At 41.8% G+C, this 72,089-nt stretch overlaps 1 long non-coding RNA gene across 1 annotated transcript; it reads left to right on the forward strand.

The window, feature by feature from the left end:
* Positions 1-15,171: 15,171 nt before the first annotated feature.
* LOC138473776 (uncharacterized) lies at positions 15,172-57,969 on the forward strand. Its single transcript, XR_011268909.1, has 4 exons — positions 15,172-15,326; positions 15,425-15,523; positions 46,459-46,599; positions 57,804-57,969. It is a non-coding gene; the product is annotated as an uncharacterized lncRNA (long non-coding RNA).
* The last annotated feature ends 14,120 nt before the right edge of the window (positions 57,970-72,089 follow it).

Below are 72,089 nucleotides of genomic sequence, written 5' to 3' on the forward strand. Positions count from 1 at the left end.
ATAACGAGAAAGGGAAAAACAATATTAGAACGTGTGCTTCCAAATAATCGAATTCCATCAGTCTTACCTGAATTCCATCACGCTACACCACGCTTCCATCCGGAGCACCACAGCAACATCTGCAAAGGAAAAGAGACATATTCAGGTTTGCTTTCAATATTAAACAACCGCACAGTGCTGTACTTACCTTAACAGATTCCGGGGGCCTGTTTTTCATCGCGCTCTCATCCACTCTCAGCACCACAGTGGCCTGTGAGGAGAAGAAGAAGAAAACGCATGTTAGCTTTGAAAGACAATAAAGGAGCTCCGCTTCGTGCTTTCTCTTAGCTAGAAAACATGCCTCTCCATCTGGCACGCCAGCATCAAGACCTTCGCACCTGAAAAGAAGGAGATAAAGACATTAACAAATTCCCACCATAAACAGAAAAAAGACTTACAATTAACAAACCTACCTGCCTACCAGCAGATTCGGGGTCACAGCAGGCCTGGGCCCAAGGAAGGCATACTGCACCAGTGAAGCAACTCGAGCAGCTCGCCAATAAACGTCAAACGCCCCTGCACAAGAAACACAGGACGGATAGCTCAGCCTACAAATAACTAAGGTAAGAAAAGAACCAAGTGGGAAGGGAATCGATCAGAGGGAGGTGGGAGATTCACCCATTAGAGACAGTTATCACAAATACTCCCTTCTGTAATTGCAGATTCATTATTCAGCACTGGGCAACTATGCATCCATGGTTCCAGATCTCAGAGCCTTCCAGATGCCCACGGGATATCAGGTGAGCGTAACAGCATTCTCCCACGTGAGGCAGATCATACCCACAGTACTGGCAGGATTGTGGGTTAGAGGGGGTTGGAGGGCCTTCAGATCTTTTCTGGCCCCAACGTGACATCCCTGGTGCGGGCCGACCAACAGCAAAAGCCTCATCACTCCTACCCGGGCACACTGCTGCATCCATTTTAGCTCCCCTGTTCTCAGCCAGTTCATATGCCCACCCAGTGTCCAGGATCTGTGTGAGCGTCAGGCCTGGCTCTTGGAGGACCTGTCTCCGCAGTTTCCCTGAGCTGCAACCTTGGATTAACTGATTCTGCACCATCTCTTCTTCATTTACCCACCTGCAGGTGCTCGCCAGGTGCCTTAGTCTTGCACAAAACTGGTGTAGGGACTCTTCCCCCTGCTGCTTCTCCGCACAAATAACAAATCTGTCAAAATCCACATTCGCCATGGGGAGGAAATGGTTTTGGAGGGGCTGTTTGAGAGCATCATATGTGGTCGCCTGAAGGTATAAAGAGTCAAATATTCGGTGCACTTCCGTTCCTGCTGAGTACACCAGTGTGGCCACTTTTGCATCGTCATCTGTTTCCCCTGTGGCTCTGAAAAACATTCCACGTTTTTTCACCCACAACAGCCATTTAGGTCCAAGTTTGGAAGGGGACCCTGATGTGTCGAACTCTGGCATGGGTGCCAGAGTACCTTGTTGCCTGTGTGGTACTGCCGCAGGTGCACCATCTCCATCATCTTGCTCACCCATACAGTGACCTGTATGAAAAACTTTGCTGTGTTACCAGCCTCACAACTGCCAGTTTCCCCCACTCCCTTGTTGAGATGCAGTATGCTGTCACTTATATGGTTGGGTCCTTCCAGCAAAACGTGTCCCCACTGACCTTTTCCTCTTCTGGCCGAGATGATAAGAATCCAGCAGCACCGTGTGGCAGCTTTGCCTGACAGCTTGTTTGTCAGCCAGCACGCTTGGGGTGTCTCTAACACCTTCAGAAATCCGTTGCCACGGCCATCAGTCGCCTAATAGCCATAGGGTGTCCAAACATTTACATAAATTCAATCACGGATGGCGCACAAGCACCCTTCCGGGCCGCAACCGTCGTGATCGGTGAAGTTAAGATGGCCGCCGACTCCCCGCGTCGCGTCCGTAGCCGCATAGCGTGACGGAACACTTCATCCGACATACAAACGTCTATGAAAGATGTTGCAATCACACACGCGGTACTGCCTCGTCGCCAGTGTTAACCTGTTGCCAGGCCCCAGGCCGCCCCACACGCATACAAACACATTGCCAGGTAAGTATACGCAGGACACGTCTTGTGGGTATGGGGTCCTAGCGGCAACTGCCGTCTCGGGACCTCGTTTACTCTCACACGCATGCGCGAGCCGGAACGAGGCTTGCTCATGCTCACAACCTTTGCGTAATACGCAACAACTACCAACAGCAATGAATATCTCATGTTTAACTCTTTTTGATGAAATACAATTAGAATTAACACAGCACCTAAACATTTCACTGGTTTCTAGTACTCCATGTACACACTGCTAGAAGAAAGAGGTGATATAATTCCCCTGCATCAGTTGTCTAGCTGCAAAGCAACCCTAACTATGCCAACTTTCCATTTCTAGATGAATTCAGGGTGCTAAGATATTTATTTCTTTTATCACAGAGCGATAGAGTAAACATAACAAACAAAACAAGAGCATCAACCATTGTTTTCTCAAATGTGTAAACCATGTACATATTAATAAGAAATGTGCTCTCTATTTCCCACCGTGCCTTGCCCCCGTGGACTGTTCCACCTGTCCTTATCCTGTGGGAAGAGCGCGCTGGTCCAAGCACAGTTTGACAATCAGCAGTCATTGTTAGTTGTTTGGCTCCAGAGTTAGGTATTACGCCAGGCCTCTAATTAGCGCAATTAGTGGGTAATTGCATAATATTCTTGCTATCGGCATTTGCAATATCAGTAAAAATGAATGCACGTTATGCCTCGATACGAGACCCATCACCCCATCGAGTTATTTCTGCTTGATTTAGTTCTATTTTCACAGCATCAATATGCCGAATGGGAAAGCAACTGCACCTGTCACTGCCCCCATGGCATGGCACCAAATGAAAACACTGCTGCCCAAGCACAAGGTGTTGACCTATTTGAGAGCATGGTGCTCTGTCACCCTTCTGAAGGTTTCACTCGTGTGGCCTTCAGTTGGCAAGTGGAAACAATACGGCCCTTTGAATGAAGAGCAGGGTTCTAATGCCACAATTTCTGAACAGAACAAGATGATAGGTTGGGAATGGGTCATTGCCAGGTGTACCAAATAGCATGCTGTTCATATTGCATGTTCTGTGTAGAACATGGCATATGCCCAGTGCATTCACTTTGCACTGGAAAACAGGCGGGGATATACACAGCAAAACATAATAATAATAAACTAGCAACAATAAACACTGCACACATGTTCCAGTCCTTATATCTGGTACTTATTTCCCACACCAAAAACCAGAGTAAATTAAACCTTGTGGATAAATCAAATCAAAACAAATAAATACTAAATAAATGCCATTTGTGTAGAATTAATAATATTCTGACAACCTTAAAATAAAAAGCAGTTGCTTATATCAAACCCTGGTCCCCAAATCGAGTACAGTGTAGCAGGCAGGCATCAAGCCCAGAGCTGCGTTTGCCACAGAGAGGACTGTGATGATCTACGTGGATGAGGAGGCGCTAAATCAAACTATCCGCCCAATCACAGAGCGTCTGTGGCCAGGGATGGTGCATGCAGGTGTGGGTGCTTCTGCCCTCGTTGACTGCTGAGGACCCACCTGATAACAGCATCCAGAGAGGCTGTGTGTAATCAGTTTTAAAGATGTATTCTTCCCAAACAAACGACCAGCTCTGTGAACAATGTGACAGATGTGCCTGATAAAGAGCAAATGTACAATGTGACACACTGTTGGTGTATGTAAGGCCCCTTTCCAAATCACATGAACCATGGGGTCATTAAAAAACTATTTGTCATTTTCTGGTGTACAACCAAGGTCTACAGGCCATTCCTATTGTTTACGGGAGACAATAATTCCTATCTTAGCCTTCTGCCTCAAAGTCCCATTCACATGATAGTGGCAAGTTGGTTCCGACACAGTGAAGATTGTTCTTTCTGCCAAACTCCCATCTAAAATATTGTAAACTTATTTACGTCACAGGGCTTTTTAACACCCAACTCCTTATGAAGATCTGATTTCAACAGTGTCAAAATTGTACCTTTTTTCAAACCCCCAAACTTCAATTTCATACATTACTTGGGCAATCATGGCCTCAAACACTATTAAAGATTATCTGATACGTTGACTCCCCTTCTTTTTTTTTTAAACACTTTATTTAAAGTTTAAGAAAAGCAGTAACAAAAAAGCAAACTACTCTCCTTCTTTTTCTGATTCATACAATCACACCAGCAGTTTGTTTCTCACCCAGATGAGTGCATTTATGTGGTGCAGACCACAGACGTTGTCAGAGTAAAATGGATTCTTAGGTAACAAAAGAAAATAATGACCTCTATTGGTCTATCATTGAGCACACATTTTAACTTGATGGGTTTCTTCAGGGCAATTGTCATAACTTTTCTTTTCGGTTGTTTGCAGTAAAGTCCTTTACATCACAAAACCCAACAAAGTTATCCAGTATCTTCGCCAGAGCATTAGCTGAACTTGCATTGACACACAGCATTGTCTGTAAAGAGAAAAAGCAAAGTTTCTGGCTATTAATTTTTTGGACGTCCTTAGCTGCTCTACCTAGTATGTGATCCAACCAGTTTGTATATAAAATTAATAAAAGAGGCATGAGTATGAACGCCTGGTTGACACTTCAGGTCATAGGACATTATTTAGTTCGATGGCCTTTCCTCCATTATCACACCCAAGGATTAGTCTCATTGTGCAAGGACGTTCAAGAGGTTAGTAGACAATGGGGAGTACCCAGTACAACAGTAGATTAACATAACATTTTTCTGATAAACAAGACTTGTGGGGATCGATGAATGTCAGACAACATTCAAGTATATTGTTTTGGGGTAACACGAGATGTAAAGTCAAACACTGGTCTACTGTGTTTTGAAAAGCCTAATTGGTCTTTTGTCAGGATATTTATTTATGTTACCTAATCATGCAGTCTTTTCTAAAGGGGCCTGAAGCATGTCAGTGATTGCTTGTTGTCACGTGCAGGAGGGATGTGACTTAGCAGTCTGGGATGGGCTGCTCCTTTGGGATGGGACAAAGCCTGTTTTGCATATGATCTGTCCCTTTCTGTAATGGCTTGTCAGGCTGAAACATCATTGTTTGGTAGGTTGCCCAAATCTGTGACTGTGGTTATGATGTATTCAAAGTCTTCCTGCCATCAACATTTAGTTTTGGTCATGTCTTTTCTAAAGGAAACTTCTGAAGAGTTTTGCATGTTTTTTATTAATGGGATTGGGCGGAAACATTTTGGGTCAGTTTGAGACCCTTTTCGATGTAATGGTACCGTTTCTCCCAACTTCCAAAAGGACAGTATCACTAGTAACGTTTCTATATTATGAAAGAGGACAGGTAGTAAGAATCCCAAACCTACAAATCATAACTCCATAATTCAAAAGCAATACTGTTAGGTCCAGTGCTTAAACATTTTTGTGGACTGAAAAGGGCTCGATGACCTTGGCCAAAGTGAATTCCAACAAACGCTCCTACAAATATAAATCATTTGCAGTATCAACCTTCCCCTTAAATACTTCCCCAACTTCCATAAGTACTTCTAAAGGTGGCAAATATGGCACTGCAAAATAATGAAACCCAACAGATGCATTGATCGCTGTACTATAATGCTGTGGTTCCAGAGAAACGTTTGCAATAATCCTCTAAAATGTTCTTCAGTCCTTACGTTTGTGGCTCCAAACAACACTTCCCATAGTGAATTATTCCAGTTCCTCTTCCTGTTTATCAAAATATCTTCATAAGCTTGTGCTGCTTTATTAATGAGGGTTTGGGCACTAACGTTCCTCTTCAACTATGTCAACAGCTTTTTCCCCCTCACCCTGCATGTTGCATCAAACCAACCCCTTCCCGATTTCTCTTATGCACGCTGCTCCCGCTTGCTTGAATCATTTATGTGCCTCTGCAATATTTAATGAAGACTCTGCATTGATCATTCCGAACAGTTTAAATATAGGGCGGTTCTCCAGTCATTATTTTGTCAGGCAATAGGTCTGTACATCCCACATTCCATTTTACATTCTTTGTATTTTGGAGGAGCCTGGCATTAATGGAGCAAAACTTAATCAGAGCAACCAGCGGATTGTGGTCAATTGCAATTGCATGCATTAATAAGCCCAAAGCCTAGTGCCATGATTGTAACTTCAATAGGGCACACTGAATTAAGGCTGCAGATGTTCTTTAAAATGTCGGGGCTGCAGGGTTGTCCAAGCGCATCCTCCCATTTAAAATGTGAAATCTTCATTTACACATCATCAATTCCACGTTAAAAGAAAAGGCTGGTTAGGGTTTCTGTATACATACTACATTTTGCATTTAACTAGAAAGAGGTGAGGGTGGGCTCATTGGGTCATGCAGAAGAGCCAACCGTTTGTCCTTAGCGGGAAAGCACATTTTGGCAAGCTGAAAACACATTTGCCAAGCACAAAATAAAGATATAGGTATATTAAAGGGGTAATTTGGAGTTTCTCTTGCAAGATTGCTTTGAAAAGAAATGTGTATTTTAATAGACTACATCTACATGTAGATTGTGTTGGGGTAGCCGTTTTAGGTACCAACACAGGAAAGAGGTTAACAATACTTAAATTGTACTAGGCCATGGTGCGGCTCAGTTAGATGCAATGTTGCAACTAAACATGTGTTCAATGTAGTAAGCAGAATTGAAATTAATTTTACTTCGTTTTTTAGTTGGACGCATTTTAGAGTCACAGTAGGCAGCAAAATGAATAGCAGTAGCAGGGATACAATGTATTGTGCAATGTACAATTTGCAGTGCTGAGAAGTATGTAGTGGGGAGCATTATGCATGCGAGAGATCAGTTAATTGAAGGGGAAACTAACATGTGGGAATTCAACAATGGTTTAGATTGCACACACATTTAGGGAATTGGAAAATATGGGGTTCATTGTACAAACAAAAAGACAATGCAGAAAACAGGTTTTACCTGCTTGGAAGTCTAAGTAGGCTGCAGACTCCCTGAATTTGAAGGGATGGTTTTTTGATTGGTTTGAAGAGCTGGAGGACGTAGGCCACCGAAGAGGTTAGGAAGCAAACTGCATATCGGCAGTTGTGATAACATCACAAAGGGCTGAAATGGAGAATTGAATAGTATACCATTTGTTTGATTATTATGGCCAGACTGGGTTCTTAGATGCAAAGTGGAGTTTCCCTGGGAGCACCAAGACTTGTTTTTTGATTATCAGAAAGGTCTGGTTATATGGAGGATTAAATTGAGAGCTGATAGTTTATGGGCTTTCGGGAAAATAAGAAGGTGAAACTGGAAATGATGAAGGTTATATTCCATCTGCCGTGGGATACCTTACTTTGTATGCAAGTTTCTAAAACCAATATTTTTCTGTCCAAACGTCCACTAGAAATTCAGTATATCAACTAAAATGTTGTCTATCAGAGCGTACATCAACCTCAAGTGAAGACAATAAGAGTTTGTAGATAGTTTTAATGCAGATGGCCAGCCAAACAAATGTTGTGCCCCTAAAAAAGTGTGCCCTCTAGATCATATGTACACTCACATTTGTATTTATTTGAGTGATGAGTTGGCTTTTTACTAGAAGTCTCTTACACAGTATAAAATAACATGCAACAACACAGTTCCATTGTTGTATGTCGTTACAGAGTAACAGGGAATATGTGAGCGGTAGTAGTCCAGTTTTTGAGGAAGTAATGTGTGAATACATAGAATAACATACATACCTAGGCCATGCTATTGAGTGTGGAGCCAGCAATCACAGAATATCATTTATGCATGTTTACATGTGTACAACAGGTGAGATGGGGCAAGGGTTTCTGGAAGAATTTCAGAGAGTAAAAAGGGTAATTGGCAGATGTTAGGGAGAATTCTCATAAATGTGCTAATTATCTTCACCTTAGAGACCCCCAGCAACTTTGATGGGTTTTGAGGACTTGATTTTTTTTCCTTCCTGGAAAGATTGTGAGCCTTTTTTTCCCACTCTTTCATGTATTTTCATGTGTGTTTACATTTGTGTTTTCTGATTATTGAGTTTTAGATAACTCCATAGGCATGATCTTTTTATGTGTGTTACACAACACCCTCAGTGCAGTGACACAGAGATGTCTTTTAGACTTCCCAAAGGTTTAAATACCTTCTCTGGCATCAACTACTTTTTCCCAGAGAATGTAAAGTGAAATTAACTTTACTAGTCTTTCCAAATTCCTAGACCCAGCACACACCATCTTACAATGGAGTGCTGGAGGGGTTACCTAATATCCCCATGGTCTAAACACTCATGTAGCAGTCAAATGCTATCCTTTCCTATAGAAAAGGCTGGTGACAGTGGTTTTACAACAAACTACCATGACTTTTCCCGACCACAAACACCCGTAGCTAAAAATCACGGGAGCCATGTTTTCCAAGATCGTGCCTTAAGCCCCTTTGTTTAAACAGGTCCTGGTCTTCTTTTTTCACCATTTCTTTTTGGAAAGGTCCTTCTAGTGTTTGTCTCTACGTGTCAAACCAGGTTTGGTCCCTTTGTTTGTGTGCCTTTGGCGGGCTTCAGGACTGAAGTCTGGCCTTGGCGTCTGAGTGTCTGGGGTGGGCAGGAAGTGAGGGAGGTTCCCAAAACTCCATGTGCTTAGTCACCTAGGAGACCCAAATGCACTCTGGCATGATTGGCTGGCTGACTGTCTGGTAAGGACAGCCACCCTGCTGGGTGAGTGACAGCTAGGCTGACATGAAAGGGAGAGAACTGTTTAAAAGGTGAGACTCATGGACTGGAAGGCAGAGTCGACCATTGGAATAAAAAAAACAAAGACGAGCTGGAAGAGGACAGCTGCTGCAACTCCTGGACCGTTGGTTTGCCCGGTGAAGCCCTGCTGCAGCTCCGAATTGCCAAACTCCATTCGACAGAGAAGCTCTTTCAAGGACAGCTTCTTCCTTTGAGTTGGTGGGACCAATCAACTCATAAGACAACTGGATACCATTTTCAAGGCTGGTTAGGATTAACCAGGGAGAGGGACACCAGTTTTTGTTCTTGCATCTACAACTACTGGAACTGAAATGACTCAATTTTGTTTGCTTTCTTCAACGATTCCGTGCAGTGCTGCAGTCTCCCGATGTCCTCCCCCCACGACTGAGGCTCAGGAACAGCGAGATATGCAGGAACTGCCAGGACCCACAACTTCAGCAACATTTGTTTCTTCATACAAAGATACTGTGCCAACCCGATTGAGAGAACGCCACTCTCGGGGGGGAAAGTTCGTGAAACTTTCCCAACTCGCAGGCCTAATAAGCTTGTGACCCCATAAATGATTCTTTTCCGTCTAAACTACTTCTGAGAACTTTTGCAAAGACTTTACCGTTTGATACCAGAACTGCTCTTTCCTATCCATAACACTAGCCCATTGACTTTGACCTGGCCTATTGACTTGAATTGACCTCTTCTGGTGAACTGAAACTATTTGCACTGCCTAGAAAGTATATGTTATCTATTCTACTTACGTTTTGTCCTTTTTGCTCACTGCTAAGTAATTGAACTGCCATTTTGCTCCTATTTCAGGGGAGGTCAAACTGTCTCAAAAACTTAGAGTTTTGTATTGTAGTGTATTGGTATATAATATTAAGTTGCCTCCTTCTAGTGAAATGTTTTATTAATGATTGTGTAATAAATTATTGTGTAATAAATTAATAAGTGTTTTATCAAGAAACCTTGAGTATAAGAGTCTACTTGAACCACTGTGAGTCCTCTGTGTAACTACATGTACTGCTCACATTCACTCTTGAGATAAGCCTGGGTGCTCAGCTCGCTACCAACAAACTGTGTGATGCAGACTTATACCAAAGGTTGGTTTTACTTACACTTGTAGTCCTAATTGTGCGTGGTGGTCCCAGAGGGTACTGCATGCAATTCTGCCTAACAGCGGACACACCTTGCTTGGACAGTAAATGGGCCTTCTGTTTGCTGTTATAACTTTATGCAGACTTGGTATCCTTTATGTCAGATACATTGTCAAGTATCCCAGTGATATGGGGGCAGTAGCTAACATGAGTGGCAGCAAGAAGCAATGTGTGGTACAGAGAAGTTATTGAGGGTAAGAGAGAAGACCACTAGAGATTAGAGAGACATGGATTTAGCAAAGTAGAGGTTTTGGACCATGGATGGATTTAAATGCAAGGCACCAACACGTTAAAGCATGGTACACCAAGATGGAGGATGATGTGGGAAAGTAGTACAGGGTGCATGTGTTAAAGTTGAGTATTTTGTTCAGGAGATCAAAAGAGAAGAGAGGAAGACCCATGATTAGGCTTGCACAATTGTCGAGTTTGCATAGAACCAGGGTGCAGAGTGGTGGATGAAGAACAGCAGATTGTCGTGGTGTTTAGAAAGCTGATCATGGCTGTGTTGGAGATGTATAAAAGAAAATGATGTAGGATGAGTTTGCTGATAAAGAGATTTACAATGTTGGTGGCTGGAATGTGGGGGTCAGGAAGAAAGTAGATTGTGCAACGACAGTGGGGTTGGCTTTGGATACCAAGAGAAATATGACTTCAATCTCAGAGAGGTTAAGCATAAAAAATTACTCAGTGACAAATGGTGAAGAGATAGTTGGTAATGGACTGCAGGATTTCAAGGGGGGAGTATCTGAGTGTCATCAGAAAATAGGTGATAGAAGAAGCTGGATTATGAGTTGTATTTTCCTGAGAGTGGAACTTTTCAGAATGAAATAGATTGGGCCCAGGACTGCTCCTTGTGGGATCAACAGTGAGAGAAATTTAGGGGAGGAGTTATTGAAGTTCAGTCAGACAGGAAGGAGTACTCAGAAAGATAGGTGTTCATCTATTAGATTATGGTGTGTTTGAATCCAAGGAAGAAGACAGTTTGGAAGTGTAAGGGATGATCCATATTGTCAAAGGTGGCAGAGAGATTGAGGAGGTGGTAAAACGGTCTGAGTTACATTAGTTACATCAGTCTCAGTAGAGTGTGTGGTGTGAAAACCCAGATGGTGTTACATCATAATTAATGCTGGCACCAGCTGCCCATCATTACTATGACACAAATTAGGCTTTAACTCAGCTAGCGACTTGCCTTGTGAAGTTCACCCAGAATCGAGCCAGCGATTGAATCAAAATGGTGTTGTTTTGGGCACCATACACTCACAGATCTGAACTGCTTACTGTTTTAACACTAGACTTGAAACCATCACTGACAAAAAAATACAACTTGTTTGTAAATAGGCAGAATGTTCTGTGCCTGCTTCACGAAATACCTTGTCTTAGATTACTTTCTACCAAGGATATTGAGAGAGTTTTTTTTAATGATGATACTCGGACTGATTTAGTACAATTTGATGAGAATTTGGAGCATAAAGTCCCGAAGCCATTTGGGGATGACATATATGTGAAGAGGTTGATTCCTTAAAAATTATCTGTAAAACCCATTCCTCAATCAGCGAACAATGTTGGTTTGCGATTTGAGGGGTCAAAACTGCTTTATTCAAAATGATACTGTCAGACAAACCCTACTTTAAAATACCATAGTAATGTTAAAAGAAACTTGGTTATAACACCGTCCAGCAGATGGTGCTCCCCCGTAATGGTGGGCGTACCATGGGGGTTTACATATTATGGTACAGAAAACCACAGTAAAATCAGTGGAAATTATATCAAATGAGATACATGGCCTGTTGGTGATGAAAGTGTTGTTAAAAGACAAAAATGAGTGTGACCCCCTTATCCTAATCAATAACCAATATTTATTGGAGCCCGTTAAGTGTGGACCTGGATACATTTTTAGCAAATGTATCAGAAACTTTTGAACTTATCATAATTGACTTGGCTGGAGTCAATATTGATTTAGTTGGAGACCTGAATTCAGATTGCCTCATAAATCAAGGGTGTAACAACAAAGAAGGAAAAAATCAAAAGCCAATGTGAAAAAGTAGTGTGAATGGCTCAGGGATCTAGAATGTAAGACTTGCACACAGTAGTATAAAAGGAGATGTCCAGTGTAAGCCAACTAGGATAGGGATAACTCCTCCTCATACCTCGATTACCTTGCTCTATCATCTTCCCTTATCCTTTATAGTACTCGTGGAAACTGAGCGTGGCCATAACATTTTGAACATTGGGATGGTTATTAAATTACCTGGCTATCAGACAAATCTTACTGTGAGAAATAATGGTAATAGAATTATGAAAAAAATCAGAAATAAAATTATTTTGAATTGTAGAGTAAGAGCTGTAACTGATACCGCTACAGTTTAGGAGAAATACATAGGGCCCGATTCATGGAATAAACTGCACAGAAAAAATGACACTTGCGCATGAAATGGCGCACGAGTCCCGTTCATCGATTCATTGAACACAATGTGCAGCCACCTAAAAAGGGGTCAGAACAAATGGGCTGTTCACTGCTGCAACCACCTTCTCGTCTTCCTCCTCTGTGCGCCAGTCATCCTCTGGGGTGCCTTCCACAATGCCCCGTCTGGTGGAGACCACAACCCTGCCCAAGTTGGGAGTCCAAAGCACATCAGCTGAGGTGGTCACCGTGCCTACCCAGGCACTGACAGGAGCTCCGGCAATATAGGGACAGCAGTGCAGGTGCAGTACGACCCTGGGTATCATCATCAGCTCAGAGGGCATATCCACATAGCAGGCACCGGGCACTGTGGTAGCAGGTGGCTACCAGGAGGAGGCTATTTGTTTCACGACAGACCACCGAAAGGAGGCAGATGCGAAGTGCGAGGCAGGTGGCACACGTGGACCTGAGGGACAAGATGTCTTCCATGTTCCAAGGATATGACGAGCAGATCGGGGCAGAGAGGCAGTCCGGCAAGGAGGTGGGCTACCATCCTGGAGGCCACTTGCAGTGACACCCGAGTGATAGAGACAAAAATGCTGGAGAACCTGCAAGCCCTGCAAGCCCTGCAGGCAAAAACAGTTTTTATTGTATATAATTGTTTAGGCATAGGATATTTGTTTTATTTCATATTTTCCCCGGACTACTTTGAGCTTGATTCCCTGTTCATTTTTGTACATATTTATGTCCAATACATCACTCTCTTTGTTACATTCCATGCTTCATGCAGTTAATTTGTGTGTCAGCCTCCTTGATAGTTCTATTTTCAGCCAGTGCATCTCTCCATGGCAAGTCATGTGTCTTGTGGTGTGCATGCTTGTGTGTAGTTGTTGCTGGGATGGTTGCGGATGGTAGGATGCACATGTGCCTGACATGTGGGGGTGGGTGCATCAGACGACTGGATCTGAACCATATGTTTTCATTAGCATTTACCTGTGCAGCATCACTGTGTGTTTGTCATCAGTGCGGTTGGGGTGGAGGGAGGTGTGCTCACTGTGGAGGAGTTTCATGGTCACATTAATAGCACGTGTCTTTGTCATTGCAGTGTAAAACCCATGTCATCCAGACACACCCACCAGCATGTGCAGTCATCACTGCCTTCTCTCATGTGTTGCTCAAATTCTAACACTGTAATGCAGTAGTGTGCCATGTTAGTATTTTGCCACCCATTACACCGAGGTCACTGATGCTCAGGCTGTGACACGCCTAGCCACTGTTTGTGTATGTTGCCACATCTTTTGGTAGGTTTGCTTCTTTCGTGGGCACACATTTGGTTACTGTGCATTGATACCTTGGCAATGTTCCATAGACAACATGCACATGGATTTGCATTCACTTGTCACATGTGTATGGGGTGGCTGATTAAGGCTTGGAAGGGTCTGTGAGCAGATACTACACTCATGGATGGACCTCTGGTGCTTTCAGTTGGTCGTATTTTCAGTGTACGTGTTGGTGTTGCACTTTGTGGTGCTGTCAGACCACGGCAGTACAGGTGAGCTACAGACATGCATTGCACTGGTATTGTGGGAGACTGTCAGGGGGCTGCTTGGGGGAGGGAGGTCCAGTCTGGATGAATAGAGGACAACATGTGTTATTACCCATGGTACACACACTTTTCAAATTCACAAACTAATCTCCAAATACGGTTGCTCGCAAGGCTAAGCTCCCTAGTGAACCATTACCCAGGTTTGCATTCAAACATGCAAACAATCTCTGTGACCAATTGGTCCATTCCAAGTTCGTGAAACCCACCCCTCGAATGGGCCTCTAGAACCTCAGAACTACAACTGGGCACTATCTATGCGGTAGCTGCACAGCATGTAGATTTACTAAGAAAACAAAAGAATTTATCATTAATGGCTGGACATGGATCCTTCGCAACCTCACCAACTGCAAGACCAAAGAGGTAATCTACTTCATAGAATGCCCTTGCGGTTTGAGGTATGTGGGCCAGACAACTAGACCTGTCCATATTAGAATTTGTGAACACAGATCTAGGATCAGGCGCAGAAATCTTACTGCACCCTTGGTAAATCATTACAGAGAACTTCAACATACTACAGATGATATCAAATGGTGGGTCCTAGATGTGGTCAATGATTCCTCCAATATCTAGAGAAGCCTACTCCAAAAAGAAGCAAAGTGGACACAGACTGGACTCCTTCCACAGGGGCCTCAAAGAGGAATTGACACAACCCATCGCAATATCCATCCACCCCATTCTTAAAATCATAAGATCCAACAATTGGGCCTCCACTGATTGTTTTCCTGGCCCTTAGTGCGTGTGCGCCCCAGCGATTCTTCCCTGTCAACTCCTCAATATGGCACCCCCTACCTGATAGTTTTTGTGAAACCCACTGGGAGGACCCCGTCACACTTAGAATTCAGGCACCCACAATTTCAAAAAAGCAGCTGAACTGATGCTATCTCAATTCCTTACCACATTTACCTTTTATATTGACTGTATGCTTTCCTAGTGGATTGAACACTAAATTAATTTTTGCCTTCCTCCTTGAAACAAATATCTATTTCTTCTGAGCATAATTCCGCAATTTCACAAGAGCGTGCTGAGCCATCTCGAGCATTTGCACCACCGCATGTTTTTTCAGTCATGGGTTGGACCGCATCGCGGGACCTCTCCCCACAGTACTCTCTGAGGACAATTAGACATTAACAGACATTTGTCTGCCAGAACCATTAGATATGAGCAGACGGAAATCTGCTGCAGTGAAACCCAGTTGCCTAGGCAACGCCAACAACACATGGACACACTTCACGCAGCTGTATTCGCTAGCAGATCCATTTGAAACCGAAAGTTAGTTACTATGGATGCAACACAGGATGGTCGCGCGCAACATTTTGGACGAGGATTCTCAACGCTTTATAAGCTTCAAATCACCATGACAACGCAGGTCTGTCTGCCGGCATAGACGCGTGTTACCGCTTCACAATATGCCGTCTTTATAATAAGGTATTTTCCAGTCCTTAGGGGCTGCTGCGTACAAGCATGTTTTGACGTTCTTTCAATTTGTATTACAACATCTCTATTGATTTGTTTTGCCATTCCAGTACAACAATAAATGTACCGATCGTCATTGGAGGTCTTGTATGAGAACCGTTCCTCTTTCACATTAGAGACTAACACTCCGTCGGCACCAACATGGCCAGGTAGGACTTAACAGGTTTTCACTCGCAATTTCTTGTAATGTAGCCTTTTTTGGTATACTGCCAACATTTGCACAATAATGACTCTGAAAACTTTTACTAGAGCTTAGTGTCCTTTCAATTAACCCACAGGAAATTCAAAAATCTTGCCTTGCAGGGCACAGACCATTACTGTGTGTTTTCAGATGCATTGCTGATTTCCCTTCAGAATTCCTTAGCAGGAGACTTTAGAGACTTTCATTCTGCCGACACCAACACAGCAAGATATGACTTTAAGGGTTTTCACCTGCAACCTTTGCAATGACTGCGGGCATATCTGTATTATTGCCTACGTGTGTAGAAAACTCACACTGCAAACATTTACTAGAGCTTGGTGTCCGTCTATATATTCACAGGCATTTCAAACAACCCTGCCTTTCAGGACACACACCATTACTGTGCAAATTCAGATGCATTGCTGATTTCTCTTCACGATTCCGTACCAGGAGATTACCAGGTACCTCCCCCCTTTACTCTATTTTGAATACTAATTGTTTCATACCATATACAGTCACTTCCACTGTAGGCATTCCACAATTGTTCTCATGCATGCCATGGGCTTCCAAGTGGCACGCTCATTTGCCTTTTTCTAGCTACCATTAATTGGATATCCAGACAGACCCTGAGAGAAGGGTTGTCCCCTAATGTGAGGAACCTGTCATTTTGGACATATCCCCACAAACCCTGTGAGAAGTAGAGGGTAAGTGACATGTGTTTTTTTTGTTGATATGATGGGTAGTTAAGTTAATATACCGCTCAGTATCTCAAACTCCTTCCAACACAATGTTTTCCTGCCCCATAGGGTTCTTCTTCTTTCTCCTGCCCTGAGAAAGGCTTGTATGGATGCCATCGCTACTAGCACACCGAAACATGCATTAATGCCCAGAAGAAATGAAGGGGCACTGCTAAATCAATTTTAGTCATGATTATCAATGAATCGTGCCTCACTCTCCAGAGTATTAACAATTATACCTTGTAGTACCACACACCTTGGATTGTAATCAATCAATGTATGACTTTCATAATTTTGGTTTTAGTCTAAACTTTGCCTTTTGCAAATAATCATTGTTTGACTTTCACATTTTTGGTTTTAGTCTAGATTTTGGATTCTGTCCTTCTAGTCATTTTTATATTATGTATATTTCTCACAATCTACCTCATGTAAATATGTGTTTTGTTCTTAGTCTGTATGCCTCACAATTTAAAAATTCCCTTTCATTGTATATATATAAAAATGTATTCATATTTGAGATACTCTCCACCATATTGAGTTGTTTGCACCATGGATACCTCTTTGTTTATCACTGTATTTTGACCCCATCCAAAAATGCCCACAAGGGGTTCCCCTATTTGATGTATTGCTGCCTGGGGGGGTGTCACAGGTTGGGCGCCTGGGGGGTGGTGCCCAGTCTGGACAGGGGCTGTCTGTGGGGGTGTCCCTTCTGGAGTGGGCTACCTAGGGGTATGACCGGTGAGGGGGGCTGGGGATTAGTGCACAGTCTGGACAGGGGGTGCCTGTGGGGGGTGTCCAGTCTGAAGTGGGTTGCCTGGGGGTGTCACAGGGGAGTGGGGATGGGGGTGGTGCCCAGTCTGGACAGGTGCTGTCTGTGGGGGGTGTCCAGTCTGGAGTGGGCTGCCTGGTGGGGTGTGACAGGGGAGAAGGGCTGGGGGGTGGTGCCCAGTCTGGACAGGTGCTGCCTGTGGGAGGCGTCCATTCTGGACAGGGGCTGCCTGGTGGGGTGCAGTCTCGAGTGGGCTGCCTGGGTGGTGTCACAGGTGAGGGGGGCTAGGGTGGTGCCCATTCTGGACAGGGGCTGCCTTTGTGGGGGGCAGGTGTCCAGTCTGGAGTGGGCTGCCTGGAGGGTGTCACAGGGCAGGGGGGCTGGGGTGGTGCCCAGTTTGGTGGGGCCTGCCTGTGGGGGGACCACTCTGGAGTGTGCTGCCTGTGTTGGGCATCCAGTCTGGTGTTGGCTGTTTGCAGGATGTCACAGGTGAGGGGGGTCAGGGCGGTGCCTAAGATGGACAGGGACTGCCTGTGGGGGTGTGCAGTGTGGAGTGGGCTTGCCTGCAGGTTGTCACAGGGGAGGGGACTGGGAGGTGTTCCCCAGTCTGGACAGGGGTTGCCTGTGGGGGGTGTCCAGTCTGGAGCAGTCTGGAGCATCTGCCTGTGGGGGGCTGCCCAGTCTGGACAGGGGCTGACTGTGGGGGATCTCCAGTCTGGATTCAGCTGCCTGTGGGGGTGCCCAGTCTGGAGTGGGCTACCTGGGGGTATCACAGGGGAGAGGGGCTGGGGGGTGGTCCGGACAAGGGCTGCCTGTGGGAGGTGTCCAGTCTGGACAGGGGCAGCCTGGGGGGTGCAGTCTGGAGTGGGCTGCCTGGGGGGGTGTCACAGGTGAGGGGGCTGGGTGGTGCCCATTCTGGACAGGGGCTGCCTTGGGTGGGGGTCCAGTCTGGAGTGGGGTCCCTGGAGGGTGTCACAGGGGAGGGGGGCTGGGGTGGTGCCCAATCTGGGCAAGGACTCTCTGTGGGCAGTTTCCAGTCTGGACAGAGGCTATCTGCGGGGGATGTCATGGGTGAAGGGGGCTGAGGGGTGGTGCCTAGTCTGGACAGGGGCTGCCTGTGGGGGTGTCCAGTCTAGAGTGGAATGCCTGTGGGGGGTGTCCTGTCTGGAGTGGGCTGCCTAGAGGGTGTGGGGAATAGGGGATGGTACCCAGTCTGGAGGGGCCTGTCTGTGGGGGGTGTCCAGTCTGCCAGTCTGGAGTGTTTTGCCTGTGTGGGGTGTCCATTCTGGTGTTGGCTGCTTGCAGGATGTTGGAGGTGAGAGGGATTGGGGGCGCTGCCTAGTCTGGACAGGGGCTGCCTGTGGGGGTGTCCAGTCTGGAGTGGGCTTGCCTGCGGGGTGTCACAAGGGAGGGGGGGTTGGAAGGTGTTCCCCAGTCTGGACAGGGGTTGCCTGTGGGGGGTGTCCAGTCTGGAGCATCTCCCTGTGAGGGGCGCCCAGTCTGGACAGGAGCTAACTGTGGGGGGTCTCCAGTCTGTAGTGGGCTGCCTGTGGGGGGTGCCCAGTCTGGACAGGGGTTGCCTGTGGGGGTGTCCAGTCTGGAGTGGGCTGTCTGTGGGGGTGCACAGTCTGGACAGGGGAATGAGGGGTGGTGCCCAGTCTGGACAGGGGCAGTCTGTCGGGGATATCCAGTCTGGAGTGGGCTGCATGTGGGGGAGTGTCCAGTCTGTATGGCCTGCCGTGGAGGGTTACAGGTGAGGGGGGCTGGGGTGTAGTGCCCTGTTGAGAGGCCTGCCTTTGGGGGGGTGTCCAGTCTGGAGTGGGCTGCCTGTGGGGGTGTCCAGTCTGGAGAGGGGCTGCCTGAAGGGGGTGTCCAGTTGGAGTGGGCTGCCTGGGGGGGTGTCACAGGTGAGGGGGCTGGTGCCCAGCATGGAGGGGCCTGCCTCTGGGGGTGTCCAGCCTGGAGTGGGCTGCCTGGGGGGTGTCACAGGTGAGGGGGCTGTGGTGGGTGGTGTGCAGTCTGGAGGGTGCAGCCTATGCTTTCAAGGTGAGGCACGCGATTTCACTGGGGTGCAGCCTGGGCTTGCGAGCTGAGGCGCGCAATTTCGCTGGAGTGCAGTCTGGGCAGGTGCAGCCTGTGCTTGCGAGGGAGGACCTGCGTTTTTGCTGGGGTGTAGCCTGGGCTTGCGAGGTGAGGCATGCAATTTTGCGGGGTGCATTCTGGCTTTGCCAAGGAGGGCCTGCATTTTCACTGGGGTGCAGCCTGGGCTTGCGAAGTGAGACGCGTGATTTTGCTGTGGTGCAGCTTGGGCTTGTGAAGAGAGGTGCGCCTTCACACAGGGGTACTGGATGGTGAGCCAGGGGTGACATGCAGGCTTGCGCTGTGTTTGTCCTTTTGCTTGCTTTTTGGTGTGCTTGAGGGAGTCTTATGGGAGTTTCTTGGGCAGCTTGTTTTTACTTGTGCAACGGCTAGTAATGTATCTTTAAATCCATGAATACACGTGGCACGTAAAAATAAATCTGTGCCGCGAAACAAAAGGGTCCTTCTCAGTGCGCTGACATTGCGCCATTTCTTTGCCCCATCCCATGAATCGGGCACATTATGTTTTCTCCCAATAACGTTCCCTGTTTTTGGGGGAAACCACGATCAATCTTCTGGTGGTCAACTAAGGAAAACATATATAGAGAGATCCCATTTTGATATACAAATTTGGTTAAAAAAGATGGCTATGTAGGGGGTGGTGGTACATAAGGCTGCGAGAGGTGTCAGGGGGACGGAGTTAAACATGTTGGATCAAATTGTAATGAGAGTAGTTGGGGGGGATTAAGGGGTGGGAGGGAACTGTTGGGGGGTATCTTAGTTTAAGCCCGCAGTTGGGGATTTCAGGCGGGGGGGTGAGGGATGGAGTCTGGGTGGGAATGGGAGCCCATAGATTTTGCGTGGGGGGTTGGGTGGTCTGGGGGGTAGCAAGAGGACAGAAAGATTTTTGGGGGGAGGATTTCCTGGGGCGGGTTATCTCCATATCTCGGTTTCAAGTGGCTGAATCTTAATGTGAGAGGTCTTAACTCTCCTCTTAAAAGGGCGAAACCAGATATTTTGGCACTACAGGAAACCCATTTGTTGCATGCAGAATAATGTCGGATGCGCTTGAGGGGATATGCGGAGGTGGTATTTGCGTCAGGCTCTTCGAAGAAGGGTGGGGTGGCAGTGGCTTTTAGGAATGGCTTGGGTTTTAGAATCCAGGATTCTCGGAGGGATAGAAACGAGAGGTTTGTCATGGTGAGGGGGGAATGCTTGGGTGCCACTTATACGATCGCTTCGGTATATGCCCCAAATGTGGGGCAAGATAACTTTCTGAGGGAGACGCTGTCTACGCTAGGGGAATTCGCAAGAGGGCAAATCATTTTAATGGGGGATTTCAACTTGGCCTGGGATAAGAGGTTAGACCGGACGCAACATGCGGGCGGGGGGGGGGGCGGTGGCTTCCCTGTGGCTGAAGGAGCGCTTCAAGGAGGCAGGGTTGAGGGATGTGTGGCGGGTACTCAAAGTGGAGGAAGAGGGTTTCACCTATCTTTCGGATGTGCACCGGTCTCAATCCCGGATTGAATATATTTGGGTGTCGGCCAGTCTATTGGGAGGGGTTGAGGGGGTGGAGACCGGCCCCATGGGCATCGCCAATCACAAGGCGGTGCAAATGAATATGTGGTTGGGCAAGCGTAAGCCGGGGGTTTGGAGTTGGCACTTTCCTGGGGACCTCCTGCGGGATACGGTGATTAGGGAGGAGATAGGCAACAACATTAAAGCTTTTTTTGTTAGAAACAATGAGACCGATACGAGCCTCAGTACAAGGTGGGATGCATTTAAAGCCACGTTGAGGGGGGACCTCATTGCCATCAAGGAGGAGAAGACCCGACAGCTACGGGCTTTAGAAGCCCAGTTGGAGGATGAGGTGGAGGCTGCGAGAGTTAAGCTCAAAGGGGACCTCTCCAGGAAGATGCACAGGGTACAGGGTAGCCGAGGGGCAATTGAGACTCCTTAAGATGAAGAAAGCGGAGGGTGCACTATTGAGGGTTAGACAAAAACTGTATGCTAAGGCCAACAAGGCGGACTCTCTGCTGGCACGCCTGCTGAGGGGCATCAAGGAGCGAAACGCGATAGCTGCCCTGAGGGGAGAAGGAGGGGAGGGGATTACCGATCGGAGGAAATCAGGGAGCGTCTAACCAGGTTTTATGAAGCCCTATACACATCCCAGGGCCCTGTCGCTCAGTCACAGGAGGAGTTCTTGGATGGCCTGCCCTTGCCGCGCTTGTCTGGGGAAATAGGGGAGGACCTGGGAAAGCCAATTGCAGAAGATGAGGTTCGAGTTGTCATTGCTTCCCTCCTCTCCAACAAAGCCCCGGGTCCCGATGGCTTCCCGGTTTCCTTTTACAAGTCTTTTTCTGCCATATTGGTTCCACACCTAACCCAACTCTTTAACTCTTTTGGCCCCGCGGGTGGTATCTCCTCCTCCATGGAGGAGGCTAAAATTACTTTAATACATAGGTGGGCAAAGATCCAGAGGACTGTACCGCGCATAAGCCTATCGCTTTAATTAATTCTGAGGCAAAGATTTACGCCAAAATTCTGGCTAAGCGTCTAGTGGCACATCTGCCTGAGCTGATCCACCAAGATCAGTCTGGATTCGTGCGGGGCCGCCAAACAGCTGATAATATCAGGAGAGTTGCCCACTTGATCGAAAAAGTACAGAAGACCCCCACTCTGTCGGTCCTTTTAGCCTTGGATGCCGAGAAGGCGTTCGACCTGGTGGAGTGGTCCTTTCTGTTCCGGGTGATGGAGCGAATATGTCTAGGGCAAAAGTTCATTGATATGATTTGTGCAATCTATAGAGCCCCTTCTGCACGCCTGCTTATTAATGGTGCAGTGACACGGCCCTTCAGGCTCGGACGCGGCACGAAACATGGGTGCCCCCTATCCCCGCTGTTGATTGTTTTATATCTGGAGCCCCTACTCGTGGCAATTCGAGAAGCGAAGGACATCCAGGGAATCCCCTTTGGAGGAACACAGCATAAGGTGACGGCTTTCGCCGACGATATGCTCCTTACTCTGTCGAACCCATCAGTGTTGGTGGAGGGATGCGCAACTTTGTTGTCTTCCTTCGGGGAAGTCTCTGGCCTAAAGGTGAACACTCACAAATCCAAAATTATGAATTTATCGCTGCAGGGAGACGAGTTGAGGGCTCTGAGGATATCATCACAGTATAAGTGGAGTCCTGGGGGGATTCGGGTTACCCCTCGGCTGTCGGGATGGTACGGAGCAAACTATATCCCTGTTCTTGCCTCCATTAAAGGGGACCTTAGGAAGTGGGGCATCTTTAAGTTATCATGGCTAGGGAGGGGGGCGGCACTAAAGATGGTGACTCTCCTGCGCTTGCTTTACCTTTTTCAAGTGATCCCTCTGCCCGTCCCGCTTCCTTTTTCAAGGAGCTGGATAGGGATGCAAAGGAATTAATCTGGGAGGGTAAGACACCGCGCCTGGCGAAAAGACTTCTGACAGCTTCCAAGGGGGCGAGGGGCTTAGCACTAGCGGGATTTAAGTGCTACTATGAAGCAGCTCAGCTCAGGGTGATCCGCGACTGGTTCTCTGAGGACTACAACAAACATTAGGTCAAGATGGATAGAGCGGTAGAGCACCATCACCTGGGCGAGGCACTTTGGCTTCCCCGCAGGCTGAGGCCGGATCACTTGTATTTAAGTGTCATAACCAAGGGCCTAGTCGACACCTGGGACAGGGCGGTAGAGAAGTTGGGGGTCAGCACATTCCCGTCGCCTTTCACCCCCATTTTTAACAATGGCGACTTTGCCCCTGGGTTGGAGCAGGGGGCCTTTTGGAAATGGGAAAGTGGAGGGTGTAGGATCACTAGAGACCTATTTCGAGGGCAGGAAGTGAATTCATTTGAGGATTGCAAACGGGAGTTCGATGTAGGCGAGGGTGAACGGCTTCGATATTACCAGATTAGGCATTGGGTATTGTCGCGGGAGATTAAGAGTGCAGCAACGCGGGGCTGAACTCAGTTTGAACGGTTCCTGTTGTCAAACAATGGTTCTAGGGGGCTGATATCAAATTTATATAAGCTTTTAGGAAGCGCTGGTCCCGCTATAAAGTGGCCATACATGTCTAGATGGGAACAGCTCCTGGGGAGGGAACTGGAACGGGGAGAATGGGAAAGGCTCTGGATTGCGATCCCCAGGGTGGCTAAGGCGACCCAACTACAAGAGGCCTGGTATAAGTATCTAATGGGTTGGCATTATACCCCAGCGCGCCTTCGGGCAATCTTCCCGACATCGTCTGGGATATGTTGGAGGGGTTGTGGGGAAGAGGGAACAGTTGCGCATATTTAGTGGGATTGTCCTTACATTAGCTCCTTCTGGAAGTTTGTCCCTGCGCGCTGGGTCAGGCATTTGGAAAAGGCACGGGTCAGGAGGTGGTCTTCATCCTGGCAGCCATGTCTCTCCTTGCCCAAAGGTGGAAAAGCTCAATGATCCCCACAGAGCATGATTGATTGGGTAAACTGTGGGAGAGTGTGTCTTTGGAATGGGCCACGTTTGCAGCTACAGACAACCTGAGCCGTTTTGCTGCAGAATGGGGGGACTTTTTGAAGGGCGAGTTTCGGGAGCAATGGCGCCCTCACAGACTGAGGGCCTCATTACGACCCAGGCGGTAAGTTACCGCCTGGGCCGTGACTTTACCACCATGGCGTAAACTACGTTTACGCCATGGTGGTAGGCGGACTAACCGCCCCATTGGCGGGGCGGTAAATCCCCATTTTCCCATTTTCCCTTCCCCATTCCCATTTTGCCCCATAGGTCATAATGGGAGTGGGGAAGGCATTAATTACGCCACCGTAAATTACGGGGGCGTAATTAACTCCATGGTCCCTTAGCGCCATGGATTTTAACACCTGCTAAAAGGGACCTCGTACTCAGGCGGTAAGGGTCGGCGCTGTTTACGCCGCCATAAAACCCTTACCGCCTGAGTTGTAATGAGGCCCTGAGACTTCTGGACCTATCGGTTTAATCACTGTAAGGGGAAGGAGGGGGGGTTGAGGAGTTCTGGGCTCCCTGATGGCTTGGGGGGGTGGAGGGCGGGAGGGGTTGTTTTGTTGATCTTTCTGTATTATTAAAAACAATAAAGAGAAGTTTTAAAAAAAAAGAAGATGGCTATGACATATGCCTTAAGACGAGCAAGCATATAAAAACTGGCTCATAATGTAAAACATACCAGCAAGGTTTTTTAAGAGGGGGAACAATTGCTTAGGTAAATTACTACTTATAATTCTCTTAACTTTTGGGATTTAAGGAATAGTAGATCTATTACACAGGAAAGCCTTCAAGCCAATCCAGTCTTGGAAGAAGAACGAGATACGCATATCATCCACATTTCTTTGAGGTGGATGATGTTGAGTTAATAATCAGGAGAGCATCTTCTTCAGCTGCCCCATAGTCCAGGCAGATTAAGTAATATGATTCTAAAGAGCAAAGTGGCGTTATGGACTAATGTCTTATACATGCTTTTTAGAAACATAGTGGAGACCAGGGTATGGCTGAAAAGTTGGAGTAAAGCTACCATAATTCCAATATATAAAAAAGGTGATAGGTCTGACCCACTAAGTTATCGGCCTATCAACTTGTTAGACCCGGACAGCAAGATATTTGCTAAATTAGTGTTTGGAAGACTAGAGCAATGGGCCACATTAACCCATAGGCCAAGTAAAAGAAAAACAGGATCCAGAAAATGTATGAGAGCACCCTAATAAATGTCTATCTTATCTATTGTCTTCATGAGAGAGCTTGCAGTGTTGAGGGATCTATGATATATATTGCTGCAATAGATTTCTCACAGGCTTTCAACACTATTAATAGGGCCCGCCTGTGGGATAAACTAAAAACTTGGAGAATTTACCTGCTTTCGATTCTCATCCAGATTCATGATAAATCCATGGTACAGGTGAGATTGAATGGGCACGGATCCCTATCAGAAGGCCTGCCTACTTTAAGGTGTCTCTGACATGCATGCGTGTTGGCTCACTGTCTATTGATTCTTTACCTGACAGACTGGGATTCTGCTGCTTTTGCCCACTTAAGATCGGAAAATTAATAACGAGTTGTTCTATCATACGCCGACGATGTGATTTTGCTTTATAGACCTCAAAAAGATCTTCAACGTTTGATTAACAGAACTGTAATTTACTCGAAAGAAATGGATTTGTTCATAAATTCTAGAAATAGAAAGCCATATGCATATGTTTTTTTTGTTGGAGATTATTAGTAACACGATCATCATTTTCCTTTTGAATTCATTGCAGTGCATTGGCGTGGTCTTAAATGTCATCTTACAGGTTTCATCATAACATGCAGCGGTCTTGCGTATGATACACAAGGAACTCACATCAAATTAAGTCAGAAGGAGTTAATGAAATGATGCATGATATTTTTAGATTTCCATCGTTTGGTCATGGTGCAGTGAGATTGTAATCGTACACAGTGAATATACCCCTAAAATATGGGCCTGTCATCGTGCCCTACACTGAAATGAATGGAAAAGGGAGAAGACGAAATACAGTGCACTCCTGGCTATGGGACGAACACCAAGAGCTGGGAAAGTTCAACGTCTAGAAGATAAATTGTGAATACACGTATATTATATAGGCCAACTTCGGAGCAATTGGGATTTCACACATCAGCCTACACAGAGGTTCAGCCACCGCCTGCATCAGCAAGGAGTGAGTTATGGAAACTAGGATTGCACATGCATTGCCCATCATGTAGTAGACAACCATGGTTGAAATAGACACCCATCGGGAAACCCAAAACAACCTGCCACGTCTAAGAAACTCTGTCTCCCTTCAGATGTAAGCCTTGATGATGGTCATCCATCCACAGGACCTTGAAACCATGAACATATTTCCAGTAGAGGACGCATAACCCTCATCAAAGAGATCCGAGAAGACAGCTGCATTCTCCACATAAACAACATCACCTCACCAGTAACTGATATCTACCACATTCAAATATAAAACATGCTACACCTCAACACTCAACCGAAACATGGTTCTGCTAATGGCACCATTGGTGACTACCAATAACACATGTGTCCTTTAACTATTATTATGTGCAGAGAGTAGAATTGTATCCCGGGTGTTTTCAAATCTGTACATGATGACCCTCTCCGCAGCCTGTTTTCTTTGTTAGTGGAGCATCCACTTCAAACCCATACAAAAAAATACCATTTTTTTCACGTGGTTTATCATCACAGATAGTTTATTCATATCTTAAATAAAAACATCTGTGTTCATATATTCAATCTTATGTCAAGCTATGAGATTTCAACCTTGGTTCAATTTAATGGAGTGTCAAGCCATGCCAAATGTTTAGAGAATATACCTTGGGCGTATGCCAGTGCAATGTTTGACCTATTGATAAAACTATGGCCAACATTTCCCTGTTGCAAAAATGCATAGAAGGAATATATGTATATATAATATATATATATATATATATATATATATATATATATATATATATATATATATATATATATATATATATATATACTTCCACTTCCCTAGAGATAAGACAACAGACACATTAACTTTTAATGATGAAAGCCTCTGCAAGGTGGCCCCTAGTAGCAGAGTCGAAGCATGTGCTCAATCCCTAGTGCAAATGCAAACATGATTAGCTCAAGTACTAATGTCATGCAAAATTCCACTTGCACCATTACCATGTTTCTGTAATATGGTGGTAGTCTCCAAGCAAAACTAAAGATAAAGCAACATTTTGTCAAAAGAAAATGTTGCCGTATGATTAAAAACAAAGTGGTATCCTTATTATTGTTAATAGAAATAAAGTTACTGGACTCATCCTAAACTCAGATGTCCGAACAATGAAGAAGCCTTTTCATATCCCAAGTGACACTGTAACACCTCAACAACATTTGAGGGGAAGGACATGTATAGAATGGGCTGTACTCCCAAAAGAGACATTAGGAGTTGTCTGAGAAGGGTAGGGGTTGATCTGTTAAAGAGCAGATTGTTATAAAGAGAGTCCACTGCTCTTAGGGAGATATGACATGGGCAAAGCTAAGGAAGCCTGGGAGCACTGACAAAGACTAAATCCTTTTTACCATCTTGGAAATTCCCAGCATACTTTATTCTGTGATAAAGTGGCTGTACTGGGAACAAAGAAAGTTTGGAAGCCAAACAATTCCCTGCTACAATTAATTTATACATAGAGTGGGAGAGCGCCTTCCCTTAAACTGCGTAGGGAAATTAAGGGACAACATCTAGAAGAACGTGAAGAATGCCTGCAGCAGAGGACTGAGATAGAGGATAGGTCTGGGATGACCCTTGTGGCTGGTCCTCTCCATGATGTTGGCCATAGTAAAGGTACATGACGATCCCCCAATCCCAAACTATCCCTAGTCTCATGCATGTCACTCATCAAACTGTCCCTGATCACACTTAGCAGTCTAAAAAAAGTCAGAATGCAGGCAACCAAATAGAACTACAGACAAAAGACATGTGCTCAGTGGAGCAACAACTGCGGGTATCCACAGAACTCTTAATGTCTATGAGGAAACACACAAGTCCATGAGTGATGCTTAAGTACCTGGTACAGACCCCACTGACATACATTTGCAAGGCCCCCATGCATAATACACACATAGTCTTAATCATTTGATAGAGAAAGGAGGGAGCAATTCTGAAATACAAAAGCAACCACTGCAGTCTGTGATCTGAATCCAAAATGGTGGATGAAGGTAAAATACTGACCTCTGGCTTATCGGCAATGCTACCAAGCAACTAATTCATAGCCCATGCTGACTATGTAGTCCTTGCACCAAGTTCCCATTTGCAAGGCACAGTGAAATATTGTGCACATCTGAAGAGGCCTTGAGAAATCACAGGTGTTGCAATACGTTCTGAAAGACAATAAAAAGGGGGTCATGATTGAGAAAATAGAGTGGGAGAATAGTGTGTTGTGCTACAGCGAGGAGGAAAGGCAGAGAGGAGAACTGTTGTGAGGAAGGGAGACGCAAGAACAGAGATGGATAAGGAATGGGGAGTGAAAGTGAGGTAGACAGAAGTAAGAACGCAGGTGAAGGAGGGAGTAACACATAAGATAATGTAGAGAGAAGTAAGAGCAGAAGTGGAGGAGGGAGAACTAAGACCAGAGGCGAAGTATAAAAAGTCAAGAATAGAGACAAAAAAGGTGGAGAGAGTAGTGTTGAAGGAGGAATGTAGATTATTGCATAATGATGATGAAAACAGAAGGAGGGTGAACAAAGCAGTAAGATAGGAGCAACAGCCCAGAAAGGAGTAATGGGAAGTGACAAACAAGAGGAGGACGAAGGGACCAGGGACAGAGATAAGGTGGGGTGTATCTGTAAATCCAAGGGTGTGATTAATGCTTAAAGTCTGATGCCAATCCTAGAGACCAGGGTCAATGGTGGCAGGTATTGTAGAAGATGAGGAGTGACTGAGGTCTCCTGATAACTTCAACCAAACATAAAAGAGCCCCACACAAGGCCAAGAAAGAAATGCAGGTCACTTTAAACCCTAGAGCCTGTCAGTGACTCTCTGTTTCACTGGGAAATTGGAGTTGTTATGGAGGAGGGGGTATGTCTGAGGACCACCATCCCAAAAGAAATGGGTCAAGCTATGCTTCAGGTCACAAGTGCCCTCTTGACAGCTGAAGTGGCACTCAAAATCACTGCAGCAGCTGGGTGGCATTTAAGGTATACATTGCTGTTCCAAAATATTATGAATTTAAGTCCATGCTGCTGGCAGGGTGAACTAAATAGAAACCTTGCCTGAGTTAGGGTATGGAGCATGGCACTGCTCATAATCATTGCAGCCACATCTAGTTAGATATCACACATGTCAGCTCCTATAAGCCAGCTCAACTGTGGAAGGTGATGTGTGTTCTGGCCACTTCTTCTCTGATCTCTTTTTGAGGGTTGGACACACCCTCCTCCAAAGACAGCCACTTGACAGAAAGCTGTCCTTGGCCAGGCATTAAACGAGCATAGCCATTCAAAAGGAGTAGCCTCACACCTGGGTGCTGCATACCAAAGGGGCGTTTGGTCTTTTTGAGAATAGATGGGGAGGCTGTTAGTGAAGACACTGGGACATCTGTGCAGTTTAAGGAAGGTTTTACCATTGTGCCTCTGCCTATCTTTCCTGTCACCTCCACTTCCTCTCACGCAAAGTACTTTGGGTGTGTGTCAGAAGGGCAAAGTCCACTTCTTTCATGAACAGGAATTGGACCGCTAAAGCTATCTAGCTTTAGTGCAATCACCTGTGTATTTATTTATTTTATTTATTGGGAATTTGTATGGTGCCTATATACAAGTGTTTCCAGGTGCCACAAGACAAGATGGGGAAGGGTAGAAAAAGGAAAGAAAGTAGAACAACAAACGGTTGTATTGGACTTGTGACAATCCAAATGTGCAAGTGCAAGAACAAGGTGGTAAGTGTAGGGGAGGTAGAAAGTCAAGTGCAGGAGTAGGGTGCCCAAAGGTAGGGGGCGTGGCTAAGTGTTGGGGGGCCAAGGAGGCAAGTGTCAGGGAAGAAGGAAGGGGAAACGGGGGGATTGCGGAGGACAGGGTGGACTAGGTTAGAGCTAGTCTGAGGAAGAGAGCCCGAGGCCAAGAGCTGGCAAGGGATTCTGGGGGGACTGGTAGTGGGTGGTCTGGTCTCTGTATGACTCTGAAGGGACCGGGCCCCATTCACAGCGGCAGGAGGAACGTTATCACGGGGGGATGGAAGAAAGAGGAGAAATTGAAGGTCTTGAGAAGTTTACAGAACTTAAGAAGATTCAGCTCAAGTCTGAGGGGGGGCATGGAGGCCATTCCAGAGGAGGAACTAGCAAGGAAAGGGATCTACCTCCCACTCTCTGCTTGTACTTTCACCTTTACACGAAGGAGTCTACCACCACTTCTTAAAATCATCTTTTGTACTTCAACACTTGAAGATGATGTTGCTAAGCCCTGCTGGGGAAGCAGTCCTTTTTAGAGTCCTCCAGATGTGAGGTGAAGGCAGGAGTTCCAAGATAGAGGCAAACGTTGTCCCCTATCCGTATCCAGGGAACATTGGGGGTGACCTGCTGCTTGAACAAGACCTACCTCTCTGCCAGTCACATTGGTACCCAGAACCTGGCCATGTTGGACGACCCCTGCAGATGTGTGCTAACCTCTCCCAGTTTTGGGAGTATGAGAACAAGGATCCATCTTGTCCCTGAGAAACTGGATTTGCCTTGCAGCACATGTAAGCAAGTACAGCCAGGATCCCTGTGTTTTTGCAGTTGAACCCCTTCAAGCCATTATTTGAGTGTGTTCAACACTGTTCAAACTGGCATGGCACTCCTGAGCTGCCTTTGGCATGTCATGTGTGTTTCAAATTGTAATTTGCCCATTTTTAAAGTTTTCTGCTGCACCGTGCCAGCTGATGTGCATCATTGCCTCGCTCGAAACAAGAAATATCAAGAAGTGCCACTGGCTCAAACTGCCATTCAACTGCCAGCGACTTCATCGCCACACCAGTCAATTGAACCTAATGTCTTCCGGACACAGTGAAAATCGGGCCTCTGCATCTAACTGACTTTCCTGCTACCAGCTAACTCCTGTAGGACCTTGACTGCCAAATCGAACCTGGTGACCGCCTGATCCACACCTCTGGAGTAAAGTTTCCAACAGCAGCTACTTTCTGTTTGCCCTATGCTGAACACATGTTCGCCCCTGGATCACTACGACCGCTGCATCCTCAAACTCAGTCGAACCATCAATCCACACCAAGAAGCCAGGTTTGACACAGTCAAACCATAAAAATACCTGCAAAAAGGTATTATTGAGTCATATCTTCCCCGCTGGTCAATCTTTGGGCCCTAGACACTAGATCATTTCAATCCTTTTTGCAACTTCACAAACATATCCTTTTTGAACATTGTGGTTTTTAATTAACTTTCCTCACTGTCTCATTACCCAGAGTGCTTCATCTATTTTCTTTACATATTCTCTGTTCTTTCTACAGGGGTAGTGCTTTTCAGGGTGTTCTAGTAAGTTAATGTTGTACATGCTGTGTTTAAAGTATATAAATATAACTATAGAATCTTTATTGGACTTTATTTTGGATTTTTTTTCCCCGCTTTTTAGGTTACTACTGAAAAACATTCACACCCCGCTTATGAGCATAACCTACTCTGAGCACTTGTTAACACAAAAAGTGAAGGAGGTATATCTCTTAACAATGCCTGTTTTACTGGTATGAATGTGCTGGCTCTTGATTTGTAGAGGTGTGAGGGCTCAGTAGGCACTCTAGACTCTACTCACCTTTGTATTCCTGCAGGCCAGAAGTCACTTCATCACACCCTCAGTTAAACCATATCCCTTAATGTTGGTTGCTTCTAATAAAACATGTAAAACGTCTACTTTGGATTTGAGTTTTTCTTCAGCCAAGAGAACACCCTGTGTTTTCACTGAATTTAACAGGTTTTATTGGAGAAACTTAACTGTAACATCCCTTTAAGCAAATTGTTTTCGCTGAAGCCCTGAAATGTGGCCGCAATTGCAAAAATCCCACCTTAGCTATGCATCCCCTGTTGTGCAGCATACGACCACACTGATGACATCACTAATTACACCATACATGAAATCACTGGTGGCATCACTCATATTGTTTGTGTTTTCTTTTTCATGTACTTAATGCATGACATAATAGTTAAGAAGATAATACAATACATATTCTATTAGATTTAAAAAGTTAAACATGGACATTTATGCTGGTACAGCAGTATTTAAATGACTATCTGTCCTACATTCAATTGTAGTAGTTATAAAGTTAACATTTTTAAAACTAAAAATGATAACATTATAATACGTTTGGTTTGTATATACTATTAATACACTATTATTTATCTTAAATTAGATGACCACAATCTGCCAAATATATTTCAGTCATTTCAAATATAATATAATAGGTATATCTAGTGATAAAAAAACAACTGAAAATGGAGAGAATTACAAAGTTCTTTATTATTGATATTTATGTGCATTCAATTTATATATGAAAAACAATGTCAAATCTTATCCCAAATCTATTACCACTAGTGAAGGTTTGACTGGTACTGCAAAGCAACAAAACAATCTTACACATATTGATATTGACAAAGGTGAGCAGGCCAACAAAAATACAGTGTTTTCTGTTTCACAAATCTTGACAATTTGAATCGTTCTGCCATTTTATAACGATTCTATAGCATTATCCCTTCTTGTAGTGTGACCTCAGTAGACGTTGCGGTCATGGAACTAATGGACATTTTCATCTTTAGTCGCCACCATTAGACACTTCAATTATAATACTATTCAGTTGTTAAAGGGACGTTATGGTTAAGTTGCGCTACTAAAAACCTATGAAATTCAGTAAAAAACCTTTGTTAAAGGGACGTTATGGTTCCAAGTAAAACCGAAAAAACCCTGAAATTCGCCAGTTATGGTATGCTAAGAAACCATAACTCGCGCCACTACCGTGCACTGCTAAGACTAACACCCAGGACATCACAAATGTCATTGATGACATCACTGATGACATCACATGTGCAATTACCTTTCATGAAAAGTCTGTACAAGGGATTCTTATTGTAATGTTAATTAAAAGAGTGTCAAGGATCATTGGAATAAATATCATGAGGTACGTAGTGCATTAAGCAATGCATTAATCCAAATAGCATTGTATGATGACGTTTTTTCCAATATACTAAAGTACACATGTAGTAACATATGCATAGTGTGCAGCAGACAAGATGGAGATGCAATATTTATAATCTTGCCATGTTAAATACTAAAATTATAAATGCTTTCTTATTAGAGTTTTGCATACTGTGAAACATTTAATAAGTACCTAATAAAACCCACTTACTACATTATTGCATTACTGCACACAAAACACAAACAGACAACGACACATATAAATATGAGCATATACGGGGAAAGTAAAGTAACCTAACTGATTATCCTCTTGCACAGAAATGATTGCTCTGCTTCAAAGCTACTACTTCCCTATGTATAACTATCACATATTGTTACCAGGCCCTAAGGAAAGTAGTGTAAGTGCAATGTGTACAAATATGAGCATATCCAGGGAAAGTACAGTAATAAAAAAACAACAGCACTATAAGGCAGTGTTAATAACCTTACTTATCATCTTCATACATAGAAAGCGTTGCTGTCTACCAAGTCTGTGTTTTCCCCTTTGTATATGTTTCGTATGCTGTGAGTGGACCCTAGGTGAATTACTGCAAGAACATACTTGAAATATAAATCTACAAATATAGTACTTTTTGAATTTTTAGTTCCTGACTGTTACTGACCTAGATATATCAGTACAGGAAAAAAGAGAGAGCCAGACATGTGATGTCATCAGTGATGTCATCAATGACATTTGTGATGTCATCTTTGAAGTCCTGGGTATTAGTCTTAGCAGTGCACGGTGGTGGCGCGAGTTATGGTTGCTTAGCTTACCATAACTGGCGAATTTCAGGTTTTTTTTGGTTTATCTTGGAACCATAACGTCCCTTTCACAACGTTATTTTACTGAATTTCATAGGTTTTTAGTAGTGCAACTTAATCATAACGTCCCTGACTTTGTATACATGTAACATAGAACATACCGAACCCCTACCTAGTTATTTTGATGTCCGCGGACTGTGCGTATGTCCGTTGATGGAAGCAGACAACAACACTACCCAAAAACTCAGGGGGTATCTTAAATTGTTCTATTAAGTCATATGAACACTGCACAAGTTCAAAAAGCAGCATAAAAACACATTATATGTAATAATAAATAAGAAGTAGAACCTATATATTTAACACATCAACCATTGATTTAAATACCATATGTACTAAAATGGAATATACCAAAACAGAAAAGATGTGCCTCCAACATAATTACCTCCCAGAAACTGCATAGCTAGGAGCAGCAGCAGACCTACACATCAGTAAGAACACAATTTACCAGAAGCTAGGAAGTAAACTTCATTTTTCTTATATATTTCTAAAGTTTCTGTATTAGGTACACTAAAAGTAATATATATATATATTTTACAGAGAAATGGCCAGTACTTTGGAATGGCTTGAGGAACATTTTCCACATGAGTAAATGACTGAAGATAATGATACTAATGGTAGACACTTCTCTATATAACCAAATTGATAATCATAACTTTATGTGTACTTAACATTTTTATTTTTTTCCCCAGACCATACAAACATTGAGAATAATACACCTAAAGGCACATTAGAACATACTCTGCACCGCATGGAAAAAAAAATGGACATGCTAATGGAAAATTTCAATCTTTTGAAACATTTTGTGGAGGACCACATAAAAGAAAAAAATAAATATCATTGTCCCACATGTACCTGTTCCCCCTCTCCATGTCCCAGTCAACTATCCACAAACCTTCCCCACCAAGAAAAACGTTACGATGAGTCTTCCATCCCTTCATCTCCTCCCATCCATTCTCTCCAAACCCCTAATTCCCCTGTGTTTGTGTCAGTTTCTGCTTCCCCCTCTCTTTCATGAATTTTATATCTGTATATAATAAAAAAATAAAAATAAAAATATTACATGTGTTTTAATTCAGTCCTTTGTGTCTTATTTTTAAAAAAAAGGCAGTTAAGAGGTCCGCGGACAGCACTGGTGTCCGGGATGTCCGTAATTAACCAAAGTGGGGGTGTCCTAAGGACACTATGCCTATCCGTAATGTCTGCAGTCAAGTTGAAACTGTTCTAAGAACATCTGCGGTGTCCGGGTTGTCCATAATAAACCAAAATGGAGGTGTCCTAAGGACACTATACCCGTCCGTACTGTCCGCAGTCAAGTTGAAACTGTTCTAAGAACACGCTCGGTGTCTGGAATGTCCATAATTAACCAAAATGGGGGTGTCCTAAGGACACTATGCCTGTCTGTAAAATGTCCACAGTCAAGTTGAAACTGTTCTAAGAACATGCGCAGTGTCCGGGTTGTCTATAAGTAACCAAAATTGAAGTGTTCTGAGGACACTATATCTGTCCATAATGTCCGCAGTCAACTTGAAACTGTTCTAAGAACATGTGCGGGGTCCGGGTTGTACGTAATTAACCAAAATGGAGGTGTCCTAAGGACACTATTCCTGTCCCTACTGCCTATAGAACATCTACGCACATGCGCACCACACCCATAAGTCCCATGAACATCGCGCCTGTCTGGAACTGTTCATCTCACTTGTGTCGCACTTTTAATTAGTTTCAGGACCCTTACACTGTCCATACAACAGCCATGTTCATGCGCACAGCCGTTCCCGTAGTGCTGGTGTCCTGTGGACACCTGTTCCCTTCGCGGACGTGTTTGTGATGTCATTGTGTGACCGCACCCACGCGGAGCATGTATCCTGAATTGCAGACACTGTCCGGGACCCTGAACATTTTAAAAGTACCTTTTAAGGCAATCCACAGTATTTCATAGTAAAAAATCACCATAGCACATGACCCAGACAATGACCCTGACTTTCGACATACTGTTTTGAATTTTTGAGCCTTTTTGGGGTGTTTGATCTGTCCACGGACAGCACGGGTGTCCGCGAAGTGTGCACCCGCACCCCTATAAAAGGCCACACCCCAGAGCTCATCCTCATTGTGCTTCTGGCTATCTGACAGAACACTGTCTACTTTGCATTGCAATCTTCCAGATTTTGCTGCCTTTGCTGAAACCTGATGGCATCCATGGCTGCTGTTCTTCCACCTGGTGCTACATCTGAATCAGCACCACCCCATTCAACCACCACCACCTGCCCAAGGACCTGAAGAGGGGAACAGGCATGAGGATGTAAAGGAGGATGAAGAGGATGAGTTAGTGGAAGTCCCTACTACCAGCAATCGCTGTGAGTCTTGGGTGTGGTGGTTATTTACCATTCATGGTGAAGTACCAAAGGCACGTGCGAACAGGGTCACCTGCAATCAGTGCAAAATGGTGCTGGGTCGTGGGAGGCCTGGTTCGTACAGCTTTGGTACGACATCTATGAAGCGACACCTAAGGTCGTTCCACGGTGGGGCCATTCGCAAGATTGTACCTTGTGATCAATGTAGTTGGTTGAGTTCCTCTACTACATCCTCTGTTTCTGCTCCTCTCACCACAAGAGACACTCCTGTGGGACAGCGCATCCCTCCAGCTGCCTCACAGGCCATTCACGATGCTGATGACCCTTACCTTTCGAGGGTCACAGTTTTGTGTATGTACTGCGACGCAGTACTCTGCAGGGGGGAAAGACTATGAAGTGCTTTTGAGATTGCGGTCTCGGAGCATGAGAAGACCTGCTACCACCCTAAGTAAGGCCCACCCTACATCTTCCTCTCTCCACCTGCCCTTTCTTATCCCCGTGGTTGGTGTCCCCCCTTACCCTCCTTTCCCCTCCTCTCCTAGTGTGTTGTGTATAAAATAACCAAAAAAATATAAAACAACAAAAATCCAAAAAAAAGGCTCTTTTCAGAGACACCTTTCACAGTCTAAAAATAGAAGTGACAAATAAATGGAGCGAGCCCTGTGTATTTTTAGAAGTCCACGGACAGTTCGCGGACATCTGAGATGTTGGTGTGCTGCCCTATCAAAACCATTGCACTTTTCTCTGGGAGGAAATGGTGGCTCTGAAAAGAGCCTTTTGGTGGTGTTTTTTTGTGTTTCAAAAACTTGAAATAGTCAACACCTACTGCAAAATCGATGGCTGTAATTCCACAAAAGGTTGCAATGCATTTTTTATATTTCTCCGAAAAATCTGATTACCTGCATAAGTAAGATGAACTCCATCTCTGCGAAACATAATATTTTCATTGTAAAAAGAGGACATGCCAACATTTCTTAGGAAGGCACAAACAGCCTTATTAACATTCCGCCTTGCTTTCTCCATTTGTGGACCAAATGAAGAAGAACGCAGCCACATTTGTCTCTGCGCAATACAAGAAAAAATTGCATGGGAATTTGGAAACATGTCCATGACCTTACCAAGTCCTTCTTTCATCGCAAATTGCAAAGAAATTCCTGACACATGTCCTAAACTGTTCCCTCCACAATTAATTATAATTATTTCTGGATGAAGCTCTGTCTCCAAAGTAGCACAGAGAGGTACCAAGTGCAACCACTTCATTCCACGCACTCCATGCCAGTGCACTTCCACATAAGGGAATCCAAGATCTGCAGCTACTCCACAGCGTTCTGCATGCACCTCCAACCAATGTATCCATGAGTCTCCCAAAATCCAGATAATCTGTTTTCTGAAACACACAGCCATAGCTAACTGTTCTTCTCTCAGGAAAAAGACTTTCTGAAAAACTCTCTCCTTACACAACACACCCACTAAACTTTCCTGACCAATCACTTGCCCGGCTCTTTCTCATTTGCATGCCTCTCCACCCCAAAATCCCTATATGTAATACGTGATGTCCGCAGGCGTTATCGAATAATCTGAGCATGGTGAATGTAAATTTAAATAGTGTGCCCCATTTCAGCTTTGAGGTTGGCTCTGAAAAGAGGCGTTTTTTTTTTGCAGATGCTTGACAAACACCTGTTATTTAGTATTTTTTGGGTTTTTTCCCCTTAGTTTACTCCTAAAATATTCACATAACCTTCTCCAAAGCAACCCTAACATTCCAAAACAGAATGGCATTTCCCAAAAAAGATAAGGAAATACCATCTTCTTCAAAATTAACCGCATTACTGGAATCAATGTTCTCATTATTACAGAAGAACATACCAGCTCTAAGCATGAAAGCACACATGCCTCGGTTGATTGCACACCTAGCAATGTTTTGTTGAGGACAAAAAACAGAACTATTGTCCCATATTGCCGTAGGTACTAATCCAGAAAACATTACTTTGCAATTTGGAAGGATGTTCATTAGTGCTTGAACCAAGTGTTCCAAATCTGCCAACAAAGTAGGGGCACTGACATAGCCCAAATGGAAAACTCTATAATGCAAAACTACCACATGGGGACTGTTCATCCTGCCCATATCTTCACAAACGTGTACAATTCCCTATACATTGCAATCAGGCACAGTGCTCCACACCACCTGCACTCCTGTAACATCAAAATTATTTGCCACATGCCTGCATTGAGCATACTGATGTAAACCCTGCACAAACATACCTCCAAGCACCAACATCCTGACTTTCTCCACCTTTGCCCTTTTCACTACACTCACTCTCTTTGAACACAAATCCACAACCTCAACATCTGATTGGCTGATCACTACAGTCCCCTTTCCATGCTGGACATGCTGGATTTGCTGGAAAACCCCGAATGTGGCACGCCCTGTCCACAGACAGCCGCGGTGTCCAGGGACAGCATAACTCTTGGACAGCCCTTCTACCCTTTCCACTTCACTCTCTCTGCAATTCCCTCATTGGATACAGCTAAGCAGTCACACAACCATCCACCAATCACATCCAAGACCTCTACATCTAACTCCATCATCAGAGTTCCGCACTTCAAATGTACTGTTGATCGCTCTGAGTACAAGTCTTATATCATTTGAAAGCACCTACTACAAAAAGTACTCTACAAGTCTCCAAGATTTCTACTTGCAGCTGCATGCATATCCACATGCAGAAATACAAACTACAGATATGTATATTATCTGCACAATACATGTACAACTCTTATAAAGTAACTGCCACTTAACCTGTATAATCTATAAAATCAACGTATTGTAATTTTTTCCATCTGCTATAATCAACTGTCACTTCCAAACCTGTCTGCTATCTAATTTCTTTTTACACACACACCTATCTAAAAAAATATAATATTAGAAGATGGAAGAAATAACAATATAATTGTAGAAAAACACTTAGTAGTATATCATAAAATTAAACACAGCCAGTAAAATGTCATGCATCTTCATACACTCACACACATAGACACTTTCATTGAAATGCTCCCAGCTGTAATAACACCATTACCTGTAAATCACATCCTTCTACTTTATTACCCACACCTTCACAAATACATTTATTCAATGCTTTTCTATACAGTTTCTGCCATTTACCTTATAAAAATTGCTAAATAAATATATCATTATGTCTTCTTTCTTCTAACATTCTATAACACAGCTTTAAAAAACCAAATGAATTTCATGCACTTAATATTCTACGCATTTGCAAAGCATGTTGAACTAACATAATATAAATAAAATATAAAGGCTGCACATAGTCAAATGAAACTGCATGCATACACTATGTTCGGAAATCAAACAAGAATACTACTACAAAGACATAAAAATGAACCTCTCAATTAACATCACTGCTATAAACACACACAATTATTAACTTCTTTATTTTAAAATTGCAGTGAAGACCACTCTCCTGGAAAACAGCAACATCTGAACTACAAACACCAACTACAAAGAAACCTGCTCATTCCACAAAAAAGAGTAAGTACAATACTACCTTAGTTTCTCTGCCTAGTCTTTAAATCTCTTCACGATCTTGCTCCCCCTTACCTCTCCTCCCTCCTCTCTTTCTACACTCCTCCCACTTCCTTCACTCTGCTGACCACTTTCTTCTCACTGTTCCTCCTTCCCCTTGTGCCACATCCCGTTTCCGCTCCTTCCATCTCCTAGCCCCCCTGCACTGGAACTCCTTACCTCTCTCACTCCGCTCTATTTCTACCTTTTCCTCATTCTGTACTTTCCTCACATCTCTCCTTCTCCATTCCCCACCATGAAACCCCTCCCCCCTTCTTGCCCCCTCCCCCTTTGCCTTATCTCCCTAATCATCTCCGTCCCCTCCCTCCTTCCCCCCATTCACACCCTATCCGTTTCCCTACTCCTCCTCTTCCCCACCCCTCCCTCTCTCTCCCTCTACTGCACTACTCTCCTTCTCCCCTTCAGTTTAATTGCTCTACATACTGTTTAATGTGCAGCACTTTGGTGTAAAGCACTATATAAACTAAATAAATACAAATACAAATACAAATATTCTTACTGTTACTCAAACACACTGTGCGGGTGATTCATGTAATTTGTGCACCATTCTACAAATCACTATTTATTAAACAGGGATTAGCATGCAGAATGGCACACTAATCCCCGTTTTTTTCGGAGCACAAATAACATAACTCAGCCCCTAGAATATTAGTATTACAAAACAAAGAATTGTTTTAATTTTTATACCATTTGATTTACTATTAGTGCTTATCCTCACCACTAGCTCTCTTTCTATTGTCATCTGAGCCGCAGTATAGTAATACACAAATAGAAGAATAGCCTTCCCAACTAATTTGAGCTGCCCAAAGCACAATCACACACCACCACATACATCTTTACCATCATACTCACACACTCACGGATACAGCGCACATACATTGCACAACAGCCCAACCATACCTTCTTTTTTTGTTTCAACAGACCCCACAGAATGCCTACCAGAAAGCAAGTCCGTAGAAAGCAACACAGAAATAGAGCAAATGAAAATAAAAATGTCCAAAATAAGCATCCATCTCCAGCAGAGTTTGTACAAAAAGCTCAAACAAAACAGCTAATACAGTCATTTAGCAAAACAAAACAATCTTCGAGTGCAGAAACGTTGCCTCCTCTATCAAAATGTAAAAGAAAACAGAAAATGATTAACACGAATGCAGCTACCACTACTGCTAAAACTGCTCCTATAAATCTTGATATATTAGGAAGTAACCATACCAAAAAAACGTATATTAGCAAAAATGTTCCACCACAAAGTCCTTCAGAATCTTATAAAAACAGGAGACAAATAATGCACGTCGCTAAAAAACTACGGTGGAAAATGTATCTTGATAGACAGTGTAATTCTCCTCAAAAACAGAATGAAACCACTAACAAAACTAAGGACTAAATTACAAATAAGAGTTCTCAATAAACGGAATGTCAACAAAAATAACTTCTTAAATATCTGTGGAGGTGAATGGAGTCACACCACAAGCACAGAACCATATTTTAATGAATAAGCATACAAACAAAATCAAACAAACACAATTGTCATACATAGCAGTGGACGAGGTTATGAAAAACTTAATAATACCATAATGCAACAAGAAATACTGCTTACAAAAATATCCCCAGAAAACTCAGTATCAATTCTCCATTCTACTGAACCAGAACGTCTAGTATACAAATGGCCATGCACGTCAATGTGTAACATTGCCAAAAAATCTTTCAAATCTTTACGCCAGTTCCTCAATCAATATGTGAAAGGCAGAATCAAAATCAAAATGAAACTGCTGCAAACTATGGATATCTGTCCAGTGTGTAAATACACAGGACTGCAAGTACATTCAGTGGCCTGCATTTCAGGACCTATTTGCAAAAGCAGCTTCCATCATATCAAAATGATATCAACACATCATTCAACTATAAGAAATCTAGTTTATAAACTGTACTATGCTAAAAGTCCTGCTTTAGCACTAGGCAATTTAAATAACAATCACCTACATGGTACAGCCAAAGACCTACTCAAAGAAATCGACCATATCCAGAGAAAATATTTTGGAAGTGAAAGCCACTTACAAAATTCTATAGCTTTACAACAGACTAGCAACAATTCTGCACATGGCAACCTTCTACTACACACATACAAAAAAGAAATAATAAAATTCAAAAGTACATCCGCTGAAGTACCAAACCATGTGTGTGTGTGTTGCCGCAGAACTTTTTATAAAAGTAACACAAAAACTATAGACGTAACATACAAAATAGAAGACAATGAAGATTCCAAACAGTTTGAATTAGCTCTCTACCTTATAGCAGAAAACAAATACGAAATAACTGACCCCTTAATACTTTGCAGTTACTGCACTACAAAACTTGACAACAAACTAACTCCTTCATGTGCTATCACAAATAATTTGGAATTATTCCCACTACCAAAACCCCTGCAACAACTCAATTTATATGAGCGCATCATAATTCAAACAGTGCACCCATTTCAAGCAATAATACGCCTTCAACCAAAAACAGCAAAATTACCTCCCTCTGAATTGGTGAAAGGCATTTGGGGCAAAGTAATGTATTTACCATTAGATCTGAAAGAAAATGTGCACACTCTGGGAGTGCAACGTCCAATAGAGCAATCTTTAATTGTCTTAGTAAAAGGTGTACCTACAAAAGATAAAAAAATTAGCAACAACTAGTAGACTTACATAAAGTTAGACAAGTCTTGCAATATCTAAAAGACAATAATGAATACTACAAAGAAATAAATATTGAAGAAAACTTAAGGGAAACAACTGAAATAATTCAAGAGTCACCAGAAGCTGGTCAATTTGAACTTCTAGATCCTGCTACAGTATCCAATATTTTAGACCATTATACAATTCATCCATTACACTCTAATGACACCATAGAAGATGTAATAGAAATGTACCAAATGCGACAAACGAAGGATCAACAATCAGCGTATGGGCAAAAAGTGTAGAAGCACGTGCTTTTCCTCTACTCTTTCCGACTGGCAAAGGAGGAAGGTACGGTGTTAGACCTATTCAAATAACAGCATCAGAATACCGCTCGTTACGGGTATATTCTGAAGATCCCAGATTCAGACAAAATGTGGAATACATTATCCACCTACTCTTTGAAAGTGAAATAGAAACTCTATGTTACACAGTTGCACACACATTAAAATCAGGAACCCACTTTCAAAATATGTCAGCTACGCAATTACTACAAAAAGTGCAAGAAAAAGATGAGGTTTTACAATCTAGCACTACAAATCTATTAGAAAACAAACGTGGTACTAAAGAGTACTGGTTCTGTTGTCACAGAGATGTACATTGTATGATAAGAAACCTTGTCCCACCTTGTCTCACCCACTTGGTTTGTTACAAGTTCTGCAGAATAAGCGTGGGAAGATTTACATGATTTCCTACGCATATCAAACAAAAACAAAACAAACATAGATATACTAACACCTGGAGAACTTTGCTCTCTAGATCCTGTTAATGTTTCAAGATATTTCCATCATCGCTTCATTGCTATGCTACACTTTATTTGTAATAAAACTGTTCCTCCCCTCGGAGAAGGGCAACACTTCTTTTGGAGAAAAGAATACCAAGAACCAAATGTCCACATGCTTTTATGGATTAAAGATTCTCCTAAATTTGGTCAAGACAGTGATGCCACTGTGTTACAGTTATGGAAAAATATGTCACTTGTGAAATTCGATCAGAAGCAACAAATAGTGACCTTCATGCAAACATTGTACAATTTAAAAGACACAAATGTGGCAAATATTGTCGTCGCAAATACAAAAACAAAGGGAAATACTACACCAAATGCTGCTTTGGTTTCCCTAGACCGGTTACGGAAACAGGTGAAGTGAACTTCATGTCTTCAGTTAGACATAGGGCCTGACTTTGTATACATGTAACATAGAACATACTGAACCCCTACCTAGTTATTTTGATGTCCGCGGACTGTGTGTATGTCCGTGGACGGAAGCGGACAACAACACTACCCAAAAACTCAGGGGGTATCTTAAATTGTTCTATTAAGTCATATAAACACTGCACAAGTTCAAAAAGCAGCATAAAAACACATTATATGTAATAATAAATACGAAGTAGAACCTACATATTTAACACATCAACCATTCATTTAAATACCATATGTACTAAAATGGAATATACCAAAACAGAAAAGATATGCCTCCAACATAATTACCTCACAGAAACTGCATAGCTAGGAGCAACAGCAGACCTACACAACAGTAAGAACACAATTTACCAGAAGCTAGGAAGTAAACTTCATTTTTCTTATATATTTCTAAAGTTTCTGTATTAGGTACGCTAAAAGTAATATATATATATATATATATATTACATGGCCACAGTAGTTGCCATGTAGTTATGGTTAAGTTGCTGTTTCCATAGGAAGAGCACTTTTTGGGTGGCTTATAACTTCGCTCTCCCTGGACGGATCCTCACCAAACTTTGCAAAAAAAGTGGTTGGGTCACTCTGAATTCTTTTGCAAAGTTTGGTGAGGATTCGTCTAGGGGGGGAAAAGTTATAGGGGGGTCCCAAAACTTTTTTTTTTCCCATAGACTGAATGGGAAAAAACTTTGCGCACGGCTACAGCCCGAACCGCTGGACGGATTTACACCAAATTTGTGGCAGGAGCGGCGGCCTGGTCCCAAAAGCGTGTTTTGTAAATTTGGTGTAAATCTGTCCAGTAGTTTTTTTAAAAATGACCAAAATGTAAGGCAAAAAAAATTAGTGATTTCTGCGTTTGCTTCGCGGACGGACTTCCCTGTTCGCTCCGCGGACAGCACCCAGATTGGCCCATTGGCTTGCGTCATGTCCGCGGACATGCGGAGAACACGGCTGTTCTGACATTTTGTAAATAAACTAAATGGTGGGGTGTTTAGAGGACGGAGTATGTGTCATTTTTGTTCGCAAGGAAGGTAAAAATGAGCTATGAACACTCGCTGTGTACTTAATTGTTCGTAAATACACAAACTGGGGGTGTCCTCAGGACGCTGTCCGTATTGTAATCTGTCTAGTTGAATGTGTTCTAACAACACTCGCAGTGTCCCGAAATGGTTGCAATTACACAAAATGGGGGTGTTCTGAGAACGTTGTTTGTATTGTTCGTTATCAGGGTGAAAGTTTTTTAAGAGCACTCCTTTTGTTCGCTAATAGTACAATTTCCTAGGGGCGTCAACCGACTTTTTGTCCACTAAAGAAACGATAAATCCGACTGGTGTGCGTCGACATTATGTGATAATCCTATGACTGGAGCTATTGACCTGGCTGACTTGCTTTTGCGACACTAAATCATATCTCCCGCCACTAAGCCTGATATTATCAAAGCATTCATATTCCCCGCCTTTCTCCGTGACGTTACAGGGTGCGTAATGAAACGCGCCCAGTCGTCTCCAGTACTACGCGACTTTACACAGAACCCGGAAGACAACACACATTATGTCACAACACAGGGCGCCACAATTCAGAATATGCAACTGTGATTTAAAAGCAAAGAGCACGATTGTAAATGTTGTAAAGTACATTTATTTGACATCAAATGTTTAGAGAATATTCAGCAATATGCATTTGTCTTTGTTGTCGATCCGCAAAAGTTCATATTGAGACACGCGATGTTCCTTTGCGGTACAGAGAGTGTTAGATAAGGTTACAACTCAGTGCGCCACAATTCGGAATATGAAACTGTGGTTTAAAAGTAAAGAGCAGGATTGTACATTTGGTAAAGTACATTTATTTCACATGAAATGTTTAGTGAATATTCAGCGATTTGCTATTGTCTCTGCTGTCGATCAGCAAAAGTTTATTTGGAGCCACGCATTGTTCCTTTGCGGTAGAAAGGCTGTTGGTTTATGATAAAAGCAGTAAATGGTCTCTCTGATAATCGGAAGGTTGCTCCAACAACGAGCCATTAGACCACCGTATTGGTTGGTATGTTGTTTGTAGCCGCTAGTACTGCGTAAGGGCATATTGGTCCTTGGCGATTGTCCCATAAAATGGTGAGGGTCATGAAGTTGCATATTTGGACTTGCACCTGGCAGTTGAAGACCCCATCCGCTGGAGTCTGTAAATTGTGACATAGACAAAACAGGGCCACGTACCTGTTTTAAAAAACATAAATTAGTCTCACCAGCCGATCATTTTATTTATTAGGGCGTGAAAATATTTGCTATCGGAGATAGTGCAACAGAGTATGTTAATAATAAAATAATAATATTTTCCCATTCATATAGCGCTAAGAACTGTGAGGTATGTAAGCGGTGCTTATTATTAACCACAGTGTGTGGTGCTCATTTATCGACCACGGAAGGATGAAAGGCTGAGTTTCGCCTTGCCGGGATTCGAACTTGCGTTAGCAAGCTGTGCACGGATGTCATAACGAGCGCTGTACTCGCTGTGCCACTTGACAGGCTACAGTGAAGTGGCACAGCGAGTAGAGCGTTTGATCGCCTATAGACCGGTTAAATTATTTATATTAACCCACTCTGTGTCGTCTGCCTTTTTCAGAGCCCCCTAAACGACAGGGGATCAATTCGGCGGTGATAGTGCACGGTAGAAAACATTATGCCACTTTCAACGAACAAGTTCAACTTCAGCGGTCTTTAATGCTACGCTATTGTAATTATATTTGGTATAAAGTAATCTAAAGGGTTACTTACAGTACAATTGCAATTTCCATTGTCTACGAGTGGTGCAGTCCCAAAATACGACTCTGCGTGTGCCAACGATCTTTCACAGAGTGATATAATATATAAAAGTGGTTTCGTTTCAGAAATTTCATCTTTATCTTCTCTTACGTTTTAGCAACACTCCTTCAAGAGAAGTCTTTCATCACAATCTCTGTCTGTCAAGGTCAAAACACAATACAACCTTATAGTCTGCTTCGTGATCCTCTCCGGGGCCCGAGAAAAAAATGGAAGCAGCTGACCTTCACTGTGAACGACCGTAAGTTCTTACTTTGCAACATTCTGTGTAAAGCCATCTGTAGAAGTTGGTTTTTGCACGCCATGTTTGTATATTGTTTGCGTGATATTAAAAAAAGTTTGTTTAAAGGACGTTATGGTTCTAAGTACAGCCGAAAGACCCCTGAAAATAGCAAGTTATGGTAAGCTATGAAAAATAACTCGCGCCAACACCATGCACTGTTAAGACTAACACCCAGGACATCAAAGATGACATCGCAAATGTCATTGATGAAATCACTGATGACATCACATGTGTATGTACTTTTCATGGAATTTGTGTACTAGGGATTTTTATTATAATGTTCCGAAAAAAGTGTCAAGGATATTGCAATGAATATCATACCGTTATTAGTGCTTTGAACAATGCATTTATATCAATAAATAGCATTGTATTATGGGATTCTGTGTAGTATACTGAGCTACTAATGGAGAAAGATAGATTGTGTGCAGAGTACAAGATAAAAGTATAATATTTGTAATGTTAATATTTAGAATAATGAAATGATAATTGTCCCGAAATGTTCGAAAATTCACAAAATGGGGGTGTTCTGAGGACGTTATTCATATTGTGTGATTGCTTAGCTGTATGCAATGAGGGAATGGTACAGAGAGTAAAGTGGACGCCGTCCGCGGAGACCGAGGCTGTTCGTGGACAGGGCGTGGTAAATCCGGGTTTTTCCAGGAAATCCAACATGGAAAGAAGACTGTACGGATCAGCCAATCAGATGTCGAGGTTGTGGATTCGTGTTGAAAGAGACTGTGTGTGGTGAAGATGGCAGAAGTGGAGAAAGTCAGGGTGTTGTGCATGGTTTACAGCAGTGCGCTGAATGCAGGCATGTTGCAAAGAACTTTGATGTCAAAGGAGTGGAGGTGGTGTGGAGCACTGTGCCTGATTGCAATGTACAGGGAATTGTACAAGTTTGTGAAGATATGGCCACGATGAACAGTCCGCATGTGGTAGTTTTGCTCTATGGTGCTTCCCATTTGGGCAAAGTCAGTGCCCCTACTTTGTTGGCTGATTTGGAACGCTTGGTTCAAGCCGTAGTGAAGATCCTTCCAAATGCGAAAGTAATTTTTTCTGGATTACTACCTAGGGCAATATGGGACAATAGTTCAGTTGTTTGTCCTCAGCAAAACATTGCTAGGTGTGTCATCAACCGAGGCATGTGTGCATTCATGCTTAGAGCTGGTATGTTCTTCTGTAACAATGAGAATATTGATGCCAGTAATGCTGTTAATTTTAAAGAAGATGGCATTTGTTTAACTTTTACCGGAAATGCATTTTTATTTTGGAATGTAAGGGTTGCTTTGGAGAAGGTTATGTGAAGATTTTAGGAGTAAAGTAAGAAAAAAAAACGAAAAAAAATATAAAATAACAGGTGTCTGTCAAGCATCTGTAAAAAAAAAAAACGTCTCTTTTGAGAGCCAACTTCAAAGGGGAAATGGGGCACACTATTTGAATTTACATTCACCACGCTCAGATTTTCGTTGTGCCAGCGGACATGGCGGTAGTCCGCGGACATGAAAATCACTACGAGGGGGTTCATATGTTCTATGTTACATGTCAGGGATATTATGGTTAAGTTGTGCAACTAAAAACCTATGAAATTCAGTGAAAAAACTTTGTTAAAGGGACGTTATGTTTCCAAGTAAAACCGAAAAACCCTTGAAATTCGCCAGTTATGGTAACATAAGCAACCATAACTCGCGCCACCGTGCACTGCTAACACTAACACCCAGGACATCAAAGATGACATCACAAATGTCATTGATGACATAACTGATGACATCACATGGCTGGTTCTCCCTTTTTATCCTTTACTGACATATCGAAGCCACATAGTTTTCTACAGTAACAGTCAGGAAGTAAAAATTGAAAAGGTACTATATTTGTAGACTTGGGGTCCTGTCACATCATATATGAAACATGTACATAGCGGAAGATACAGGCTTGAAAGAGAGCAATCCTTTCTGTGCATGAAGATAATCACTATGGTTATCAGCACTTTGTCATAGTTTTATTTTTATTACTCTACCTTCCCTCTATATGCTCATATTTGTATACATTAAACTCACTCTCCATAGAGTGAATGGGAACAAATTTTTGCTCGCGTCTACAGCCCAAACCGCTGGACGGATTTCCACCAAATTTGGACCAGGAGCAGCGGCTTGGTCCCGAAAGCGTGCTTTTGCAAATTTGGTGAAAATTCATCCAGTAGTTTTTTTTTAAAATGACCAAAAAGTAGGTCAAAACAAATTAGTGATATCTGTGTTCGGTTTGCGGATACACTTCCCTGTTCGCTCTGCGGAAAGTGTCCTGATTGGCCAATCGTCTTGCGTGATGTTCACGGACATGCAAAGTGTTCGCTGATTGGACGGCGTGGAGCGTGAAGCACGTCAGATTTTTCGGTAGCGCCCGCCATATTGGATTCGCGGACGTCCCCGGACAGCGCGGTGAAACTTTGTTCAAAATGTGTATTTTGTAGAGTGTGTTGGTGTGTAGGAGTGTTTGGGGAGGGTGGGAGTGTGTGAGATAGGATGAAAGTTGTGTTTTTAATGTGTTAGACGTTCTTTTTGTGTTCGATTTGTTTGCGGACATCACAGGTGTTCTGAAATTTTCTAAATAAACTGACTAGGGGGTGTTCTAAGGAGTGAATATGTGTCAGTTTTGTTCGCAGGCAAAGTGAAACTGTTTTAAGAACACTCGCGGTGTCCGGGGAGTGTTCGTAGGTGGTGTCCTGAGGACGCTGTCCGTATTGTTCTTTGTCAAGTTGAATGTGTCCTAAGAACACTCGCAGTGTCCTGAAATGTTTGCAAATAAACAAGATGGGGGTGTTCTGAAGACGTTTTTGAGAACACTCAAAGTGTCTGGGGAGTGTTTGTAGGGGGTGTCCTGAGGACGCTGTCCGTATTGTTCTCTGTCAAGTTGAATGTGTCCTAAGAACACTCACGGTGTCCTGAAATGTCCGCAAATAAACAAGATGGGGGTGTTCTGAAGACGTTTTTGAGAACACTCCCGGTGTCCTGGAATGTTCGTAGGGGGTGTCCTTAGGACGCTGTCCGTATTGTTCGTTGTTAAGTTGAAAGTGTTCTAAGAACTATCGCGTTCTTCTGAAATGTTCGTAGGGGGTGTCCTGAAAACGGTGTCCGTATTGTTCGCTGGCAAGTTCAAAGTGTTCTAAGAACACTCACATTGTTCGCGGACATTAAAAGTTTTCCATAGATCATAGTTGAAATGTTTGACTCTATGGATGTGATATGCTGCGGTGGTTGTGGCCAGGGCATAGAGTCTTGGGTGCATGGCCATTTGGCCATGCACCCAAGACTCTATGCCCTGGCCACAACCACCGCAGCATATCACATTCATATTTGTTTATAACTTTGGGTGAAAAACAAATGTATAAGGAACAAAGGTATTAGATACTATGGATCTGATGTGCTGTTATGGTTGTCCTTATTATTGTATACTTACTGTTTGGTCTAGTAATGGGAGTCCATGTTTTTCTTCTTCATTTCTGTGATAAAAGAAAATAGCATGTTAGTATTAGTATTTTGTAATGACTTATTACATTGTATAAGCAATATACTTTTATTTTTTTTCGACCCTCATATTTAGTAGAGTACAAATCAGAGTACCGTGCAATTTGCTCATTTTCTGTATTTGTTGCTAAAATCATTGGGTCTGTGGGAGAAAAAAAAATCCATGTTGGATTTAAAAAAAACCCTTTTTCTGTTATGCTACAGTTTATTTGTTTGTTTGTTTTCAGTGTTCACTTGTTGTTTCTGGCTAATGCTTTATACTTTGCTTTGTTGTATTTTTTTTGGAACAGTAACAGATTCTTCATCTGTTTTGATATTATAAAATTTTGGAGCAGTTAGATACCAATTGGCGTATTCTAACTGTGTATTTTTTGGTCTAATTTAGTGGTATTCATTTATCTGATTAGTTGTTGTAGAATCTTTGAGCTGTTAGATAGCTTTTGGAGTATTCTAACAGTTTATATTATTTTAACACACATTTATAATTTTGGGACAGTTAGATACCAATTGGCGTATTCTAACTGTGTATTTTTTGGTCTAATTTAGTGGTATTCATTTATCTGATTAGTTGTTGTAGAATCTTTGAGCAGTTAGATAGCTTTTGGAGTATTCTAACAGTTTATATTTTTGTAACACATATTTACTTAAAGGTTTAAATACAGTTTATTTATCAAATTTTGGTTTTAAGAACATCAAATAAGCGTTTGTAAGATTTGCTGGTAATCTCTGCTTTAGAGTAATGGTACTATCATTACATTCAAACCATCCACATTTCTTTTTTATGTATGCAGTGTAGTGCCCTGAATTGGTTGTGGCTCCTGCGTGGTAGATTATACCTATTGTTGTGAAGGTTTTCTTGCCAAGTGATATTTGACCATGTGTGAATCCAGTCAGCTTGCAGTTGTTTTCGGTACCATCTGCATTGTAACGTAGAAGCATTAGTATTACGTATTTACTATGTGTTTGTATTACTAACGTGGAGCGATTATCTGAATTGCAGGTAGAGCATAATCTACCATGGTTTGCATTTTGTACAAGTTGCTGAAATGGAATGGATTCACAATTTGGTATTGATATATATATGAAGCGTTCATTGGGGATTTCTTCTTGTGTCACATTGTTGCAGAGAGTGCATGTATGTTTCCACATGTATGAAATCTGAAAGATTTCATTTATAGGTATGTTTTAGTTTTGCAGTACTTGTAGTAAGTACATCAGAAATTCTTGTGGATCTTCCTGTGAGTTTACAGTGAATTTCACCATTCCAGCACAGTAGTCCAATTGTCGTCTTATTCCAAAAACACTATATGTGTTGTCAGGATTGTTTGCTGCATTTCTGTGAAGTACTAACATTTGCAAACACAATGGGTCTGTACTGTGTGAGTACATTTTGTCAACAATTGGTGGTAATTGAAATAGAATATTCATTGCTACATTTGCATAGCAACTTACACCAACTATATTTGAGAATTTAAATGGTCCAGGTAGTTCTGTATCTAACTGCTTTTTTTGGAGTTTGTCTTCCTTCTTTAAAGAAGTACCTGGTTTACTTTCTCTAATTGATTCTTTTTTGTTTGTGGTACTTGATGAAGTATTAGTTTCTTTTACTCTCCTTGGAGGATTTGCAGTGACGTCCTGTTGCATTTCAGTTTGATTTAGTTTTCTTTTACAACGTTTTAGTTTTTGTGGAACAGAATATGTGTTTAGATGGGGAGTGTATAGTGAGCGAAGTCTATTATATTCTAAAATGCAAGGAATATCAGCGTTTACTTTACTTGCATCAAAGTTGATTAGAAATAGACCGTCAAGTGTACGTAAGCGTGATAGTGCTACGTAGCTCATGCCTTCTTTAAAGACTGTGTTACCAATATCTATCATTGCTTTGTCTAGGGTAAGACCTTGTGATTTATGAATTGTCACTGCGTATGCAAGAGTTAGAGAAAACTGTTCTCTGCGTACATACATATCTTTGAAGAGAAGGAATCTAGCTGTTGTGCGTCCTATCCGTTTTACTTCTGAAAGTTTGTCAAAGAGTATATTGACAAACTGAATTTTGTTGTCACGCGGGTATGTTTGAAAGCCAACAACTGTACCCAGTGCTCCATTAACTAGTCCTTGGTCCACGTCAAGGTTACGTTTAAGCATTACTCTGCAATTTAAGGATAATTTTAACATCTTTTCTAAGCCTGCTGTGTTTGAGATTGATTTTTCTAAATTATTTAGTCTTGTTGTGGCTTGGTCACACATGGGTAGTGCCATACCATGTACATCTAGTTTGTCTGTGGCGCTAATTTCCATTATTGGTTGCATTTCTTTACTTAGCATGATTTCATGATTTCATTGAATTTGAAACAGCTTGCAAGAGTTGGCATTAAGGCCATACAATTGACATTTTTGTGGGCTAATTGTTCCATAACATCTGTAGCACATGCATTATCACCATAAAGTGCATTAATGTGCCAGGTTTTCAATGTTGCTTCTGCTTCTTTAGAAAGTATACCAACTCTCAAACTTTTTAAAATGTTGGCATAAGTTAGATCTGCAGATTGGCGCATGTTTTCTGTTAATTCTCTGTATTGGAAATGTTGCCAAAGGTTGACATTTCCAATGCTGCCAACAGTTTTACGGCAGAGTTTGTGCCCTAATGTTTTAAAAATAGGTTCACCTTTTACTGGTGTTAATTGAAGCAGATCTCCAAAAACAATAATGTGTTTTCCTGCAAAGAGCTCTTCATAGTCTGTTTTGAGTACTTCTTGTAATCTGAGGTGAATCAAAGCTAACATCAGGTTGGAGACCATGCTCACTTCATCTATTAGTAGCATTTTCATTTGTTTCAATACTCTGCGTAATTCCATTGCAGCTTCTGCAGAAAGTTTGTAATAGTCTAATTTGTTTTGGTGTTCTACTGGTAATAGTAGTAATCGGTGTAATGTAACACCACCTATGTTGTAGGCAGCTAAACCTGTGGGGGCAGTGACAACAGCTGACAGTTTGTTGTTTGTCAATTGTTGAAGGAACTTACTAATGATTTTGATTAGGAATGTTTTGCCAGAACCAGCTTCACCCCTGACGTACAGTAGTATAGGTTTATAATTTTGGCAGGAACATTCTTTATTTTCATGTTTTACACCATGTGCAATTTGTTTTGTTACTTCTTGAAAAATGCTACGTTGGTCATTGTTTAGTTTTGATTGTAGTATAGTTAAGTCTTCCTTATCTTCATACTGACACATGGTATTTTCTACTTCTTTCATAGCTAATTCTGCCTCATTTGTTATTAGTGGTTCTCCCAGTGGTTCTTGGCTTCCTGTTACAGAAGGTTGACTACTGTCAGGAGTATCCTTATCTAGTTGGGCTTGGAGTTCTTCTTCATGTTGCTGTTCATTGTGCAACATTGTTTTGTACTGTGTAAAGTTTACATCAGTTATAGTGCTTTCATTTGCTTTGAAAGCATCCTCATATGAGTCATAGTTATCTAGTAATTGTTCTTCTTTTCTCCATGGTTTGAAGAGTTGTAGCAGGGACATGTAATATACTTCTTTATGTTGAGGAGTTTTCAATGACAATTTGATATGATTAATTAAATTTGGTTTAGTGAGTTTAACTAAGCTGCCTTCACAGTCTGTCACTCTATATTTACCTTTTTTTTCATCGGGTTTCATATTATTTTTGTATGTGTAGTTTTGGGCTATTTGGTATAGACACATGTTTTCCAAAGTATTACTTCTGTTTGGGTAGTATATGTCCAATAAATTGTTTTTTAAAATGTCTTGGCTGTTGGGATCATGTTTGGCTATTGTTTCTATATCTTCATATGATTTTAGAACTCTTTTTCTAGATTAAGCTGGACCAAGACTTAGCCATACTATATTTTCAGATTTACCATACAATGAAGTACCAGTTAAACGATCAGCTGCTTCATAAGATCCACATTCTCTAAGGGTGAGCATTTTTATGCCCAAGCTGTATAATTTCTGAGATACTGTTTTATCTGATGACAGGTCATTCCAGAGGTCTTGGAGCTCTGTCTTTTCTGCTTTAGTTAAGTATGCTGTGACATATCGTGCAACTGCAGTAGATTTGTCTGCAATGTACTGCACATCTATGTTTGCATTCCATAAGTGGGCAATGATTGCATTATAATCATTGATATATTTTTCTTCTTCTTTTCTTTTTATGTAATATGTATTTTTAGGTGACTTTCCTTTAACAGTATGTCTAACTGAAGACATGAGGTTGTTTACTTGACCTGTATTTGTAACTGGTCTAGGGAAACCAAATCGGCATTTGGTGTAGTATTTGCCTTTGTTTTTGTATTTGCGACGACAATATTTTCCACATTTGTGTCTTTGAAATTGCAAAATTTGTGCACAAAGATCACTATTTGTGGCTTCTGATGGAATTTCACAAGTGAAATATTTTTCAATAAACTGTAAAACAGTGGCATCACTGTCTTGACCAAATTTAGGAGCATCTTTAATCCATAAAAGCATGTGGATATGTGGTGCTCCTCTGGCTTGGTATTCTTTTCTCCAAAAGAAGTGTTGCACTTCTCCAAGGGGAGGAACAGTTTTATTACAAATAAAATGTAGCATAGCAATGAAGCAATGGTGAAAATATCTTGAAACATTAACAGGATCCAAAGAACAAAGTTCTCCAGGTGTTAGAATATCTATGTTTGTTTTGTTTTTATTTGATATGCGTAGGGAATCATGTAAATCTTCCCATGCATATTCTGCACAACTTAATGTAACAAACCAAGTGGGTGGGCTAAGGTTTCTGATCATACAACGTACATCTCCATGACGTCGAAACCAGTACTCTTTAGTACCACGCATATTTGTTAATAGATTTGTAATATTTGATTGTAAAACAGCATCCTTTTGTGGCACTTTCTCTAATAATTGTGTAGTTGTCATATTTTGAAAGTGTGATCCTGATTTTAATATGTGTGCAACTCCGTAACAAAGTTGCTAGTTCACTTTCAAAGAGTAGATGGAATATGTATTCCACATTTTGTCTAAATCTGGGATCTTCAGAATACATCCGTAATGAGCGGTATTCTGAAGCTGATATTTGAATAGGTCTATCATCATATCTTCCTCCTTTGCCAGTTGGAAAGAGTAGAGGAAAAGCACGTGCTTCTATACTTTTTTCCCATATACTGATTGGCGATCCTTTTGTTTGACGCATTTGGTAAGTTTCCAGTACATCTTGTACAGTGTCATTACAGTGCAAAGGATGAATTGTATACTGGTCTAAAGTATTTGATATTGTAGCATGATCTAGTAGCTCAAATTGACCAGCTTCTTGTGTTTCTTGAATTATTTCAGTTGTATCTTTCAAGTTTTCTTCAATATTAATTTCTTTGTAATATTCATTATTCTCTTTAATATATTGGAAGGCGTGTCTAACTTTATATAAATCTACCAGCTGTTGCCATATTTTTTTGTCTTTTGTAGGTACTCCATTTACTAATATAATTAAAGATTGGTGCATTGGACGTTGCACTCCTAGAGTATGCACATTTTCTTTTAGATTTAATGGTAAATAAACTACTTTTCCACGAATGCCTTTTACCAATTCAGAGGGAGGTAATTTTTGGTTGAAGGCGTATTATTGCTTGAAATGGGTGTACTGTTTGAATTATGATGCTCTCATATAAATTAAGTTGTTGTAGAGGTTTTGGTACTGGGTATAATTCCAAATTATTTGTGATAGAACGTGAAGGAGTTTGGTTGTTGTCAAGTTTTGTAGTGCAATAACTGCAAAGTATTAAGGGCTCAGTTATTTCATATTTGTTTTCTGCTAGAAGGTTGAGAGCTAATTCAAACCATTTAGAATCTTAATTGTCTACTATTTTGTATGATAGGTCCACAGTTTTTGTGTTACTTTTATAATAAATTCTACGGCAACATACACATACATGGTTTGGTACTTCAGCTGATGTACTTTTAAATTTTAGTATTTCTTTTTTGTATGTGTTTAGCAAAAGGTTGCCATGTGTAGAATTGTTGCTTAATTGGTTTAAAGCCATTTCATTCTGTAAATGGCTTTCACTTCCAAAATATTTTTTCTGGATATAGGGAATTTCTTCAAGTAGGTCTTTTGCTCTACCATGTAGAATGATGTTATTTAACTTTGCTAGTGCTAAAGCAGGACTTTTAGCATAGTACAGTTTATAGACTAGATTTCTTATAGTTGAATGATGTGTTGATATCCTTTTGATATCATGGAAAGTGGTTTTACAAGTAGGTCCTGTAATGCAGGCCAATGAATGTCCTTGTAGTCCTGTGTACTTGCGCACTGGACAGGTATCTATATTTTGCAGTAATTTAATTTTGATTTTGTCTTTGCTTTTTACATATTTATTGAGGAATTGGTGTAAAGATTTGAAACATTGTTTGGGAATGTTACACATTGACGTGCATGGCCATTTGTACACTAGACGTTCTGATACAGTTGAATGGAGGGGTAATTCTAACTTTTCAGGGCATATTTTTGTAAGGAGTACTTCTTGTTCCATTATGGTATTATTCACTTTTTCATAACCTCGACCACTGCTATTTATGGCAATTGTATTTGTTTGCTTTTTTTTGTACGCTTCTTCATTAAAATATGGTTCTGTGCTCGTAGTGTGATTCCATTCACCTCCGCAGATACTTAAGAAGTTCTTTCTGTTGACATTTCGCTTATTGAGAAGTCTTTTTTGTAATTTAGTTATTAGTTTTGTTAGTGGTTTCATTTTGTTTAACAGTAAAATAAATAAATTTCTTTTGAGAAGAATTGCACTGTCCATCAATGCTTCTAAGATTAATTTCCTACGATAGGTTTTAAGCTTTGAACCTGATTTCTCTCCTGTTTTTATAAGATTTTGAAGGACTTTGTGACGGTATATTTTGGCTAAAATACTTTTCTTGGTATGCTTACTTTGCACTATATTAAAATTTGAAGAAGTAGTTTTATCTGTACTGATAGGTGATTTTCTGTTAATTGTTTTTTGGTTTGTTTTACATTTTGATAGAGGAAGCGAAGTTGTTGTACTTGAAACTTCTTGTGTTTCACTAAATGATTGTATTAGCTGTTTTGTTTCAACTTTTTTTACAAATTCTGCTAGAGATGGATGCTTATGTTGGACACCTTTATTTTCATTTGCTCTAATTTTGCGTTGCTTTCTACGGAGTTGTCTTTTGGTAGGCATTCTTTAGGGTCTGTTGAAAAAAATAAAGAAGATATGGGTTGGGGTGTTCTGGAATGTATGTGTGCTGTGTGCATGAGTGTTTGAGTAAGATGATAAAGATGTATGTAATGGTGTGTGATTGTGCATTAGGAACTAAAACTAGTAGGGGTAGGTATTCTTGAATTCATGTGTCACTAAACAATTAATTAACAATTAAAACAGTTGTTTGTTCTATAATATGAAAAATGTAGTGGTTCAGTTGGCTAATTTGTGTGTCCAAAAATAGAAATTTGTGGGCCATTCTGGTTGTAAATCGCTGTTTACGACATGGAAATTTTTGGACAAAATGGTACAAAATCTCTATTTTAAGAAACCAAAATAGCTGGTATTAATGTTATAGTATGTTTGTTAATAATATAAATAATATGGTGATATTTTACTTACTTTTTTTTTTAAATTAACAGGTAACTTCTTTGTTTTTCTTTCTTCTTCGAATTCGGCTGCTTCTTTTCAGGAAACTGGTCTTTACTGCAACTGTGAAAGCTTCAAATTAGTAACTTTGTTTGTATATAGCACTGTTTTTAATTTAGATATTGATTTTTTTAATTGAAATCCTGAGTGCCTTCTGTAAAACCATTAAAGTAATTTATTTACATAAGATACATTGCATCAGTTCAGTGCATATGATATGTTCTTAATGAACAAATTGTATTGAATGACTAACTGTAGCAAAAATAAAATATCTTTACTATGTCTTGTGAAATTTATGATATATTAGTGAATACCACTATTTCTGTAAGTAAACTGTTCTAGGTAATAGCGCCTCAATGTCATGTCTAATTTAAAGTAATTAAGTAAATAAATAAATAAAAACAAAAAATATGAAATTGTATAAGTATTTTTTATAAAGGTTTAAACATAGATTGTGTTTGCATGGAATTTTGTTTGAATATATGTAGTCTATATATTTCATTTAAAAAATGTTAGTTTAACATGATTTGAGTGTGTGTGTTTAAAGAAAGTAAAAAGTATAAAGGTGTATAAGTGGTAGTTGATTTTAGGAAATTGAAAAAAGTACAGTAAATTCATTTAACAGATTTTACAAGGTAAAAGTCTGTTTGAAAATGTGTTCATCTACCATAGTTCTCAAGTCACACGCTTTTGGCGGGTGTCACACGCCTTGTAAAGGGCAGACTCACCCGCCAAGCCTCCTGCACGCCCATTAATTCCAATGGGCGTCTCACCCGCTAAAAACAAAATCGGGTGATTTCACCCGCCTGTAAAACAAAAATGGTTGAGAGCTATGTCATGTACTATACAGAAAATATGCATACCTGAAGTTTGTGTTCATGCATATGGATATGCATGGAGCTTCAAGTAGAAATCTTGAAGACTTGTACAGTATTTGTGGTAGATGCTGCTTGCCAATGATATGACACTTATACTCAGAGAGATTCAGAGTACATTTGCAGTGCTGATCTATGATGATGCAGTTAGATGTAGAGGTCTTGAATGTGATTGGTGCATGGTCATGTGATTTTTTAGGTACATCCAATGAGGGAATGGCAGAGAGAGTGTAGTGGAAATGGTAGAAGGGCTGTTCATGTTACGATATGTCCGTGGACATGGCGGTAGTTCCAGGACATCGGGAGTTACATCCAGGGATTTTTGGGTTCAGAAGTCATGCAAATGAGAATAAGCACTGAAAGGGATTGGTCAGGAAAGTTTGGTGGGTGTGTTGTGCCAGGAGAGATTTTTTGAGATACTCTTTTTGCTGAGAGAACAAAAGATAGCTATGGCTGTGTGTTTCAGAAAACAGATTGTTTGGATTTTAGGAGATTCGTGGATACATTGGTTGAAGGTGCATGCAGAAAGCTGTGGAGTAGCTGTAGATTTTGGATTCCCACATGTGGAAGTACACTGGCATGGAGTACGTGGAATGAAGTGGTTGGATTTGCTACCTCTCTGTGCTACTTTGGAGACAGAGCAACATCCAGACATAATTGTAATTCATTGTGGAGGGAACAGTTTAGGGCATGTGACTGCAATTTTTTTGCAATTTGCTATGAAAGAAGGACTGAGGAAGGTTATGGACATGTTTCCTAATTCGCAAGTGATATTTTCACGGATTGCGCAGAGACAAATGTGGCTTCGTTCTTCTTCATTTGGTCCACAAATGGAAACAGCAAGGCGCAATGTTAATAAGGCTGTTTGTGGCTTTCTAAGAGATTTTGGCATGTCTTCTTTTCACAATGAAAATATTATGTTTTGTAGTACATACATTTTTCGCAGAGATGGAGTCCATCTTACTTATGCTGGCAATCAGATTTTTCTGAGAAATGTACAAAATGCATTGCGACCTTTTTTGGAATTACAACAACGATTTTGAAGTAGATGTTAAGCATTTACAATTTTTGACTTACAAACACCACCCAAAGGCTCTTTTCAGATCCACCACTTCTTTCCAGAGAAAATTACAATGTTTGTGATGGAGTAGTAACCCAATTTTTTTAATGTTTGCGAACTGTTCGCAGACTTCTAAAAAATACAAAGAGCCCTGCTTCATTTATTTTGACTTCTATTTTTTAACTGGGAAAGGCGGCTCTGAAAAGAGCCTTATTTTTTTTTGATTTTTGTAATTTTGTATTTTTTTGGTTTTTCAGACACGACACACTAGGAGAGGAGGGTAAAGGAGGGTAAAGGGGGGGACACCAACCACAGGGATAAGAAAGGGCAAGCTGAGAGAGGAAGATGTAGAGTGGGTTTTATTTGGGTAGTGAGCAGGTCTTCTCGTGCTCTGAGACGATAGTCTCAAAAGCACTCCGAAGTCGCTGCCCCCTGCAGAGTAATGTGTCACAGTACATACATACAACTGTGACCCTCGAAAGGTAAGGGTCATCAGCATTCTGTATGGCCTGTGAGGCAGCTTGAGAAAGACGCTATCCCACAGAGGTGGTCCTTGTGGTGACAGGATCAGAAACAGAGGATGAAGTAGAGGAAATGAACCTGCTACGTTCTTCGCAAGGTACAACCCTGTGAATAGCCCCAGAGTGAAATGACCTCAGGTGTCGCTTCATAGTAGTGGTCCCAAAGCTGTAGTTTCCGTGCTTCCTGCGACTGAGTATCATTTTGCACTCATTGCAGGTAACATGGTTCGCACGAGCCTTAGGACCATTCCCATGAATGGTAAATAACCGCCACACCCAAGACTCACGACTAGTTCGGGTAGTAGGGATTTCCTCTACCTCATTCTCATCATCCTCTTCTTCCTCCTCCGCATCCTCAGTCCTGTTCCCCTCTTCAGGCCCTTGGGGAGGTGGTGGGGGTGGAGGGGGTGGTGGTGGTGCTGAAGCAGGTGCAGCACCAAGTGGCAGTTCAGCAGCCAAGGATGCCATGTCGATGATGGTGTAGTCTGCAGGTGGCAGCAAAAATCACTGTGTTCTGAAGAATAGCCAGAAACACAATGGAAATAAGCTCTTGGGCGTGGTCTTTTATAGGGGTGCTTGTGCACGGTCCGCGGACATGCACACTGTGCGCGGACAGATCGAACACAAAAAAAGGATCGGAAAGTTTCAAAAGGTATATAGAAACTCAAGATTGCTATGTGGGACTTGTGGCATGGTGAGATTTTATTGAAAAATATTATGGATTAACTGAAAATGTACTTTTAAATTGTTCGGGGACACGAACAGTGTCCGCATTTCAGGACACACGATGAGCGTGGGCGCGGTCATATGATCTGTTTGCGAACTAGTCTGCGAAGGAAGCGCCTGTCCGCAGGACACCAAGTGCACGGAGATTGGTTAGCGCATGCGCATTGATGTCCTACGGGCACTGTTCGGGTTCTGAAGTAATTAAAAGTGCGTCACACGTGAAACGAATATTTCAGGAGACCGCGTATGTTCTTAGAACAGTTTAAACTTGGTAGCGAACAGTAAGGACAGATATAGTGTTCTCCAGGACACGTGTAATTTAGTTTATGTAGGAACATTTCAGGACACCAATTGTGTTCTTAGAACACTTTCAATTGGGTAGCGAACACTACGAACAGTTGTACTGTTGTTCAGGACACATCATTTTCGTGTATTTACGAACATTTCAGGACACCAATTGTGTTCTTAGGACAGTTTTAAGTTGATAGCGAACATTACGGACAGATATAGTGTTCTTTAGAACACTTTAATTTTTGTTTCTTTACGAACATTTCAGGACACCACGTGTGTTCTTAGAACAGTTTCAACTTGCTAGCAAACAGTACGAACAGGTGTGGTGTTCTTCAGGACACCTCCATTTTCGTTTATGTACGAACATTTCAGAACACTCGCACTGTCCGCGGACACTTTTATTGTTTTTTTTAAAAAAAAACGGAAACTGTTCACAATACAATATAAAAATTAAACTTTATTTAACATATATTAATAATTTATGACAGAGAAGGTGAGGCAGAAACAGAAACAAAAACAGGAGAATTTGGGGTTTCAACATAATTGGTATTAGGTGAGGAAGGGATGGAAATCTCATCAAAACGTTTTGGATTATGGAGAGGGTTTGGGGATAATTGACTGGGATATGGTGAGGAGGGACAAGTACATGTGGGGCAATGGTATGACGTTTTTGTTTTAAAATGATCTTCAACAAAAGTTTTCAAATTATTAAAATTGGTCAACAGTAAATCAATTTTTTCTTTTATGTTGTCAAGCGTGTTTTCCATAACAGCTTCTTCAGAGGTAGTTTCTATTTTGTTATGCTCTGTATAAAAAAAATATATATATGTTAAATGTATACAAAATAATAATACTTAAATGGTTTATATTATAAAGTGTTTACCATTAGTTTCACTATCTTGTGACATTTCTTCATGTGGGGAATTGTCCTCTAGCCATTCCAGAGTACTAGACATTTCTGTGAGAAAAAAAAAAGAAAAGATAATATATTTTTTAATCTAATACAGTAAGTTTATAAATATATGAGTAAAATGAAGTACACTTACTATTTCTGGTAAGATAAATCCTATGTATTCAGTGGGTCTGTCTTGTTCTCAGTTCTGTTGTGTCGGTGAGGTAATTATGTTGGAAGCCAATTTATGTTCTTGTGGTATATTCCATTTCAGAACATATTGTAGTTAAATGAATGGTTAGTGTGTTACATATATGGGTTACATTTCTTATGTATTACTATATATGGTGGGGAGTCATAATGTCGAAAAATAAATGTCGACAGACAAAAATGTCGACAAAATAATGTCGAAAAAAAAAATGTCGACTTTCGTTTTTTTTATTATATATTTATTTTAGGGGTTCGGGAGTAAAAAAAAAGGGAAAAATAAAAAAAAAAATAAAAAAAAGGGGGGCTGGGGGGGAACCCCCCCATTTCGAAAAAAAATGCATTGAAAAAAAAAGTCGACATTTTTTTTTTCGACATTTTTTTTTCGACTTTTTGACTGTCGACATTTTTGTTGTCGACATTATGACTATAAACCACTATATATAATGTGTTTGTGTGCTGCTTTTTGAAATTGTTAAATGTTCCTATATTATGATATAACAATCAAACATACCCCCCCCCCACAGTTTTTAGGTAGTGGTACTGTTCTCCGAACATGTCCGCGAACATTAAATAAGTTCGCGGACATCAAGTTCATAAGAAGAGATCTAGTCAGTTCCATATGACATGTATATAAAGTCAAAGTCATTATTGTTAAGTTTTGCTACTAAAAACCTATGAAATTCCGTGAAAAAACTTTGTTAAAGGGACGTTATGGTTAAGTTGCGCTACTAAAAACCTATGAAATTCAGTGAAAAAAACTTTGTTAAAGGAACATTATGGTTAAGTTGCGCTACTAAAAACCTATGAAATTCAGTGAAAAAACTTTGTTAAAGGGACGTTATGGTTCCAAGTAAAACCGAAAAACCTTGAAATTCGCCAGTTATGGTAAGCTAAGCAACCATAACTCGCGCCACCACCGTGCACTGCTAAGACTAACACCCAGGACATCAAAGATGACATCACAAATGTCATTGATGACATCACTGATGACATCACATGTCTGGCTCACTATGTTTTCTTTTGCTGACATATCTAGGCCACATGGTTTTCTTCAGTAATAGTCAGAAACTAAGAATTTTATTTTATTTGTAGACATATCCTTCTAGTAGGTTCTTACAGTAATTCCCTTAGAGTACAGTCACATCATATGTAACATATACATATGGGAAAACACAAGCTTGAAAGACAGCAATCCTTTTTGTGCATAAAGATAATCACTAGACTTATGAGCACATTCTGATAGTTCTGTTTTTTTTATGGCTGTCCTTTCCCTGTATATGGTCATATTTGTATACATTGTACTCACACTACTTTCCTTAGGGTCCAATCACATCAAGTGATACATATACATAGGGTAAATAGCAGCTTTGAAACAGAGCAATCATTTATTTGCATGAAACTAATCAGTTAAGTTATGAATTGTTTCTGCTACTACTTGTGCTTTTTTGTTAACTTCACTTTCCCTGTATATACCCATATTGGTATGTGTTTTTGTGTCTTTGTGTTTTGTCTATAGTAATGCAATTATGTAATACATGGGTTTTATTAGCTATTTATTACACATTTCACAGTACACAAAAATCTATTAAGAAAACAATTATCATTTCATTATTCAACATATTAACATTATGAATATCATACCTTCATCTTGTACGCTGCACACAATGTTATGTTTCTGTATGTGTAGCTTAGTATACTAGATAGAACCCCACAATAGGATGCTATTTATATCAATGCATCGTTCAATGCACTTATTAGGGTATATTTCTTGCAATGATTCTTGACACTTTTTTCGCAATAATAAGAATCCCTTCTACACATATTCCATGAGAAGTACATACACATATTCCATGAGAAGTACATACACATTAGTAGCGCAATATATATATATATATTACAGAGAAATGGCCAGTACTTTGGAATGGCTTGAGGAACATTTTCCACATGAGGAAATGACTGAAGATAATGATACTAATGGTAGACACTTCTCTATATAACCAAATTAATAATCAAAACTTTATGTGTACTTAACATTTTTATTTTTTTTCACAGACCATACAAACATTGAGAATAATACACCTAAAGACACATTAGAACATACTCTGCACCGCATGGAAGAAACAATGGACATGCTAATGGAAAATTTCAATCTTTTGAAACATTTTGTGGAGGACCACATAAAAGAAAAAATGAAATATCATTGTCCCACATGTACCTGGTCCCCCTCTCCATGTCCCAGTCAACTATCCACACACCTTCCCTGCCAAGAATAACTTTACGATGAGTCTTCCATCCCTTCATCTCCTCCCATCCATTCTCTCCAAACCCCTAATTCCCCTGTGTTTGTGTCAGTTTCTGCTTCCCCCTCTCTTTCATGAATTTTATATCTGTATATAATAAAAAAATAAAAATAAAAATATTACATGTGTTTAAATTCAGTCCTTTGTGTCTTATTTTTTTAAAAAAGGCAATTAAGAGGTCCGCGGACAGCACTGGTGTCCGGGATGTCCGTAATTAACCAAAGTGGGGGTGTCCTAAGGACACTATACCTATCCGTAATGTCCGCAGTCAAGTTGAAACTGTTCTAAGAACATCTGCAGTGTCCGGTTGTCCATAATTAACCAAAATGGAGGTGTCCTAAGGACACTATACCCGTCCGTACTGTCCGCAGTCAAGTTGAAACTGTTCTAAGAACACGCTCGGTGTCTGGAATGTCCATAATTAACCAAAATGGGGGTGTCCTAAGGACACTATGCCTGTCTGTAAAATGTCCACAGTCAAGTTGAAACTGTTCTAAGAACATGCGCAGTGTCCGGGTTGTCTGTAATTAACCAACATTGAAGTGTTCTAAGGACACTATACCTGTCCGCAATGTCCGCAGTCAAGTTGAAACTGTTCTAAGAGCATGTGCGGGGTCCGGGTTGTATGTAATTAACCAAAATGGAGGTTTCCTAAGGACACTATTCCTGTCCGTACTGCCTATAGAACATCTACGCACATGCGCACCACACCCATAAGTCCCACGAACATCGCGCCTGTCCGTAACTGTTCATCTCACTTGTGTCACACTTTTAATTAGTTTCAGGAACCTTACACTGTCCATACAACAGCCACGTGCATGCGCACAGCCGTTCCCGTAGAGCTGGTGTCCTGTGGACACCTGTTCCCTTCGCGGACGTGTTTGTGATGTCATCGTGTGACCGCACCCACGCGGAGCATGTGTCCTGAATTGCAGAAACTGTCCGGGTCCCTGAACATTTTAAAAGTACCTTTTAAGGCAATCCACAGTATTTTATAGTAAAATATCACCATAGCACATGACCCAGACAATGACCCTGACTTTCGACATACTGTTTTGAATTTTTGAGCCTTTTTGGGGTGTTTGATCTGTCCGTGGACAGCACGGGTGTCGCCGAAGCGTGCACCTGCACCCCTATAAAAGGCCACACCCCAGAGCTCATCCTCATTGTGCTTCTGGCTATCTGACAGAACACTGTCTATTTTGCATTGCAATCTTCCAGATTTTGCTGCCTTTGCTGAAACCTGATGGCATCCATGGCTGCTGTTCTTCCACCTGGTGCTACATCTGAATCAGCACCACCCCCTCAACCACCACCACCTGCCCAAGGACCTGAAGAGGGGAACAGGCATGAGGATGTAAAGGAGGATGAAGAGGATGAGTTAGTGGAAGTCCCTACTACCAGCAATCGCTGTGAGTCTTGGGTGTGGTGGTTATTTACCATTCATGGTGAAGTACCAAAGGCACGTGCGAACAGGGTCACCTGCAATCAGTGCAAAATGGTGCTGGGTCGTGGGAGGCCTGGTTCGTACAGCTTTGGTACGACATCTATGAAGCGACATCTAAGGTCGTTCCACGGTGGGGCCATTCGCAAGGTTGTACCTTGTGATCAATGTAGTTGGTTGAGTTCCTCTACTACACCCTCTGTTTCTGCTCCTATCACCACAAGAGACACTCCTGTGGGACAGCGCATCCCTCCAGCTGCCTTACAGGCCATTCACGATGCTGATGACCCTTACCTTTCGAGGGTCACAGTTTTGTGTATGTACTGCGACGCAGTACTCTGCAGGGGGGAGAGACTATGAAGTGCTTTTGAGATTGCGTTCTCGGAGCACGAGATGACCTGCCACCACCCTAAGTTAGGTCCACCCTACATCTTCCTCTCTCCACCTGCCCTTTCGTATCCCCGTGGTTGGTGTCCCCCCTTACCCTCCTTTCTGCTCCTCTCCTAGTGTGTTGTGTATAAAATAACCCAAAAAATATAAAACAACAACAATCCAAAAAAAAGGCTCTTTTCAGAGCCACCTTTCACAGTCTAAGAATAGAAGTGACAAATAAATGCAGCAAGCCCTGGGTATTTTTAGAAGTCCACTGACAGTTCGCGGACATCTAAGATGTTGGTGTGCTGCCCTATCAAAACCATTGCACTTTTCTCTTGGAGGAAATGGTGGCTCTGAAAAGAGCCTTTTGGTGGTGTTTTTTTGTGTTTCAAAACTTGAAATAGTCAACACCTACTGCAAAATGGATGGCTGTAATTCCACAAAAGGTCGCAATGCATTTTTTATATTTCTCAGAAAAATCTGATTACCTGCATAAGTAAGATGAACTCCATCTCTGCGAAACATAATATTTTCATTGTGAAAAGAGGACATGCCAACATTTCTTGGGAAGGCACAAACAGCCTTATTAACATTCCATCTTGCTTTCTCCATTTGTGGACCAAATGAAGAAGAACGCAGCCACATTTGTCTCTGCGCAATACGCGAAAGAATTGCATGGGAATTTGGAAACATGTCCATGACCTTCCCAAGTCCTTCTTTCATCGCAAATTGCAAAGAAATCCTGACACATGTCCTAAACTGTTCCCTCCACAATTAATTATAATTATGTCTGGATGAAGCTCTGTCTCCAAAGTAGCACAGAGAGGTACCAAGTGCAACCACTTCATTCCACACACTCCATGCCAGTGCACTTCCACATACGGGAATCCAAGATCTGCAGCTACTCCACAGCGTTCTGCATGCACCTCCAACCAATGTATCCATGAGTCTCCCAAAATCCAGTTAATCTGTTTTCTGAAACACACAGCCATAGCTAACTGTTCTTCTCTTAGGAAAAAGACTTTCTGACAAACTCTCTCCTTACACAACACACCCACTAAACTTTCCTGACCAATCACTTGCCCGGCTTTTTCTCATTTGCATGCCTCTCCACCCCAAAATCCCTGTATGTAATACGTGATGTCCGCAGACATGTCGAAAAATCTGAGCATGGTGAATGTAAATTTAAATAGAGTGCCCCATTTCAGCTTTGAGGTTGGCTCTGAAAAGAGGCGTTTTTTTTTTTGCAGATGCTTGACAAAAAAGATAAGGAAATACCATCTTCTTCAAAATTAACCGCATTACTGGAATCAATGCTCTCATTATTACAGAAGAACATACCAGCTCTAAGCATGAAAGCACACATGCCTCGGTTGATTGCACACCTAGCAATGTTTTGCTGAGGACAAAAAACAGAACTATTGTCCCATATTGCCGTAGGTACTAATCCAGAAAAAATTACTTTGCAATTTGGAAGGATGTTCATTATCTCCAAGCACCAACATCCTGACTTTCTCCACCTCTGCCCTTTTCACTACACTCACTCTCTTTGAACACAAATCCACAACTTCAACATCTGATTGGCTGATCCCTACAGTCCCCTTTCCATGCTGGACATGCTGGATTTGCTGGAAAACCCCGGATGTGGCACGCCCTGTCTGCAGACAGCCGCGGTGTCCGCGGACAGCATAACTCTTGGACAGCCCTTGTACCGTTTCCACTTCACTCTCTCTGCCATTCCCTCATTGGATACAGCTAAGCAGTCACACAACCATCCACCAATCACATCCAAGACCTCTACATCTAACTCCATCATCAGAGTTCAGCACTTCAAATGTACTGTTGATCGCTCTGAGTACAAGTCTCATATCATTGGAAAGCACCTACTACAAAAAGTACTCTACAAGTCTCCAAGATTTCTACTTGCAGCTGCATGCATAGCCACATGCATGAATACAAACTACAGATATGCATATTATCTGCACAATATATGTACAACTCTTATAAAGTAACTGCCACTTAACCTGTATAATCTATAAAATCAACGTATTGTCATTTTTTCCATCTGCTATAATCAACTGTCACTTCCAAACCTGTCTGCTATCTAATTTCTTTTTACACACACACACACCTATCTAAAAAATTATAATATTAGAAGATGGAAGAAATAACAATATAATTGTGGAAAAACACTTAGTAGTATATCATAAAATTAAACACAGCCAGTAAAATGTCATGCATCTTCATACACACACACACATAGACACTGTCATAGAAATGCTCCCAGCTGTAATAACACCACTACCTGTAAATCACATCCTTCTACTTTATTACCCACACCTTCACAAATACATATATTCAATGCTTTTCTATACAGTTTCTGCCATTTACCTTATAAAAATTGCTAAATAAATATATCATTATTTCTTCTTTCTCCTAACATTCTATAACACAGCTTTAAAAAACCAAGTGAATTTCATACACTTAATATTCTACGCATTTGCAAAGCATGTTGAACTAACATAATATAAATAAAATATAAAGGCTGCACATAGTCAAATGAAACTGCATGCATACACTATGTTCGGAAATCAAACAAGAATACTACTACAAAGACATAAAAATGAACCTCTCAATTAACATCACTGCTATAAACACACACAATTATTAACTTCTTTATTTTAAAATTGCAGTGAAGACCACGCTCCTGGAAAACAGCAACATCTGAACTACAAACACCAACTACAAAGAAACCTGCTCATTCCACAAAAAAGAGTAAGTACAATACTACCTTAGTTTCTCTGCCTAGTCTTTAAATCTCTCCACGATCTTGCTCCCCCTCACCTCTCCTCCCTCCTCTCTTTCTACACTACTCCCACTTCCTTCACTCTGCTGACCACTTTCTTCTCACTGTTCCTCCTTCCCCTTGTGCCACATCCCGTTTCCGCTCCTTCCATCTCCTAGCCCCCCTGCACTGGAACTCCTTACCTCTCTCACTCCACTCTATTTCTACCTTTTCCTCACTCTGTACTTTCCTCACATCTCTCCTTCTCCATTCCCCACCATGAAACCCCTCCCCCCTTCTTGCCCCCTCCCCCTTTGCCTTATCTCCTTAATCATCTCCGTCCCCTCCCTCCTTCCCCCCATTCACCCCCTTCACCCTAACCATTTCCCTACTCCTCCTCTTCCCCACCCCTCCCTCTCTCTCACTTCTACCGCACTACTCTCCTTCTCCCCTACAGTTTAATTGCTCTACTTACTGTTTTGTTGGTCTGATTCTCAATTTTAAATTACTTCCACTGTTACTGTTATAATGTTAATTGTTATATGTATCCTGTTGTTGTTAAATTGTGCAGCACTTTGGTGTAAAGCACTATATAAACTAAATAAATACAAATACAAATACAAATATTCTTACTGTTACTCAAACACACTGTGCGTGTGATTCATGTAATTTGTGCACCATTCTACAAATCACTATTTATTAAACACGGATTAGCATGCAGAATGGCACACTAATCCCCGTTTTTTTCGGAGCACAAATAACATAACTCAGCCCCTAGAATATTAGTATTACAAAACAAATAATTGTTTTAATTTTTATACCATTTGATTTACTATTAGTGCTTATCCTCACCACTAGCTCAGTTTCTATTGTCATCTGAACCGCAGTATAGTAATACACAAATAGAAGAATAGCCTTCCCAACTAATTTTAGCTGCCCAATGCAAAATCACACACCACCACATACATCTTTACCATCATACTCAGACACTCATGCATACAGCTCACATACATTGCACAACAGCCCAACCCATACCTTCTTTTTTTGTTTCAACAGACCCCACAGAATGCCTACCAGAAAGCCAGTCCGTAGAAAGCAACACAGAAATAGAGCAAATGAAAATAAAAATGTCCAAAATAAGCATCCATCTCCAGCAGAGTTTGTACAAAAAGTTCAAACAAAACAGCTAGTACAGTCATTTAGCAAAACAAAACAATCTTCGAGTGCAGAAACTTTGCCTCCTCTATCAAAATGTAAAAGAAAACAGAAAATGATTAACACAAATGCAGCTACCACTACTGCTAAAACTGCTCCTATAAATCTTGATATACTAGGAAGTAACCATACCAAAAAAACGTATATTAGCAAAAATGTTCCACCACAAAGTCCTTCAGAATCTTATAAAAACAGGATACAAATAATGCATGTCCCTTAAAAACTACAGTAGAAAATTTATCTTGATAGACAGTGTAATCCTCCTCAAAAGAAAGTTATTTATTTTAGTGTTAAACAGAATGAAACCACTAACAAAACTGTCGGAAGCGGCCTCTGCGTGATCCTGCGTTAGCGTTGGTGCGCTGGTACGTTGGAAGAGGTGCGGCTTGACGGCCTGACGTCTGGAACGTGTCCCGGTCTGTGCGACGCGGCTGGTGCAATGCGGCTCAGCCCTCGCATCGCTTGCATCGCTTGTGCCGCCGCTGACTGCTGACCGCTGATAATCGAGCGACGCGGAGCTTTCGCCCTCACCTGAGGAGAGCGACTGAGGGAGCGCCCCAGGAACCGGGCACCGGGTGGGGTGTGCGACCTAGACCCCGTCATCAGGCACGCAGGTACCGGTTTGTGAACCCAGCTCGCCTGATGTTTGGTTGGCCCCGAGGCGACACCTCACTGTACGGCACGGTGGGCTGGGGCCGGGTGTCCCAGGGTCCCTCGGCCCAGTGGCAACAGTGTGGAGGGTCATCCTGTGCCCTGGAAGCTGAGCTCCGCTTTTACGGGTGCTGGCTGTGGGGAGCCGCTGTAGTATTACATCATGGCTAAAGGTGTGAGCAGACACAGTGGCATTGCCTGCAGAGCGGGGGCTCCTATTTGATTAATGGGGCTGTGATTACCACTGGTGGGGCTCTTCCAGTGTATGACAGCTAGCTGAGCCAAACAAAATGAGATTTTCCTGTGCCCATATAGTGGGGTATTTTTGGGCACATAGATTAAATCTGGATCTGAACTCCGATAAAGCAAGCTTCTGAAGGCAAGCACAACTTATTACGGAGCGGTTGATATTGTTATGCCGTTTTTTATATTAACCAAAGTTTTTATATTTCTAACGCTTTAGAGCAAAATAACTACATGCCTTCTCGTAAGAAGTCCCAAGCACGCTACAACTTGCGACAACGGAAAATAAGGAGTAGTCCAGCGGACGAAGAGCGTGCGATGTGTAAAGACAAGCAAACAAAGCCAGCACCAGCTACTAAAAGAGCAATAACGGATTGTTTTCCAGTGAATCCGCACCCGGAAAATAATTCTACTACCATGGATGAGGGGGAGGTGATCAATATTGATACGCAGGACCACGAGAGCTATGGAGATATAGATAACAACTCTCTATTGGAGCTCTGTCTTTCCATGCAAAGATCTATGACACCTGCGGTGGCCAAAGTAGGGCAACCGGCACCGAACGATCGAATAGAGGAAGTTACTAAATCTCAGAGAATTGGCTCTGTGAGATTGTCAACTACACCTAACCTGAACATTAATAGTGATTCCGAGCTGGAATTAAGAGAGGCGGATGTTAGTAATACAGCTT

The sequence above is a fragment of the Ambystoma mexicanum genome, chromosome 8 (assembly GCF_040938575.1).
Source record: "Ambystoma mexicanum isolate Mex_15411 chromosome 8, UKY_AmexF1_1, whole genome shotgun sequence".
NCBI lineage: Eukaryota > Metazoa > Chordata > Amphibia > Caudata > Ambystomatidae > Ambystoma > Ambystoma mexicanum.